Below are 72,089 nucleotides of genomic sequence, written 5' to 3'. Positions count from 1 at the left end.
CCCGTTGGAGCTTGGTGATCTCTTCCTCTATCACCTTCTGTCTTTCAAGACCATGGTTTCTCCGTTTCTGAGCTACGGGAATTGCATCTTTGTCAATGTTAAGCTTGTGAGTGATCACGTCTGGACTGATCGCGGGAAGGATCTCATCCTTCCATGCAAAGACGTCCTCCGCTTCGTGGAGAACCTTAGTGATTGTGTCTTTAATTTCTCCTTTTAGCCCTTTAGCCATTCGCACCTGTTTTTCATCCGTCATGAGGTACATTTCCGTCTCGCCCAAGGCCATTGTGACGAGCTCTTCTTCATCCTCCTTCTTAGATTGGGGGCGGATCATTAGGGATGCCGAATACGTCTCCTGAGCCATTTTTTGGCTCCCTCTGATCATTACACCTCCCTTGGCCGTGGGGATGTAAAGCGTTAATAGCGTATGGAGATAAGGGCTGCTGCTTCGGAAATAAAGGGCCGTCCAAGGATGATATTGTAAGCTAACTGACCATCTAAGACAGAAAATTCCAGATCACCTTTCCAAACCTGATCATCGTCTGCAAGCTCACAATCCAAAGTGACTTGGCCTTTTGTCTAGATGGTGTGTCCTGTCACTCCCAGGATATCTACCACAGTTGGCTTTACTTGGACTGGATCAATCATAAGTTTGGCGAAAGCTCCTCTGGTGATGATATTGCACGAACTCCTAGTATCTATCATCACTATTTTCATCTCCCAGCCTTCCACCATCATAGTAACGACCAATGCATCCGCATGGGGAGAGATCTCAGGACCTACATCGGCAAAAGGGCGATTCAACGATGCCCTGTCAAGAGCGGTGGTCTTTGCCTTTTTCAGCATCGGTTGGTATCTAGGTCCGCCTGCTATGACATTAATGGTACCCTTTCCCTTCTTATTTGGGTCTTCTCTGGATCTATCGCCATCTCCCTTCTTGCCATCATTTTGGATGAACCGATCCAATTTGCCTCTCTCAATGAGACGCTCAATTTCCCGGGCTAACTCCCAACACGCATCGGTGTCATGGCCATTTTTCCTGTGATATTTACAATAATTTTTAGGATTTTTACCAGTATTGGTGTACTCCCCCCCTTTTGGTTCGGGGTATGAAATGCTCCGCTTGTGTTGACTGTTCTCAATCCACATAAGCACTTCACTTTTGGAAGCATTGAGAGGTGTGAAGGAGGTGACAAATGCCGATTTGTTTTTAGAACCTATTCGCCTACCTCGAGAGGAGGAATCCTGATGTTTGTCCTTTTCCCTATCTCGGTGACGAGATTCGCCTTTGTCCCTCCCAGGCGGAGATGCTGATTCACGGCGAATGTCATCTACCTCCATAAAGTCCTTACAACGCTCTATTAGTTCTGCCATGCTGGTAGGCTTCTTGCGAATTAGATCCTCCTGTAAACTCTTACAAGTGGTATTTTTTACCAGAGATTCCACTGCCATGGAGATATCTACATCCACAATTTGTATACACAATTTGTTGAAGGAGTTTATGTAATCTCGAAGGGATTCATTCGCCTTCTGCTTTAATTCAAAGAGCTTCCTGGACTTGACCATCGGAGGAATACAGCCAGCGAATTTAGCACAAAATTCTCGGCTTAGTTGGTCCCAACTATCTATTGAGCCGGGTGGTAATGATTGGAACCAGCCATAAGCGGGACCTCCTAATGTGGTGACAAACATTTTGCACAGCACTGGCTCAGTTGCACGGTTGAGGCGAAGCAATATTCGGTATTTTCGGACATGGGCCTCTGGGTTGTCAACACCCGTGTATATGGCGAGATTTGGTATTTTGAAATGCCTATCAGTTTCTTCTGCCTCAATCCAAGCCATGAAGGGCGAATCCCGATTGGCGAACGGATTGTGCCTAGCGTTCTCCTCATTCATGCGGAGCACCGCAGCTCGAACTCTGTCGTCAAAATTCTCCAGATCTGCCCTTGGGCGACCCCTTTGTGGAGATCTACTTGGAGAAAATGATGAACTAGATCCCGAAGATGGATCTGAAGGTGATTGCCCGCCGCGTTCGCCTCCGTTTCCACGTCCGCCACTTCCTCCACCTCCACCTCTTCCACCCGGGGGAGCCTGACCGTTACCCCCTTCAGAGCCTCCTGAAGGAACGTGTCCATCATTCCTGTGGTGTGGTGGTGGTGGCGCGCTTGGATGTGGCGCGTCTACTGGCCTTTTGCTCTGTCTACGCCCAGTAGGTGGGGGTGATCGGCCCTTGCGGGAGGATCTCGGTCTTTGGGGCAAGGGCGATTCGGACCGCCTACTTTTCTCTTTTCTACGTTTTTTGTGTTTTTGCCCCTCCGAGCCACCCAAGGAGAGATTTGACCGTGGTCGCCTTGGGATACCCGATCCGCCCAGATTGATCCTAGTAGATTCGTCTGCTAGAGTTTGATTGTTCCTTTGACTTCCTCCTGCGCCAGCAGGGAATAACTCTCGATTGATCGGTCGTTCTCCCAACGCCGCCGTGGTAGTTACAATAGATTCTGTATTGTGGGCTTGGAGAAACGAAGAATTGTGGGCGTTTGGTCCCAAATTCATCTAGGGCCAAGAAGATATCGTAGATGAAGGCGCTAAACTCCAAACCGGAGGAATGGTCATAAACGACCGTAGGCGATCACCTGTTTCAGAGCCAAATCTTTCCCTTATAGCTTCCGCACACATGTTAATGAATGCGTCCGGGGGCATACTACTTTCAGCTTGTGTTGTGGGAATATTCGAATCAGTGCGACCAGCACTCGTTATTGGCGGTGTTTCAACCCCTGAGGAGGGGTTATGATCTCCATTTGTCATATTTCTTATAACCGTGAATGAAAACCCTTTATTTGTTTAAGGATTCCACGTTCACCGCACCAATTGATGACAAGTAGAGAAATTCTGATCAACTTCCGTCCCTGTGGGGGTGTCGTTGGGTTCGACGGGGGGAAGCTCCGATGCCAAAGTCAGTAAGGAATATCAAGAAAGCAAACTGAATTGACAAAGAGTAAGTGAGTAGGTACCTTGATATCCTAAGGATGTAGGCTATATATAGCTAAGAAGTCGTAACCTTCGGTAACTAGAAAGTCTCCATTAATGTTCCATTAATGGCGGTTACAAGTTATCCTTAAGCTGACGGTTAGCTAATTGATAGCTCGTTAATGGTCTTTATGGCCAGGTCGGCCCAGCCGTTATAATGGCGAATGAGTTGTTCAAGGAGATTCGCCTCAGGGGTTCGCCAGCGGGTCTCCTTTTAATGGACCTTTGGAGATCCGGTGATCCGCTAGGCGGATCTTGTCAATACGCGGCGCTTCCTTAGGTGAATATCCTCCTTAGTCCTCGGGATAATATCTCAATGTTATCACAAACCAACAAGCTCATGGACTCGTCATCATCGTCATTTCTGATTTCTTCATTTCCGATTAGGCTTGGCTATTTAATTTTCTATAGAAGGAGGCAGGTTGAGAGAAAGGGAACATTGTTATTTGTGAAGATTAAAAAAAATTGAAGTTTTCAAGAAGCAACTTATGTTTTAATTATGTAGTCAAATATAAATTAAGTTATGAAACTATTTTTTCAATTTTTTCCTTCTATTATTTTTTAAAATATTTTTCTTGTAGTATCACATAAGTTTCACCAATATAAAACTTCACATTGGTGAAATTTTATGAAACCTTGGTAATACTAATTGACAATAGTTTCATCAAGTTTCAGATGATTTTCACCAATTTTCACCAAAAGTCACACGAGTTTCATTAAGTTTCACATATGAGTTTCACCAAACTCTAGTACAACCTTGTGAAACATTAGGAAAACTCTATTGGAGCTTGATGAAATTGTTTCATAAGTTCCACATGATTTTCATCAAGATTTCATATAGTTTCACTAAGGTGAAGCCAAGTGAAACTCCAAAGAAACTTGATGAAACTTTGATGATAATGTTTGATAATAGTTTCAATCATGTTTCTCATGAGTTTTATTATGGTTCACTATAGTTTCACCAAATTCCATACGAGTTTGACCTGCTCTAGTGAAACATTGATGAAACTTTGTTAAAGCTTGCTAACACAATTTTACTAATTCCTCGCGAGTTTAACTAAGGTAAAACTTTAGTGAAACTTGAGAGGTAATGTTTGACAATAATTTCACATGAAATGTAATAAGATTTCACCAAAGTTCATTGTAGTTTCACCAAATTCTACATGAGTTTCACAAAATTCAAGTGAAACCTTGATAAAACATTGGTGAAACTCTATTAGAGCTTGTTGAAACATTTTCACTAAGTTCTACTTGAGTTTCACCAAGGTGAAACTTAATGAAACCTTATAAATTAATATTTGATAATAGCTCATGTTTCACATGATTTTTTTTATCAAGGCTTCACTAAGGGTCAATGTAGTTTCACCAAGTTCTGCATGAGTTTCACCAAAATCCAATGAAAGTTTGGGCTTCATCATGTTCTCCTCGTTTCATGTTGGTCAAACTTTTTCAAATCTTGTTGAAACAGTTTCAATCATGTTTCATATGAGTTTTACCAAGGTCTAGTGTAGTTTCACCAAGTTCTACATAAGTTTCACAATACTACAGTCAAACTTTAGGTTTCATTAAGTTTCACGCAAATTTCACGTAGTAAGACTCTATCAAAACTTGCTCAAACATTCTCACTAAGTTCCACAAGAGATTCATCAAGGTTTCACTTACAACCTCGTAAAAAAACTGGTGGGAACCTGCTGCAACTTGGTGAAACTCTTGCAAATGAATTTCATCAAGTTTCACCAAGGTGAAACTTGCAAAAGCAAAAGTTATCATTTATGTATGTGGTTGTTTGTTGAAGGATTTTTCAATTACTATGTCTAAAAGTATTTGATGCATACACGATATTTCGTTAGGATGTTGTTTCTTGCTTTTTAGTTGAAGGGAAAATCTATCTGATATGGCATTTACTTTTGGTCACATTTACATATTATCTTTGATTGTTGTTTGAAATTTTTTAATGCACATGTTTTTATAATCAAAATTTTGCTCATTTTACTGTTGATAAACCTGTTTTATTCCGTACAGGTTTCTTTATGATGAATTAGGATCTCAATTTCTTCTATTATTACTGTTTTGCTTTGTTTATGTTGATGGAATTGATACTATGTTATTAGATTATTTCATTTTGTGATGAAATATTTTTGTTTGTTATAGATTTTATAGTATGGGAGGTTGTTGGTTAGTGGAAATCAATGAAGAATTGACATTGTCAAAAAGTAGAGTTTTGGAGTTTTCCTAGAGTACAATTTCTGAAGAAATTTGATTTATTTTACTTTTTTCGTATTTTATATTGTTGATGGTTTACAAATATAAAAAAAAAAATGATATTTTAAAGAATATTTGTTTTATTTTTTTTGTTATTATAAAGATTACGCGGCTGTGAGAGAATATTTGACCATTTTGTATGAAAAAATGTAAAATAAATCTTCTTAGATAACTTTTGGCCCATATCCATTGATTTTGTCCAAAGAGAGCAATTATATTTGCAGCCCTAAATAAGTCTTAATGACAATAGAATCTTAATTATAATTAGTTAGACATGATTCTTGTAATTAATGTAACAATTTTTTTTTTTTAAATTATACTAATGTGAATTAGTTAGTTAGGCGTGATTTTTTAGAAAAAAAATTAGTTTATTGATTAGTTTATTGTTACTTTTAACATTAGTTAGGCATATTCTTGAGAATAAAAAAAATTAAATAGTATGCATAGATTTTTAAGAAAAAAAAATCAATTAGTTTAAGGTTTGGGGGTTAGAATTTAGTTAACTTTAGTTTTTTTTACTTTGATTTATAATAAAAGTAAGAAAAAAAAGTCTTACGAGCATCAAGTTATTGGAAGTTCAATGGTTGTATTAAATGTTAGTAAAAAAAAAATTATTGGATAATATTCCCTAACAATCAATGTTTATTTATAAGCTTTTATAGTTTTATTTGCTTTTTATAGTCGTTTTCATCCATTCGTGAATTTTGTATTAGTTTTAACCGGTACTTTTGTGAAGTTTTATTCTTTACATTTTACATATTGTATTTCTTTTTTCATCTAAGATACAAACAATTTTTTTCAAAAAAAATTATCATTTTTGAAATTCCACATATACGTATATTATTATTCAAATTTACAAGAAACTTTACTGTTCAGCACTTGTCACTGTTTCTTTCGTCAAATTTCTGTCTTAAAAAAATGCTAATATTCAAATTTGAACAGTAAAGTTCCTTTTAAAGCAACGGAAGGAACCACATAAAAGGAGCAATTAAAATTCTCTCTGGAAATGACCTCTCAATGTAATTGGATTCTATTTAGAACTTACATCACTTGTTGAGATCCAAAGGTTTCATTAACACTCAAAGTATTAAGTAGAAAGCCACTATCCAATTTTTTCCATTTTCACCATTTAAATATGAAGCAGTCAATAATAATAAATTGTACTAGAAACATACAACTACATTAAGAAACTAAAATCACAATACAAAATTAGTGATCTGATCTTAGTTTCTGCGCTCCACAAGGATGATAAACCAGTATTTGCAACTCATCCTTAAGCTCATGTGCTAACCATCTACAAATCTTTCCAATTCTATTTGATTTCTCCTCTCTAATAGAGATTAATTAAACGGAAACCTATGCTGCAGATGAACCAATCATTTTCCTACTTGCACATTCTCTACGGAACTACCGGGAGCACTACTACTTGGAGCAGAAATATTTGATTCAGTAGTCATGGTGCTGCTAGCTTGAATACTGGGATTTCCAATACTAACAATGCTGCTAGTTTCGGCCTCCGTCGGCACAGGCTTCAGAGTTTTGGCAGGTAGAGAAATGTTAGCACGTGACAACGCAAGGGCTCCTAAACGAAGATCTGGTTGCTTCTGCACCGTCTCAGCAGGAGAAACAGTTATCCGTTGGATGCTGGCTTTAGTAGGATCAATGGTTGCCTTCTTCTGATCAGTATTGGCCAAGTCATTTGCAGATTGAAGTTGGTGTAACCTGTAGTCAGTTTCTGGCCTGCGACAAACCTTTCTTAAGGGCACAATTTCCTGAGGATCAAAATGTTTTAACAACGATATCATCACAGGTAATTAATACAACACTACAATAATCATTAAGAAAACATATTAGCATGACAGAAGGCATATTAACATGCCTGCCTCAGCCCCCAAGTGTTCGATGTGTGAGATGATTTTTTTCCCCTTTAGGTCTACAAATTAACTAGACTCTGGAGGTCATTATATGTAAGCTAATAAAGGTATCCATTAGTGCACTCAAAAGTGTCTCATAACAAACAGGAATACAACAACAACAACAACAACAACAAAGCCTTAACAATTCCTTAATTAGTAAAGCATTAGAACAAGCAACTTCATCAATCATATCCTCAAATGAATTATGCAAAAGATCAAATTGATGAAAAATGAAAAAAAGTTACACTTAATATGCATTAGCGGGCACAATATATTCTTCAGACCAAAAAACATTACCTTATGAAAGCAAATATAGCTAAGCCCCAATCAAGTTAAATTTCAACTACAAACAAATATAATTAAGCCCCAAAGTTATATTTCAAACTCACTCAGTCTATGCTGATTTTAGAAAACAAAAAATTGAAAAAGGGAAGAAAAAAATTGCTCAAACATCTTGAAGAAAACACTCCAAGAAATTATAAAACTCTAGCACTTCATTAATACAACAATATTGCCATGCATTGTTATCATAGTTGTCAAAGGCGATCGCCTGAGGCGAGAGGCGACCCAGGCGTTCCTTCCCCCACCTTCTGCACTTAGGCAGTAAGTTCCGAACGACATAAACAGATACTTCCTCTTCTGAAGTGTCCGACATAAACTTACTCTCCTCCACGCCTCCAGAATACAAAGTGGCCAATTATCAAGTTGGTCATATAAGAAGAAGAAGAAGAAGAGGAGGAAGAGGAAGGAGAAGGAGAAGGAGAAGAAGGAGGAGAAGAACGTAAAATAAGTCATTTTTATGTATTAGTTATTATTTTTATTTTATTCCTAATTAGTTGCTGATTTCTAGCTTTCCTATGTTGTTATTGCTCCCTACGCAGCCCTAGTAAGGTTGTAATTCTGTCTCTTCTATTTAAAGGGAGATTATTAATAAAAAAAGGTATCAATTGAAAATTCCAATTAAGTTCAAGAGATCGTAGAGTTCTCTCCAATGAGTTCTAACCTTATTCTGACACAATAGGTAAAGGTAGAAAACACCCAAAAGATCTGGCAAAGAAGATATTCAGGTACAGGGTCCTATAACTTGATCCCAAACTTGTGTTCATAACAGCTTGGTATCAGAGACAGGCTTTACCGAAGATCTTCATACCCTACAGCAGCAAATTGAGAGCTTCATGGCTATGTACAAATCTGATCGAGAACAAGACAAGGCCGACAAGGCCAACAGTGAGGCAAAACAACATGAGATGTCGGCACGATTGGATGATCTTTCTCGAAAGATTACTAATAGTCGTACCAATGACAGAGGTCCAGAATCATAAAGCAACAATCTGACCTCCGTGATCATCGCGCTAATACCAATGACAATGGGACTTTTTCCAAGGTATGCAAAACTTGACTTTCCTAAGTATGATGGAGTTGCTGATCCGTTAGGGTGGCTAAGCCATTGTGAGCATTTTTTTGAGCACCAACGCATAATGGAAGGAGAAAAAGCGGGGTTGGCATCATTCCACTTAGATGGTGACGCACAATTATGGTTTATCAAATTAAAACGAGATAAGCCCCATCTTTCTTGGGACGACTTCAAAGAGCATTGCAATTTGCGGATTGGTCCTCCAATCCGAAGCAACAAACTGGGTGAACTTGCCCAGCTAAGACAGATGGGAACTGTGGAAGAATACCAGAGACTATTCGAGCAATTGGCTGAGTGGTCTCAAGGATTCTATCGCAATTGAGGTTGAATTACAGAATCCCACAGACTTAACAAAAGCTATGAGTCTTGCAAGGCTGTATGAACGTCGTGTAGGCAGAACCCAAGATGCTCCGCTAGAAGTCCGCAAACCAGCCCCCACTCCTATTGTGTCATGATTATAGAGAGGGATTATTTAGGTATTATTAGGTGGTTAATTGTTTTTACATTAAGTGGTGAGCCTTGGCGCAACGGTAAACGTTGTTGTCGTGTGACCAAGAGGTCACGGGTTCGAGTCTTAGGAGCGGCCTCTTGCCAAATAAATTGGCAGGGGAAGGCTTGCCCCCAGTACACCCTTGTGGTGGGACCCCTCCCCGGACCCTCGCTCAGCGAGGACGCGTAGTGCGACCGGGCCGCCCTTTTTATTAAGTGGTATTTAGCTTTAATAGATGTTATTTAGGAATGTTCACAGCTGTGGGAAATCATAATTGCTGCCACATCAGCAGTTATTAGGCCTATTTAGAGTGAATTGCTATATTTCCTATTCTTATTTAAGGTAGGTTATATTTCATATTCTTATTTAAGGTATGTTAGAACGAATAGGATGATTTAAGGTAAGTTAGAATTATTAGGGCCATGAATTTAGGAGGCTAGCTATACTTTCCTTTTCCTTTTTTCCTATTTAAGAGAATGAGCCTGTACTAATTCATTATGCAATTGATTAATGAAATCTTTATTTCTTTCTTCTAAATTCTCTCTTTTCTCTATTTATCTCTCGATCCTTCTCTAACCTTCTCTGTTCTTTCTCCATTGATCGACAATGGGAACAGATTTGCAAGGAGCAACATGACTCTGATCAGTGATGGGAACTGCTTCGCAAGAAGCAAGAAGACTCTCTTGAACAAATCTGTAAATCCCTCTCAAATTTGTCTCAATTGATTCTAGAAACTCAAGGAGTTTCAAATCCCTCTTCTATTGCCTACCAGTTGATTGATGTAATGCCTGAGAACAAAGAAGAGGAAACCTTGCAAACCACCCTCCAACTGTTTGATGAAATGCCACAAAAGAAAATAGAATTGGAAGGTCTCTATTTGCAAGGAAAAACTGAAGATGTGCTAGAGCAGCCTTCGCTAAGGAAGCAGACCACCGCTGTAATTGTTAGTCAAGGACAGTTTGAAGCCTTTAAGCCTCAAAAGGAGAAGGTAAAACCCAGTCTTACTGATTCTTATGTGATTAACTGTTTGAAACCTGAAAATATATCTGAACCAAGTTCATATCAACCCATAGAACTCTATAATCATCCTAAGTTTCAGGACATCCATCTCAAGGATGTGATTGAGGCTCCTAAGCCAAATCCTACATTTAGATCTCCCCTAGCTGCAGAGCAATGGCACCAAACTAACCATCCCTACACCATAACCTCTACTGAAATAAATCCAACACCTGTAACAACTCAGAAACCTAACCCTACATTCACACCTTGAAGTGGTAAAGGAAAATTTCTTATTCCTTAAAGAATCCAAATGCTTATTTACTCAAAAGGTGGCAGCCATACTTGATTGGCCTAAACCAACCACGGTTTGCGCTTTAAGGGGATTTCTCGGACTCACAGGGTATTATCGGAAATTTTTGAAAGATTATGGAGTCATTGCAGGGATTTCTCGGACTCACTGGGATTTTTTTATGCTATTAGGAATGAAATTTCCAATTCGGATGCACTCAAATCCAAGTCCTTGTCCATTGGGAAGGCCTTTCGGGAATGTCCTGATAAGTTATCTCAACACCATCCTTCTTTTGCGCATGAGGTCACGCTCATTTTGAATGGGGGGAGTAATGTCATAAATTCAAAAGCTCCACAGGTGTACCATCGCTACACCCATGGGCCAAACAAGCAAAAGATATCTTAAGCCCATTAGGATTAGTTATTGTTTTTATTTTATTCCTAATTAGTTGCTGATTTCTAGCTTTCCTATTTTATTCCTGATCGGTTGTTGATTTCTAGGTTTCCTATTTTGTTATTGCTGCCTAGGCAGCCCTAATAAGGTTGTAATTTTGTCTCTTATATTTAAAGGGAAATTATTGATAAAAAAAAAGTATCAATTGAAAATTCCAATTAAGTTCAAGAGATCGATGAGCTAACAGTAGAAAAACACCCAAAAGATCTGTCAAAGAAGATATTCAGGTACAGGGTCCTATAACACAATCCCAAACTCGTGTTCATAACTGATTGCCAACACATACCTAAGTATGCGCCTTTACCTTAATGTAACCTAAACCCTCAATCCCTCTAGGATGGAGAGGTTTTAGCTTAGGGTTGTAACTGATATTATTTGCAACCAATAAAACAATTATGGGGACATTGAATATAATCTTGGTCCATATAAGACCAAGATGTCCAATGTGGTGCAATTTAGTATTGGATGAAATTGCAACAGGAAAAGTTGTGTCCAAATGAAATTTGATAAAAAAAGAAAGTAGGATGAAGAAATGCATGAAATTCAGGGTACTCAAGATAATTGGTCAAAAGGGGAAGAACAAGAAGGATCATATGCGTACCTCAGACAGGTCATGATCATATCGCACCAAGAACCTACAACGGCAACCTCTTACATCATGCCTCCGTCTTTGTGCGTCGAGGACATGTGCGTCATAGTAAAGTGCCTGATCTTTACCTTCCTGAAAATACCAAATTGTCAAAAATATCAAGATGGAATTCAATTAAAAATAACACATCCTTCTAAGATTTTATTTGATCACTTATTGCCACTTACAGATAGATGTTCCCACCTGAAAGCAGAGTATGAGGTCTCCAGGAAGAACTGCAACACATTCTGATGCTTCACAAGGAAGGGACCGTTGCCTGACGTGCTTGCGAATATTTATCCACTCATCCTCATCTGGTCCAAAACCAGCAAATCGAACCAATACTTCCTGAAATGACCAGTGACAGTGGAAGACAGCTTCAGGAGCAGAAAGAAAATATCAAAAAATATTCCCAAGGTTGAAAAATGGTTTTCATTTTTTTTTTGGGTTGTTTTGTGGACATTTCTTGGATTCCCATAAAGAAACAAAGAAATGACAAACTTGCCAATGACTATATTCCGTACAACAACAGCAGATTTGGTTGATCATTGATAGAGAGAGTTTAACAAGGCTCAGAAATGGTGAAGGCATATGCAACAGGTGTATGGACAGACAATGAAGCACAGTTCACAGTAAACTGCAGCCTGCAGACCCTTAATGGATTATCTTAAATCAGCTCTTGTTATACATTGCATCAGTATTTGGAAAAAAAAAAAAAAAGAAAGAGCTCAACCATTACCGGATCTCCTGTATCCAAATGTCTATGAGATAGGAAGGTCCCAACATCATACCTGGCAAAGAAGATGACAAAGCAATAAGATTCAAGTATTTTCAATTTTGTATACCAAATGAAGTCTATAAGGATTGTGCATTGAACAGAACTGATTCGGAAAGAAAAATCCATATGGCCAAACTGAACTAGCTGGGATTAAGGCTTTGTTATTATTTGAGATAAGGTAAAACAGAGCAGAGCTGTAAGTGAATGAATTCCCAGCCAAAAATACTCACCATGCCCCATCCCGTGAAGATTTGGCTTCAAATTCCATGTAAGAATTTTCCGGAGTGGCCCTTGCTGTATTAGGGACTGTTCAAGAAATAGAACCAAATAAATACAAGAATGACAACCAGAAGCAGCATAATTTTAAATTCTGCAGAATACGAAAAAATTACAAGTTATCTAATAACGTCACTAGAGACTAATTGGGAGTTAAGTGACATACATCTGAATATACAAACACTTGACAACTATTTAGTTCTCAAATGATGAAGGAAATGATGCAAGAATCTGTTTCAAAATTCTCAGGAAAATAACTTTTACATCTTTCCACTCATGGCAAGAACTGAATACAGCATGAGCAAAACATCAGAAAAAAAAGAGGACGAGAAAAGGAGTTACAAAACTCCCAAGGATTAAAAATCATTACTACAAAATTATAGTGGATTCTTCTTTGGTACATTCTAGTTATCTATTCATTTTCTTCCTATGTAAGTCTAAGACTTTGATCCCACATAATTCCTTCATAGCAGAATGACGTTTCATTAATGAGCTTCTACACCTAATGTAAAATTTTAAGATAATGTCCAGATCAGACGTAAATAATTTTGTAAGAGAGAAAATACAAAGATAAAGAAGAAGAAAAATAAAGGTGTAATAATAGCTCTGTCACATAACATTCAGTGGGAAGAAGTCACGGGAAGATCTTCTTAAGCATCACACAAGAGAAACTTGAAACAAAATGGGAAAATACAGAAAAACATTATAGATTGTTAGATATAAATGACTGCTTGAACAAGCTGATAATTATAATATTTGGTGAGTGTAATTCATCAGAAAATTCTAAACTGAGATACATCAAGAGACTATCGGTTGCTCCCTTAGTGATGAAATTGTTTTAACCAAAACAGCTATAACCAAATGGAAATCAACTTATGAAGCACCGATACGGGTACGGAAAACAGCATTTCTAAAAAAATATGAGATACAAGTTCGGCAGGGATAAGGCAAATTTTATATATAGTTAATAATAATATATTATATCATTTGTAACATAGTTATTGAAGGCACATGGCGCATTTAGGCACTAGGAGTTCTGGAGCCTTGGCGCATGGCTCATGCCAAAGCGACACAAGGCGCACTTACAAAAAACTAAAATAAAAGTGCAAAACTAAAGGCTTAATGCATGTTTATACCCTTAAATTTGGCAAGCTTTTTTGCCTAATGGCACCTTAACTTTTAAAATAACCTATCACACACCTATAGTTGGCTTTAAAAATCTATCACACACCTATAGTCGGCTCATTCGGACTTCCTACACACAAAATCGTTGATATAACATCTTTGAGAGATGAGGCGGCATACAGAAGGAACTCACACGTTTTTCTTTTTTCATATAGCACGCACGCCACTTAATCCGTCAAAGATGATAGATCAACGATTTCATGTGTAGGAGGTCTGGATGAGCCAACCATAGGTGTGTGATAAGTTTTTAAAACCAACCATAGGTGTGTGATAGGTTTTTAAAACCAACTATAGATGTGTGGTAAGTTATTTTAAAAGTTCAGGGTGCCAATAGGCAAAACATGCCAAGTTTAAGGGTGACCATGACAATATTCTTAATTATAAATAAATTATAACATGCAATAAACCCCATATTCTAAATCTATAGTTCAATTGTTCAAGTAAATAGTAAATCCTAACTTGACTAATAGCTAGTTCTCATCAAAACTCTCAAATTCATCACTCAAAGTGTGGTCTATGGTGTTTCTTCTTTCACTTTTTTTTTTCCACTGCTATGCATTAGTGCTTTTTTTTTCGTTGTAATTTTGTAACATTACAATTGTGTATGTCTATTAAAATTCTGAGGCAGATAGAAGTTCCTTCTTTATTATTATTTTAGACACTAGATGTGTCTTTAATCTAATGGTGAATATTAAATCTATATTTAACTCTTTTAAAACCCTTTTTAACTCTTTTAAACCCTATTTAACTCTTTGAAAACCATCTTGACACATAGGCACGCCTTTTATCAACATGTCTAGGCGCACAAAAGCTCACTTAGTGAGCGACAACGCCTGCCATGGGAGGTACGATGGCGCTAGGCCTAGGGCCTTGTGCGCCATTAGCCAAAGGCGCACCATGGCGACGCGATTAATAACTATGATTTGTAATGAAAATTTTAAAAGATACTTAAAAATATAAACCACAAAGCACATTCATAAAGTAATTATAAAACCACAAATACCACTCATAAGTGAGCGACAAAAGCTCACTTAGTGAGCGACAACGCCTGCCATGGGAGGTACGGTGGCGCTAGGCCTAGGGCCTTGTGCGCCATTAGCCAAAGGCGCACCATGGCGACGCGATTAATAACTATGATTTGTAATGAAAATTTTAAAAGATACTTAAAAATATAAACCACAAAGCACATTCATAAAGTAATTATAAAACCACAAATACCACTCATAAGTCATTAGTAGATTATTTGAGTCAGAAGTCGAAACCAACAGAATCGAAACCTATGCTGATTTGAATCGAACAAAACCTGCTGATTGAAGATGGATATGTGATTTTTGTGTGTTTGGAAGTTAGGGTTCGCTGTGTCGAGAGAAATTAGAAGAATAGGAAGGTGTGGGTGTATTTTAATTTTTTGTCTCTGTAAGTTACAATATTGAGGTTGGTTTATTTAATTTTTATATTTTTCAATTAAAAACACTGTGAGCCATCTTTACTTAATTAATTACATTACATATATAGATTTTTTTATTTGTTACATCAACCCCTATTTTTGCAAAGTTTTTTTAAAAAAAAAACCCTAAATTTTAGCTAATTAATTCTGAAAAGTATCCCCGCATTTCCCCTAATTAAAAAAGAAAAAGAAAAAAGGGGATACTTGGCTAGCCGTATCCCGCCGTATCAGTATCCCCAGAGTATCCGATACGCATACGTCAACCTCTTAGAAGTATAGGTGCTTCACAGCAATCAACCAACTCAGAGGCACTAAACAACTTAAATGGTCTGCACATAAGGCAATTTATACATATATCATAGACAGTAAGTTCAACTTATAGATTACCAGGCTCAATTTCAGACATTATCAAATGAATAGAAAGAATAAACATATGAGTAAGGAAAAGGACGAAGGATCCTCAAAACTTCAGAAGTCATTCTACCTGAAGGGATAGCAGCCATAGTTGCAGGGACAGGAGCATTAATGGGAGCAGCCACAGGTTGAGGCACAGTTCTCACTGGAGTTGACTCCTCTCGGGACATAGGAGAAACATTTAACTTTACAGGAGTCTTGCTTGATTTTGCCCTTATTGCATACCGTCTATTTTGGAACCAGTTCCAAACCTATAATAAAATTTCTATTGATTAAAAAAAAAATCCAAACACTTCAAGGTAAAAGTAATGCAACAGAATGTGTCTCACTTGTTTCATTTGCACAATAGTCTTTCCTTTTCGTTCGGTAGATTCACTATAACCAAAGAAAAATATGTCATGATTTCAATCTTCACATTAACATCAAAATAAGGCTAACATCTACAGCTCTTGAAAGAAAGCAAGATGCATACGTAAACTTGTCAGCAAGAGCTACCAAAACATCCCGAGCTGGCATGGCATTGTTATGTTCTTGCAAAATACTTTCCATCTCTGTAACCTAAGCAAAGTACAAAATACAAAGCACATTATTTGAAGTTTCAAAACATGGCTTCAACATCATATATATATATATATATACACACATTCAAAAATAAAATAAGAGACGTCTGCATCTTTGTAAATCCAGTAAAGCATTCAGAGCATCTACATCACAAATTGGGTAAGCAGAAAAGAGAAACATAGATGTATAAAATGAAAATCTTATGCTACTATGCTAGACAAAAGAAAACCAAGCTGGTTGCGAAATAGGAAGAGTCATATTCAAGACTTTAACTAAATCAAAAGAAGATAAGGAATCTATAAGCGAACCACATAGTCAAGCTCCTACACGTTCATGAACAATTGATGGCTGACACAATCCATCACAGTTTTCCTCTAGGCCTTACTCATAGGCTCCATTCCCATTATGAGAAAATTATAGCAATCCAATATGCCCCCAAATCCGAATGTCAGAAAATTATTTACTGGTTTCAAGTTTTCCTACATTCGATCTACTTTTTGTAAGAGAAATGGAGCCTTATTATTGTCTCATAATAAATATGTTTATGAGGCCACCAGTTGATTAGCACACAAAAGGTTAATATAGAGTTATTTTCTCAATGATGAAAGAAGTCTCAATAGTTGCATTCCGGTTTGTCTAGCAAGACAATAATTCTGCAAGTAGTCAAGAGGTCTCCCTAACAAAAGAAAAACAAGAAGGCCCATGCAGTTGATCATCATATCAGAACCTAGACTTGCCAGACTAGCCAGAGGTGAGCAGACATTGATATCTTTATATAAATCTAGCTGAAGTAAACCTTCCAAGTTCCAGCAATAAAATAACTAAAAGGACAGACCAAGTTTTTTTTTCCCTTGTCATTATTTCCTAATTTTTCTTCAAGGATATTCTTTCTCCCTCAAATAAGAATGTGGGTACAATAATCTAATAACTAATTAACTCTAACAAAGATGAGATTAACAACAAAAGAATCCCAATGGTTTATCTCATAATACCAATGAGGAAAAACGCACATGCATATTGATCACATTGTTTCGTTGTTTTCCCTCTTGAGGTGTCTTTAAGATTGATTACAACACCATTCGAGACTTCTCTACACAACCCTAAACTTCCTGAAATCTAGAACCTTAAATTTGTGAAGAACAAAATAATTGAAGGCCAGTTACTCAGACAGGACTGAAACGCCACCAATGATTAAATGGTATATACCTTAAAACTAGCACAGAAAAGCAAGCAAAATACTAATATAAAACAAAAATGTAATTACAAGTTCAACACAGCCCTAAACACAACAGTTAAATCGAAAGAGGAAAAAGAACATCAGAATTCACAACTACAGTTAAATGCGAAGGGAGAAAAGAAATTGAACCCCAGAAATCAAACAAATAAACCAAGCGCTCGCATGTCGAGATACTAGCGAGTAAAACTATGTAGATACATGTACGAAATGCTGATACATATTCAATATATGATAAAATTGAAAGAAGAAAGGAGAAGAGAGAAGAAGATACCTCATTAGTCATGAAGCGAAAAGCAGGGCCGCCATTACTGGGAGGTCGACCCATGATAGCTTTGAGGAGCGATATCTAACAGAAGTACGAATTAGAAACAATCACAGCGTAGACAGACAAAGAACAGCGGATGATCAGAATGAAGATGGTTAAATTGACTCTGAAAGGATATGAAAGACATATGTATATTCAAACTCTCAATCAGCCAAGTTAGAGCGGGATAGAGAAGAGAAGCGTTTTTCTGAATTTGGACTGAATTTCTCGTTTGGATGGAACATATTTCTCTTCTATTAGAGAAGAAAAATTGGAAAACATTTGACCTAATTTACGGCTCTACCTATCACCACCAGTGAACATCAATTTTACTTGCTATTGTGTAAAGGGGCTGCAGATTTATTTGAAAACTCAAAAAAAAAAAAAAAAAAACATGATGTCAAAATTTGGCATCTATATTTTTGGAAAGTAATAGTACAAAGTCTCGACAACAAAATCCGGAAGATTAGGATGTCACTCCATCAGTACTCCTTGTAAATTTATAGGCAATATTATTCTCAAGGGTTATGCTATGCTTACTTTGTTTTTACCACCATTGGATGAACTTACTTTGTTAAAGTCCACCATCATCTCATGGTGAAAAAAACAAAGTAAGCTTTGTTTTGTCGAAAACAAAGTAACCATATAAGGCACCATATTCTCAAAAATACTAGCAAAAATAATACTAACATCGTTAAATGAATGAATTAACCTATTACAACCATCAAGAATAAGGTTGTACACCCCTGCATTGGTTTCAACAAGACAGCCGTCCATACATCACCAAATGAGGTTAGAAGAAGAAGACAACTTCCTTTGAAGATTCTAAGAATCAATCCGCTTTAATCTTTCAGGAAAACCATAGTAGCCTGTAAATCTTCATATTTGACTCTCACAAATATGCATCTCTATATCAATAAAATCGCGATTGGAATCTCTAATATCCACCATCCCTCTTCAAGTCAAATAAGGGTAGACCCCACTTCTACCAACATAGCTCAACTTCCTTTTAATTGCATCTAAACGACAGAAAGTTAAAAGAGTCTTTGAGAGAAAAATTATACTTGATTTGCTGACCCGGACAAGATCCAAGAGAACCCGAACTAAATGTGGGTTGCCAGCCCACGACAGTTCCAAGCCATGATACTCATAATGATGGGCAGGCTTGTCCAACAGAACCCGCATGTGACCCGTTTTTTGAGCCCATTGCATTTTCCATTGAAACTTCCGAAACTACGTATATTTCATTATTGTCATCCATTCTTCTACGTTTAGAGTCAATAATAACCACCTAATCAATGGAAATAGAATCAAATGACTTTCCTTTTTCACCTTCCTTAACATTTGCAAAATTCCCTCCACTTTCAACGTTAACTATCATATTAGTAATCTCATTGATTTCCATAATTCACTCCCCTATCATTGTTATTTCCTAATTTTGGAATCACCGATTGGCTAATCGGAGAATCCTAGCCGCTTCTTCCACCAGCATCATTAACCAACCAGGAAGCACCCTCCGTTAATTGTTTCCTTCCGGTCTGAGCAATCATTCTGATTCCATATGGTCTCACCACTTCCCCATTCATAGCCTCATAGATCTTAGCACAACCAATCTCTGTGTGATCAATCATCCCACAGACAAAGCAAAAATGCTTTATACGCTCATATTTAAAATCAACCCAAAACCAATCCTCATTGGGTCTTTTAAGCTTCATTCTCCTCATCAATGGCCGTCTGACATCCATAGAAACTCGAATACGCATGTATTCTCTCCATATTCCCTGGTAATTATTAGGATTAGAGTCAATGAACTTCCCCATGTGGTTGCCAATAGCTTAAGCCACTTTCTCAAACATGAATCCATTGGATAAATTGAAAGTCTGGATCCATATATCTATATGGAATAAAGGAACCTCTGCCAGTAATTCATATGCAGATAACCTTTTAACAATCAAAAGTTTATTATCAAAATTCCAAGAGCCACGCTCAATAACTCTCCTAATGTCAATCTCATACAAAATTGAAAAAGAAAAAGATTGGAATTGAGCGATCGAATATAGACCATCTTCTCTGGTTTCCACAACGAAGCAATGAGATCCTTCATCGCCGGGAAATCCACAGCCTTATCTGTTAAAATTTTCCAACAAAACACCATCGCATATTCACATCTACCTTACTTAGATCTGTATCCTCCACCATAACGCCACCTCCTTCCTCATCTTCAATACTTAGAATAACATAAGAGAATTCCAAATCACAAGAAGAAGCCATTTGAAAGTAAGACAAAAACGAAGACACAGGACAAAAAGAAAAACTTATCAAAAAGATAAAACAAAACTCAACTTATCATAGAGACAATACTTTGGAAAGTTTTTAAGCAATTATATGGAGCAATTTAGATCCACGGCACAACGGAAGTACATGAGTGCTAAAACTGATCAATGGTGTATTTATTTGATAAGTACCGAATATAAAAATATTAATCGATAAAGTTTATTTAAAATTTTAAATTTAATATTTTGAGTTATAAATTTTTTTAACTTAATTGAATATTTTTTTTTGAAGAAACTTAATTGAATAATTTAAATAATAGAGAAATAACAGTAATCAAACCCATTTAAATTAAATAAATGCTTATTATTTTAATTTAAGTCATTAAGTGATTTATTAAACGGGCCTAAGTTACAAACGCCATACTATAATACTTTATTGCTTCAAAATTTCATAAGATTCACTTATCATATAACTTTATAAAATGTTACCAAAAATATAACTTTATAAATTCAATTCATTAAAATACAAATAATAAGTTTTTACACAACAAAATAAGTAATTCAATACATATTAATAGTTCCATAAAATTATATATCGAATAAAAATATTTAACTCAATACTTATTATTATTTACCTAAAATTTAATAGTTAAACTATAATAATACACAACAATTAAAATAAATATAATTAAAACATACAGTTTGTCCAAAATAAACTCTGGCATATTCTTGATGTTGTTGTGGAGCCTTTGAAGATTTCGTAATGATAAATTCTGGAATCATATCTCCACATCGCCGGAACGGATCAAATTTGTGGCCTTGGATACACTATGTTCACTTATCTGCCCAACATGTTACGGGTTGTCAAGTTTGGCATCCTCCTCCTTCTCCCTTTTACAAATGCAATATTAACGCTGCATTTTTTTGCAACATCTACTGAATTGGGTCTTGGAGCTATTCTCCGTGATGCCCAAGGAGGTTAAATCGTCGCTCGGTCGATAATCCTTCCAAGTTTGCTGGAAGTAAAAAAAATAAGGTTTTAGCGTTGATTCAAGCAATGGAATAGATACCAGATCAAGGGTACCAACATGTTATTTTTGAGACCGATGTCAAGATTATTGTTGATGTTATTTATTCTAATAATGAAGATCATTTGGAGTTCAGTGACTTGGTTGGTCAGTGTCGGTCCTTGCTTCTTCTAAACGAGTCTTACCTAGTCAAGCTATGAGGTGGCTCATGTTATTGCTCAATCGACTCGTTTATATCATTGTCCTATGTTTTTCTCTAATGTTGCGAGTTTTGTTGCTAATGTAATGTTACATTCTTACTCGGTTGAGGCGCATTAATAAAGCTTAGTTTCCAAAAAAAAAAACATACAGTACAATTAAAGAAATTCATACCTAGAATTGATGTGTTTGCAAAGAATTTCGTGTTGTAACAGCTGCACTTCATTCACTCCCAAGAATCTTACAAGAGAATTTTGAAATCTTTTTATGTTCAACCTTACGAAAAAAAAAATTGTCTCTTGTTGCACCAAATCTCCAGTTGCTTTAACTTTCTTTTCTTGTATTTGTTGAACCCGAGAATAATATTAGTTAAAATGATTTTGATTGTTATCCATTTCAAGAATAAACTTCAATGAAAAATTCGACAGAATAAGAAAGTTTGCAATGAAAAATAAAGAATTGTGTTTAATTTATAGTAAAACTTCCAAAATCTATCATTTGTAGATATTTAAAAGAAATACTACCATTGTATATTTGAATAAGTTTCTAGGATTTAAAAGTAATACATTTTTTAATTATAAAAACTAATGTTACCATTAAAAATGTAATTTTTTTTTCCAAAAGAATAACAAATAACTTTCACAAAAAGATTATGAGTGGCAAATAGTGGGGCCCGCCACTGTCTGTCGCTTTATCAATCTGGAAAGACATTGACATGTTGCAGAGGACACATGTAATACACACGCCAATGCTTTTCATGATTGACGAATGCTCTATTTCTCTCCCTATAATATTTCTCATTTTTTCTTACATATTGTAGTAACCTTCAATCTGCAACCTGCAAAACACTTGGACTCTAGTGATTGGGTATAGAGTAATTCCACCCCTCTCTATCATTTTATCTTCATTCGCATAATGCTGATTGTACCCTTAATAAATAAATCTACCAATGCATTATAATAATAATGTTTTGGAATTAGTTTAACATGTGTTAAGCTAATAATTGAAAGATTAATGATTTATGTAGTGCTTTCATTTCTATCGTAAACAGTTATAAAAACTATATATGTAACAAAAAACATAGTACATCAAACCATAATAGAAAAAAAAATTCTCACATTTCTATCAATCAATGAAACCAATAATCTCCCGAAAGTGGAAGTTCTAACAAAAAGGAAAAATCCAAAAAACCACGTTGTCAAACCAGCTACTAGAAAACCAGAACTTTAAACTCATCTAAAAACTAAAATAGGTCCTAACCTACAACCATTGGACACATCCATAACTTAGCCAAAATATGTCTTTCTCACTAGAACATATCTAATGACATGTACAATGTACCCATCAATGTTCCTTGTCAGGGTGTTGGCATATAGATGGGTAAAGATTGTTTTTTCCGATCACAGAGTTATACTCAAACAGTTTTGAGGAACTCTGATAGAACATGAAGCTAAAAGACTCTGATATCAATGAAGGCTTTAATACGACCAAATGCATATTATTTCTAACATCAAGGGACGGGTAATAAACCCGGAATATTCAATAAACAAACAAGAGATTTAGGCTAGCTCTTGTAACGCAGCAGCGGAAGAAATTAACATTGACTTCGTATCATCGATCTATGAGACTACTACACCACAGGAGCAATCACCGTTATTCCACGAACTAAGAAGCACACCAAAGATAGGGAGGGGGGCAACTTAGGAGAGGAGGAGTTGAGGAATTGCCTTTAGTAGTGTCTCTTAGTATTATGTCAACAAAGTGTTATGTTTAGCCTCCATAGCTATTTATTTATAGTTAGGTTAAACCTAAAGGCCTAACATAATTGATTAGGTTATGGGCGGCCCCTAAATGGATCTGTAAATGGACCACACCCGTTTACTCAATTTATTCATACACATCCTATATACCTAAATAATATTTAGGAGTAGTAATAATTTTAGGAGTAGGTTTTAATTTATTAATACTGAAATCGTATTAAAATGAGGATTAGGAAATCTTACAACCACCCTTTCTTACTCTATATACATATGTACACAAAGAACATCTTCATTCGATCATCTATAGTTTCAAGCATGGCTATGGCTGCTAAATGTTTGCTCTGGTTTTATTGTGTTCTAATATGCATTGTACTGACTTCCACGATGAGTTTTGGGGTCTCAAATATCAGAGAAGATTATGCAAACAACGACCATGCATCTTGAATTGATGATAGTTTGATAAAGACCAATCAAGTCTGTCAAGAAGGTACAATGTCCGAAACTAGTTTCAGCATGCATCCAATGTCTGTGTCAAATAAAAATAATAATAAGAATGTTCATGGGGATTTATGATGCCAATGGGAATCATATTATCTAGGTACCTGAAAACCTTCAAAGTAACAAACCCTGTTTGGTTCACCTTCATGCCGTTTGTCAAACCTTTGCCAATATTATTGGTGTTGTTGGCTGGGCGACTGGTTGGTATGAAACTCGGCAATGATTCTCCTGGAATTACACATGGCATGCACAGGATCCTAGCCATAACTCTCTACTGTTTTGGGACTCTCCAAATATTTGCTTTATTTTTTAGGCCAAAGCCAAGTATAGAGTGTACTGGAACATATACCGCCGCACAATTGGATATGCTACGGTAGTAATGAGCATCGTCTAACATCTATCATGTGCAGCCGGACCCCACATATGGAAGAAGATATATTCAAGTATTCTCATATTCTTGGGAATCATTGCTGCTGTTTTGGAGACAAGCACATGGATCATAGTTCTATGCAAGAGGGAAACAGAAGAGCTAATAATGGATCTGCAGAACAATTTCTTTTCTTAATTAAATTCTTACTATACTTAGTTCTTGTTTAAGGTTGATTTAAGCCATTGATTAGTTGAAGCATATGAATAAACAGAGGATTCTAATAGGGTCCGTTTGGTTTAACTGTTGTTTACTGTTATGGTTTGTTGTTGCTGTTAGAAAAACAGAGATTCACTGATTTTGTAAAAAGCTTCTTTTCATGTAGAAAAGGCAAACAACAGTTCTCTAACCAAGCATCTAAAACTCTCATTTTCAATAACAATTGGTGGAAATGAAGTAAACAAACACCCCTATATATATATATATATATATTTTTTTTTTTTTTTTTCTTTCAGTATTAGGTGTACAATATCAGTGCATCAATGTTTTCTTTATAAGAGAAAACAAACTATGTTTCATATACCTGCATGGCATGCCTCTCTTCTTCTCCATGTACAGCCTGCAATCTTATTATTGAAGATGTTTGGGAGGTGAAGCTACTTTTAGTTTTGATTGTTTTAATTTCCAGTTAAGGACTTTCCTATTTTAATTTTGTGAGTTATAGTTCAGGTAAATGTCAGGGGAATTTCATTTTTGGAAAGTTATGGGAGAGAGGAAGTATGTGATAGAGGCAACCTTCCCTGTTTCTCTCCATCTCTTGATCCGTTTTACACTATGTTGCACAGAAACTCTTCTTACCTAGTGTTTCCATGTCAGTTTCCATAGAACATAGGTTTTACATAAATATGACTCCTGAAGTTAATTCAGGAAGCTGGAAAACCTTTGCGTAGGTTAGAGATCAGAGTATACAAGATGGTTTGACAGGAGGTCAGCTTCATGGGAGAAAACAGAATTAACTCTGATTCAGTGACTTCACCACCCGTACATGATGCTTTCCCCAAACCAAATTCATCTTGGAGCAGGTTGCCTAAAAGGTTGATAAGCAGATTTAATAGATTAAATCCCTGAGTTAAGCCTTTCCACGTTTAACTCGTGCACAAGCACTATCAGTGGAAGGCTCATGATTTTTTTTTATATACTAGCATGGGGAGGGCGAGCCTTGGCGCAACGGTAAACGTTGTTGTCGTGTGACCAAGAGGTCACGGGTTCGAGTCTTAGGAGCGGCCTCTTGCCAAATAAATTGGCAGGGGAAGGCTTGCCCCCAGTACACCCTTGTGGTGGGACCCCTCCCCGCACCCTCGCTCAGTGGGGACGCGTAGTGCGACCGGGCCGCCCTTTTTATACTAGCAAGGAAAAGGAAAGCTGAATGTTGTGTTGTGAAACTGAAATAGGAAATAACATCAGAAACTTGATTTATAACAAATGATATTTTCCATTTCCTATTCTTAAATATATGATACATCACATTCCGAATTAAGTCTTACTTAGGACGTTTTGCAAGAGGAAAGGATACCCTTTGAGGAGTAGGAGTAGGAGTAGTAGTAGTGAGTGGGATTTCTGGCTTTGGTTCTTGAGATGAGGAGTTTGGATCAGCCATTTCTTCATCCTCTTCTTCTGTTTCTTCAACAGCATGGGCTGCCTGCTTCTTTGGTATTGCTAGTTGGTAGTTTGGGCTAATCAGTGTGTCCTGCTCTTGTGGGAGTGGGATTCCAGGGCCACCTATTGTCTTCGGCAATGGGATTTTATTCCTGCTTCTAGCCAGCTCTAGTAAAACCTAACAATTTGTAATTTCAAATGTTAAGCATAATCCACTTTCAATTTAGCAGCAGCACTGAAAATGATATGATTATCTCTTATTTAGCTAGTTTACATTCACTTGCATTAGTTTAAGGAATGCCTATGACTATGTAAGGATAATGGATCCAAGTGCCTATGACTATGTAAGGATAATGGATCCAAGATGGCTTGCAGGGATAATTGAAGAATCAACCAAAATCTGCAACTTTCAATGTAGAATACAATGATAAGACAGCTCTATAATACCAAAAATTGCTACTTACTTCTCTTGGTGGTGGTTGTGAGAAGCTGAAATTCACTTTTGACTGAATAGCCAGCTTGACATCATCACAATCAACTGTAGATTTGCCAGCGTGTTCTGAGTAAACCTGTGCATCTGTTAGAACATCAGCAACATAACGATACCATAGCTCTAGAAACTGGTGCATAACGCGAGGTTCATAATCCTCCACACCCATTGATTTAAGAAGTGATTTGACAATCTTTGCATCTCTTGGCAAGTTCTGATCTCCTTCAGCCATTCTCTGCACAGGATCCAGTACCCAATTTAATAGCCAACATTAGACATCTGAAATAACCGACAGATTGAACATGCTTTATTTAACATAATGGACAAGCGGTTGAAAATGGTCTTGACACGATTAATCATTGAAGAAAAAGATCAACAAAATGATAATTAATAAAATTCCAAAAGAATAATGCTAATTAGAGACTGAAAATGGTTTTGTCATGATTAATCATTAAATGGAAATGTAAGACATGTACATGACATGATGAATTTTTTTATTGAAAACCCAAATAATCAAATAATGTGATCCGAAGCCGCACGGTAAAGGCTTCCAAGAAGACAAACAAGTATGATAAATCAGGCCAATTAGAGGATTGGAAAAGCAAATGAGCAAGATGAGTAATTTGCGGTTGAAAGTGACTTAACTGAACTTTAGGCTATTCTCAAAAATAGGTAAAAGGCTTCTGGGGACAACTCAATAACAATCAAAATGAACATGCTTTATTCCCTAGCAATATCTCCTAAAACAAAATCAGAAGTTATCGAGAGGCTGAAAATTTATAAAAGAGGTGCTTGTAAAATTGGGTTGTTGAAAGAGAATAAGCGTAAAAGGAGCTATAGCATGAAAAAAAAATCACAAAATGCAAGAATGTAGATATTCATGAAAAGCTAAAACTTTGATGGATGGGATACAATAGGGTTAATACACATATTTGCCCCTGTATTTTTCCGTTTCGATAGATATGCCCCTATATCAAATAAACGTACATATTTATCCTAGATTTTTTTTAAAAACAGCAAAAATATCCCAATCTAAACAGAATGCTTATTTGGATAACTCCGTTTATCTAGTCATCACACCACTAATAAAAAAAGCTCAAAATGTTGTCTTTTTCATTTAAAAAAAATCCAAAATTACAGCGTCAGTTCTGTTGTATCTCTCTCTCTACGTGTTTCCTCTTCAATCTTCCTTTCCCATTTTTTTAATTCTTCTCATACTACAAACCCACTTCTCTGCAACATCTCTCAATAAATCACATTCAATCTCCTCTTTTTCACCGCACTTCCCTTCTCAATAAAAAACCGAAGCACCGGCTCTGGCCGCCGATGATTGTAACAGGATTTTCTTATCTTACCAGTACCAAACAGGAACTAAGCTGAAGCCTACCATTCCTTCCCACCAACCTTACAGATTCGAATCGAGGCTTACTATGCAAAACAATGGAATTGATGAACTCAAATCTTGGAAAGTCTTTGTGGGTTTTCAAAATGATGAGTATTTAGTTTCTGCTTCTAATGTTGTTCTTGTTGATGGTACTACTTTGCCTACTAAAGTTGGGAATGGTACTATTTTCGCTGGGTTTCCAATGACTGATTTGAAAACTCCGATTGCTACTGCTGGAGATTCTACTCAGACTTCTGTTCAGATGAAACTTTTAGGGACTCAATTTGGTGCCCTTTGAAGGATGTTCCTTTGCTTTCTGAGATTTCTCTCACTTGTTAATGATGGCTTTGTTTGCCCTAGTACTATCACTGAAGGTAAGTTGTTGGGTTTTTTGCCCCTGTATTTTCACATTTAAACAGATTTGCCCTTATATCAAATAAACACATAAATATATCCTCATATTTTTTAAATACAACAAAAATACCCTAATCTAACAGATTGATGAGATGGCACTAACAGTGCAACACCTCAGCCTCCACGTCTTCTCCACCTCACCTTCCACCTCAACTAAAAATTGCCAAGTCACATCTTTACCATAAAAATTGCCAAGTCACATCTTTACGTACTGAAATTCAAAACTTTTCCATAAAATCTCCCAAATCAAACAAACCCAGAAACAAAAATCCCCCAAATCAGAAGTGAAATTCAAAAAACCCAACAACTTACCTTTAGTGATAGAACTAGGGCAAACAAAGCCATCATTAACAAGCGAAATCTCAGAAAGCAAAGGAACATCCTTCAAAGGAACACCAAATTGAGTCCCTAAAAGCTTCACCTGAACAGAAGTCTGAGTAGAATCTCTAGCAGTAGCAATCGGATTTTTCAAATCAGTCATTGGAAACCCAGCAAAAACAGTACCATTCCCAACTTTAGTAGGCAAAGTAGTACCATCAACAAACAACATTAGAAGCAGAAACTAAATACTCGTCATTTTGAAAACCCATAAAGACTTTCCAAGATTTGAGTTCATCAATTCCATTGTTTTGCATAGTAAGCCTCGATTCGAATCTGTAAGGTTGGTGAGAAGGAATGGTAGGCTTCAGCTTAGTTCCTGTTTGGTACTGGTAAGATAAGAAAATCATGTTACAATCATCGGCAGCCGGAGCCGGTGCTTCGGTTTTTTATTGAGAAATTGAGAAGGGAAGTGCGGTGAAAAGGAGGAAAAAGAGGAGATTGAATGTGATTTATTGAGAGATGTTGCAGAGAAGTAGGGGAAACAAGTAGAGAGAGATACAGCAAAACTGAAGCTGTAATTTTGGATTTTTTTGATGAAAAGGACAAACGTTTTGAGCTTTTTTATTAGTGGTGTGATGACTAGATAAACGGAGTTATCCAAATAAGCATTCTGTTTAGATTGGGATATTTTTGCTGTTTTAAAAAAAAAAATCCAGGATAAATATGTACGTTTATTTGATATAAGGGCATATCTATCAAAACGGACAAATACAGGGGCAAATATGTGTATTAACCCTAAAATATAGGTTTATGGAAAGTACTGAAGAGGATAGAGAATTAGCAATACGAGCATAAGCAATTCAAGTAAACCGATTAACTTCCTTAAATGCAGAAATGGGCTTTTGCAACTAGACAAAATGTGAATATAAGCTCAGAACAACAAAAGCTTGAATTTTCTCCTACAACTTCCCTATCACTTAACTATGTTCTCAAGGGAAAACTGAAACACAACATCTAAAGAGGGAAAAAAGGTTGTTGAATTGCAATGAAAGCATCAAAACCTACAAGAATATTTAGATTTGCGTTAATCTGCTTCGTTCACTGTTGACATTCACTAATCTATCAACTCATCAGGTGTATGTTTCTTATCCATCATACCTTTGTTATTTTCAGCTTGCACAAGGTATTGGGCAAGCTTCTTTCTAAAATACCAACAAATAGCATATTTGTCAAGGTATCTTAATGGAGATTGACAAATGAATTCAGCTCACACACCACAAAAATAGAAATATGCAAGGAGGATTTGAGAGAAAAAAACAATGTATTGACTATTGATACTTCTCTGCTGAGTTACAAACCGAACCCCACTCTTACATAGAGAAGAAGAAACAACTATCAAAAGGAAAGAAGAATACCCATGCAAAATCACAGCCCAGGAGAAAACTCCCCTTCTCTATGCTATAAGCTTAAGAGACCCAACAGCAAATATTCTCCCCTACTGTGTACACAACACACCTTTATATAACACACACACACACACTCCGATCCCCTCAACATGATCCAACGTATTATAATGCTTAATACCAATACCGTTACTGCCCTTAATATTTATATACTATATTAGCATTCTCTTATCATATCTAAGCATGAGTATCCAACCTATTATAAATGCTCATCTTCTCAGCTACTTGCAGATGCATCCTCTAAACCTTATTCGGATTAAAAGAACTGGTCTTAGAGGTTACAACATGCAAGGCAGGTTTGAAAACGAGCGTTTAGGATTTCCACCCCACATAATCTCTGAGAGCTGATTGTATTAGTGATAAATCCAAATTAACTAGAGCATTCAATATTGTAACAGTACCAAAAAAAAAAAAAACAAATTATAATTCTTTCCATCCATTTTATTCCATTTTTTTCTTTATTATCGCAATGAAGCTAACTAGTCAGATAAATCAACAAATTTAAGCAAAGAATATACTAAGGGCTGACGAATAAATAAGAAAATAGCGGTAGTCCTTGCTAACTCATCTTCAACATAGCCAAAAATCGATTCCGAAGCATACATTTGTTCATTTCTATAAAACTAAATGGGTAATCAAGATTCCTCACTGAAATTTGATATAATTGCTTCAAATTTCCAGCAAAAACAAACAATGGACGAAACCTTGAGTGATGGATGGGTGGATGAGAAAGGAACGTTTGTTCCTCAGCCAAAAAATTAAAATTTAAACCTTGTAAAGGTAAAGCAGACTAACCTTCAATATAAATATCTAGCTGTACTAGATGATGGGTGAAAGAGGAAGAAAATAGGGATAACTGAGGAGCAAACAATGGAATGATAGCAGTGCCTTTCCTTCGTTATGTGTTAAGCATGGTGGGTGACATCTGAGGCTACTTTGGGGAATGGGGAATATCTGTTCTTCGGGTTTGCTTCATCGCAATGATCCTTCGACGCTCTCTTCAACCGGCTCAAAAAGAAAAAAAGATTTGAGTTAAAAAGATGCGTACGGAAGTGAAGGGTTTGTTTGGACATGGTTATTAGAGTAAGCTAACGAGGCTTTTGATCTTTGTAGTGCATTAGGCTTTTGATTTTTGGTTCGAGCTCAAACTTATAGTTAAAACCCATAGAATCAGTTCAACTAAAAAAATAACATGTCATAGAACCGTTTGAATTAAAAGTTCAAACTTATAATTAAGACTTGATTATAAATTTTATATTAATCTTTAACATATATAACACAAGTTCAAGTTCAAGTTCAATAGCCACAATAAATAACATCATCAAGTAGCATGCGAATAGGTTCACCATTCTATTATTATTATAGCTATTATGTGCAACCTATTGTTTGAGGAGCTATTTCTCCAAACCAGAGTCATCGCCTCATTTTTACTACTCTCCTCCTCATGATCTTAATTCCTTCTCTTCCTATCCTCCTCCAAGGTTTTCCTTCCCTTATTCTCCTGGTAAATTCCTCTTCTTTATTTCATTAACTCTCTCTATTTATGTCATTTGTTTTCAAAATTTATACTTTTAACAATTCGACTATATATTTTTTTTAATGTGTAATGTGACTATAAAAGAACTCTAAAAATCCTTTTTTTGAAATGAGTAACGTTTTTTCAGTAATTTGGATAAATAAGGGTAAATGTGATGAAATATAAATGCTCAAAAGTCTAATATGGTGAAATAAAAGCTCAAAGAGTTTAAGATACCAAGACTAGAATGTTGTTAAAAATTTAAATTTCGGAAGCAGATTAAATGAATAAAGGTCTATTAACCAAGTTTTATATTCAAAATTGACTTTTCCAGATATTGAGTGCTTAATGTGATATAAATGAAATGAACAATGCTTTTTTAACTGAATTAGAGGTACTAAAAGACTTAATATGACGAAAAATAAATGATCAAGAGTTGTGTGGTAAAATAAAAGATTCAGGACTTAATCTACCAAAATCAGAATGATCAATGTTAAGTAATACAACCTCCTAGTCCAATGTTGAGACATCCATGAGCGGCGTACAAATGTCTAGTCCTGCAAACTACATAATCAAAATGTCTAGCCTTGGACGTTTATATGCTTTAAATATGCAGTCTATAAATTGGCTATCTTCATTGCATTCTCTATGAATATTAATTCACATTTCTTAGGCTTTGTATTTCTAGACATCTATTTCAAATCCCATATACATATATATGTTTCTGTGATACAAATTCATTTTGGGATGAACGTATGCCTAAATTTATTAGTAATATGGTATTAGACTCTTCTGACACTTAATATGGGATAATAATGTTCATATTTGAATTGTCAGAGTGCATCTGAATTCAATGTTTAAAACACCGATTTCAAATATAAAATATTCTAAATTGTATCATTGATTGTCGTAACAAATATGTGAGTGCAATATCTGATATGTCTAACATTTGACACTGGTAGTTAAACAATGATTTCAAAGCAGCATCAACATCTGACATGAAATTTTGTCCGGTGATTCGATATAGCTGTTCTTTGCTATTGAAATCAGTGTTTTAATTTGAACACCGATTTTATACGTACTTAGACAATTCAAACAGACATATTAGGTATTCAGAACACCAATTTCGATGATCACTTGTAACAGTATATACTATATACAGTAAAACATTCATAAATTAATACTCGATAAATTAATAACCTCTTTAAAATAATAATTTTTTCTGGTCCCGACTTGGGTCAGTTCACTAAATTAACACTCGATAAATTAATATCTCTATAAATTAATAAAATTTCATGGTCCCAACATTATTAATTTATAGAGATTTTACTGTATTATATTAAGATTGTCCATTTAGATTACCAATTGATTTAAAGAACTAATAATTATCAATTATAATGTCAAAAGAAAATTGTCTGTTTGGGATGCTTAGGGTTAAGATTGATAACATACCTTAGTTCTTTTGATGAAAGACAATCTTGCGACTGTTGTCCTGTACTTGAGAGTGGAGATTTGAGAAGAAAGAAACAGATTGGACAACAACAAGCAACAGTAAGGGCGGATTTGCAAAGATGGAGTTAATAGAACAATCTTTTTTCAAATCAGTAACCTTCCACAAAAGTATCAAATAAAATCGACGGTGAGGAGCAACGGAAGCGGTGATCTACTGTAACCCTAACCTATATATATATATATATATATATATATATATATATATATATATATATATATATATTAATTTCACTTAATTAAATTATTTACCTTATAGTAGTTTTCCGTAAAAAATAACTACATGTGAACTAGGATAAAGTTCAGATATCATTGATGTAATTTACCCATAGTGAAAGTGGAAGGTGGAGAGATAAACAAATTTATTTTATTATTTGATAGATTGATCTTGTATCATGACAATTGAGAAATTTTAGGGTACTCCTGGAGTAATACTCCTTGCCAATATTCCTTTTTATTTGTTTTTTTCACTTTTCATCTTTGCAACATTTGACTATTTTCCTGAAACTTGTTATGCAAAAATTAGGCTTCCCTGAGTTATGGATTGATTGGATTATGTTGTGCATTTCGACTGTGGAATATTCTGTGTCGCTGAATGGGTCTTTTGTGGGCCCGATTACTCCTGGCAGGGGTTTGAGACAAGGTGATCCCCTATCGCCGTACTTATTTATACTGTGTGCTGAAGTCTTATCTAAACTGATTACAAGGGCGGTGGATGAGGGTTCCATTCACGGGTGCCTCATTGCTAGGGGCGCGCCAACTATTTCACATTTGTTTTTTGCAGATGATAGCTTCCTGTTTTTCAAGGCCTCTATGGAGGAGTGTAATAAGGTTGGGATGATTCTTTCTGAGTATGAGGCAGCATTTGGTCAGGCTATCAACCTGCAAAAATCTGGGATTTTCTTTAGTCCGAATGTTGGCCTGGACCTTCGAAATGAGGTATGTAATTCCCTTCAAGTCTTTCACCCTCTAGACATTGGTCGCTACTTGGGCCTCCCCTCACTAATTGGGAAGTCCAAAGTGGCGATTTTTAGTTTCCTCAAAGATAGACTCAGGAAGAGATTAAGTGCATGGTCCTTTAGATTTCTTTCGGCTGCGGGTAAGGAAGTCCTAATTGAGGCGGTTGCCCAGGCCCTGCCAACTTTTTGTATGAGTGTTTTTAAATTGCCCAAATCCCTTTGTCTGGACTTAGAGAAAATAATGAATTCATTTTGGTGGGGTATGAAATCAGGAGGTAGGAGATCGATTCATTGGCAGAGCTGGGACAGGCTTTGCAGGGATAAGAGAGAGGGAGGCTTGGGTTTTAGGAGCCTCCAGAAATTCAATCTTGCCTTACTAGGTAAACAGGCCTGGAAGTTGTTGGTTACTCCAAATTCTTTAGTGGGTAGAATGTTCAAAGCTAAATATTTTCCTAGTGACCAATTTCTTTCCTCCAAATTAGGCAATAATCCTAGTTTTGTTTGGGGGAGTGTTTGGAGAGCAATTGAGGTTCTAAGATTGGGGGTTCGGTGGAGAATTGGGGATGGGAAGTCAATTCATGTGTGGAAAGATCCATGGGTTAATACTGCGGCTCCATTTATGGTCCAGGGGGATGCTGTTATGCAGCAGGATGATACAAAAGTGGCCGACCTGTTTATTCAAGGTAGGAAAATCTGGGACAGAGGGAAGGTGGAGGATTTGTTGTCTGAGGCAGATGCCAGAATTGTGTGTAGGATGATGTTGCCTATCAGAGAAGTTGAAGATGGACCAATGTGGAACTTTACCAAAAATGGCATGTACACAAGTAAATCAGGGTATAGAGCTCTGTGTGATGGTTATGGTGGAGAGAATCAGGAGGATGGGTGGAGTAAAATTTGGAAGATGCATGTGCCTCCGAAAGTTAGAATGTTTGTTTGGAAGTTGGCCTCAGGGTGTGTGGCAACTAGGCATAGATTGGCAGGGAGAGGGGTGTCAATTCTAACACAGTGCCCCTTCTGTCACTCTGACACTGAGCATGACCATCACCTCTTTGTGGATTGTGTATACGCCCAAGAATGTTGGAACCTATCCAGGATCAATACGGATGTATTCCAACCTGATTATCTAACGGGTTCTATTTTGCAGGTACTCTTGTCCAATGATCAGGAACTCATAACCAAGGTGGCAATGACGCTTTGGGCTATTTGGAACCAAAGGAATCAAATAGTCTGGGAGAGCAATGTTCAATTACCAGAAACGGCAGTCTCTCTTGCAAATAACTACCTTGCAGCCTGGCGTCAGGCCCAGTTGAAGATCCTTCCTGTTGCTGCCCGTCATCCATCCACGCCCACAGTAGCTGATGCCGTCAATGCACAAAATCATCCGAGCACAGCACATCAGGCGGATGCTGCGACATCGACACTAGTACGACACACCAGTTGGTCTCGCCCCCCTCTAGGCTTTGTCAAATGCAATTGTGATGCAGCTTCTTTTAAAGCTGAGTTTCGAAGTGGGATGGGAGCTTTACTTAGGTCCTCTGATGGCTCCTTTATGGCTTGTCGTAGTCGCCAAGTCCCCTTTATTGATGATACCAGGGAAGCTGAAGCATTAGCTCTTCGTGAGGCACTGCTTTGGTGTGCCTACCTTAATTGTATTAATGTGTTGTTCGAAAGTGACTCGCTGATTGTGGTTAATAGTGTCAATTCGGTTGACCCAGACTTGTCTGTTTATGGGTCTATTATCCAGGATTGTAGGTTTTTGTTAAGCTGTCGACACGATTATAAAGTGTCCTTCTCTCCATGCCTAGCGAACAGGGGAGCTCATGTCGTTGCACGACATGCCCTGTCCAATGCTAGCGAGTTTGTTTCTTTTACTGCTCCGGTTTGGTTGCAGAAGACTATTGTTGCCGATTCTGATTAAGGAATGAATACTCTTTGTCTTCAAAAAAAAAAAAGAACAATATTATATAATTTTAATATTTAAAGACTAAATTCTCTTCATCTTTAAATTTTTTTTTTTTACTCTTTCTTCTCTATATGATATATATTCGTTATAAGAGAGTGTTTTTTAACTTTTGTAAATTTTTATATACTTAAACATTTGTTCGAAAATTAATTTATCTGTTTTGTTAGCTTAGAATGTTTACAATAGGCTTAATACATCATTTGCCCCCTGAACTTGTCCAAAATGGTTGATTGGCCCTCTGAACTTTCAAAGTGTCTCGATAGCCCCCTAAACTTGCATAAAATGTTCAGTTAGCCCCCTAAACTTGTATAAAATGTAATCAATTAATCACTCGGTCGTAAACAAGTAAGTTAAATACGGAAGATATGTTACACGTATCTTAAAGAAGTAAAACGACCAAGATCGGGGTATGCAATTATAATATTAGAGAAGAAAATGTTTTATAGTTAAATAAGTAAGATATTCTTTTTTAACATATTTTAATCTATTTTATGAAGGATGTAATAACATTCTAAGGCACATGTAATATATCTTTCGCATTTGCTTACTTTTTTACAATCGAATGATTAATTGATTACATTTTACGCAAGTTTAGGGGGCTAACTGAATATTTTATACAAATTTAGGGGACTATTGAGACACTTTGAAAGTTCAAGGGGACAATCAACCATTTTGGATAAGTTCAGGGGGCAAATGATGTATTAAGCCTTTACAATATATCACATTCACATACTCTATAGTTTTGTTCCAGACTATATTTAAATTATTCTTTTTTTTTTTGTATATTCAATTATCTATTGCAGCCCCCTAGAATGTTAATTCTCCCCGCTAGTTTAGATATGATTAAGATTAGTTTACTCATTCTCCCTTGTTACTAAACCAATGGAAAATTTTGATATCCCCCCGTTGATTGAGAGACGAGCTGTCGGGGTTCGACTGAAAAACTATTTATCGAAAATTAGCATTTGACTGTATATTTTCTTTCATAAAAGCGTATTTCTTGAACATTGGGTTTACTAAATATCCTTAGTATTAGAGCGTATATTCTGGGAGTATGCCTTTATATTTGATTTGTTTTATTATCAGTTACAATGAAATTATTAAAATTTGATTTGATGTGATTTGTACTTTCTGATATGCGATTTGTCGCAGTTATCACTTTTATTTTAGAAATCTGATAATTCGTTCAATCAGTTAAGATTTTCTTATTTACATATGTATACTATATGTTTTCAAACTGGTACACGTGCTCAGTATATCTGCATTTGTTATCTGCCCTCTCACCGATCTTCATAACATTAGGACTTTGCATCTATCCTTGATGTCGGGTTGTCAGTTGTCAGTTTGTCGTCAGTTGTGTCAACATTAGAATCATGTATATGATCGGTGAAGGCAATTACCTGTTATCTGTATCTGTTATTGGTAGCGCGCTTACCATTTATCTGGCGCTGGTGGTGTGCAGTATCACCACTCTGTTACAATGTACCATGTGTTTTAAAGATTTTGCCTTATTTTTTATTATTCTAATATTTGATATTTTGAAAGGCTTTAGTATTATGTTTGACAATTAATTACCAGTATTTTGAATTGATTATCTTATATTGACCCTTTAGTTTAACTGATTTTGAAATACTAAATTTTGAACTATAATTGTCATAATTTAATAGTATCAGTCTGCCTGCATGTTCCTTTTATATTGTGTGTTATATCTATCGCTTACTGAGGTTTTCGCTCGTATAGACGAAAATCTCATACCACGTTGAATCTTTCTTTTTCAGATTAAGTCCTTGTTCGTGAGGTAACCATTGGATTGATGTTGAAGGAGACTGCTTAATAATTTAGTTTATTTTTATCTATTGGAGACTTTTGCTTATTGGTTTAGACTTGCGCAGTTGATTCCTTTAAAGATTATTGATGTAATTGAGACGAGTTTGATATTTTGCTAGTTGATTTTGAAGTTTTATAGTTCAAAACTAAGTCTAGCATATATTAAAGTTAACTTAATTTATGTGTCAGTCATGGTCTGGGTTGGGTCGTGACATCTACCGACCGGTGGAGGCTAGGTCGTCGGAGCAATGCTGAATGGACAATAAGGACACCTGAATTACGGGCGGTGGAGAATAGGGCATTGTATCGCGATCGTTAACCAAAGCAAAGAGATGTTTTGTTTTGTAATTTATCTCTGCAATTTTTCAAATGAAACGTTGTTGTTTCAGTTTAAACGACGTTTAAAATAAAAAATAATAAACTTTAATAATAAACCCTAAAGAATATTGAAAGTGTTATATGACCCAAAAAAAATAAAGCATAACAAATTTAATATGAGACTTAATATAAGTAAAGTTGTTATTTTATGAAAAAAATTACTAACTTCACGAAAAATATGAAGGTCACATAAAATCTTTCGACTTTACAGTAGTCTTCTACTACTAGATATAGTTTACGTAAAGTAAGACTGAATTTATGTAAAATTGTTATTTTTTACTAAAATTTACTAAGTTCTCCAAAAATTGAGTTTCACGTAAAATATTTACCTTTTACGAAAATCATTTAGTGTTATTTACTAATTTTATAAATAAAATCTAAATTAATTAACAAATAAAATTATTTTTACTAATATTTTAACGAAAAATAATTACTTTATATAAAAGTATACCAATATTACGAAAATTTGTAAAGGTTTTATACGTTTTACATAAAATAGTGTCAATTTACGTAAAGTCAGACTTAATATACGTGAAGTTGCTATTTTTCAAAAAAAATCTCTAATTTCACGAAAAATATGAAGTTTACGTAATATGTTTCAACTTTACGTCAATCTTGTATTGATCGACATAGTTTACGTACAGTAAGACTGAATTTACGTAAAGTTGTTTTTTCGTTAAAATATTAACGAATTCTCCAAAATCGAGTTTCACATAAAATATTTACCTTTTACAAAAATCATTTAGTGTTATTTACTAAATTTATAAATAAAATATAAATTAATTAACAAATAAAATTATTTTTTATTAATATTTTAACCAAAAATAATTACTTTATGTAAAAGTGTACAAATGTTACGGAAATTTGTAAGACTTTTATACATTTTAGGGTTAATATACATATTCACTCTTGTATTATCACGAATAAGCGCCCTTACATCAAATACATCCACAAAACTATCTCTAAACCTTCCACAAACCTGCAATTATACCCTAATCTAACAAACCTGCTTATTTGGTATAAACGGTGTTCGACATCATTACATGTCCCTATTTACAAAATTAGAAATAATTAAATTTTGGAACCTACATGGCAACTAATATTTAAAGCGTTAATACAAACAATGTAAGAACTCTTTCGACCTTCTGTTAATAATATTTAAACAACAAAACCCTTCGCCTTCTTCTTTCTATCGAGTGAAAATATCTTCGAATTCCGGTGGAGAAAAAACCGCAGAACAAAACCCTTCAACTTCTTCTTTATGTCGAGTGAAAAGTTCTTCGAATTCTAGTGGAGATGAAATACGTAGAACAGTAAGCCTTCAAATTCTTCTTTCTGTCGAGTGAAAAATTCTTCAAATTCCAGTGGAGAAGAAATACATAACAGTAAGCCTTCAACTTCTTCTTTCTATCGAGTTAATTTATGGGTTTACCGCATGCAAAATCGATTTCTGGGTATATGTTTGACATATGTGTTTTATGGGTTTTGTCACACCCAACCCTAGACGACCTCAATCGGCATCGGGCATGAAATAGAAAGATCACAATCAATACTTCGGAGTCTCCAAATTATCCAAATATCATAAATTTCAAACTTTTCAAGTATTCCTCTTAGATATATATTCTAAATAAATCAATATCCTTACTACATTAGTCATTCAAGAACCTCAACATATTTACCAACTCCATTACATTAGGACTCCATGACAGATTCGGCCTATATCTGGTCTAAAAATGCATAACAAGATTCAGGTACGAATCTGATTTTCCAGCAACACCTATATAGACAATTCTCTATATCTCTAGCTCAATGTTATGACTTACTCATAACCCATATCACCAAAATTTCATACACCTAGATATTGCTAACCATCAAATCTTATTTTTAGTCCTCATTAGCTAGTTACTCAATCCTCGAAAAAGTTCAAATTATTTCTTAGCTTTCACCAAATATCCATATTCCTCAATTACTATCGATTATTTCTTAGCTATCACCAAATATTCATATTCCTCAATTACTATCAACCTTACACTATGCCATTTTCCCTTTCACATGACACAAGATACATGACAGACATTTGTTTTCGTGTCGTCTGAATATGTTTCGTGACAGTATTTTAATTCTATGTCATCGGAAGGCGAAATAAAAAATGCGCTCGCGTCTCAGATGACATTACGGTTACAGTATGCTGTCATCCCAAAAAGAACGCGATTTTGATGGAAAAGTCACTTAAGCATCAGACGACACTTCGAATAAATGATTGTCATTGTTGTACGAAAATAAAAAAGCGGCAACCAGAACTTAGAAAAGCGGGGGAGCAAAAAGAGCAAAAAATTTAACGCGCGCTCAAAACTCAAAACCTAAAATCGATTCCCCCTCTTCTCATTTCTATTTTCATATCCTCTTTTTCTATCTCCACATCTTTCATCCTCAAACTAAAGATCTCCAAATAGTTTCTCTCTCTTTCCTCCTCTCAACAAAGCGTTGATGGCAACACCTTAGAGCAGCCATGGTCTCCCTTTTCCTACTTTGCTTTATATGTTGTCTTTGTTCCTCCATTTTCTTCAGCTCTTAGAGGATTGATTTTAAAGTTGGAGGTAAGGTTCCCCATATTTTGAATCGATGGTTTACCTGTCTTGTTGTGGCCCTAATTTATGTATAGGTTTATACATAATCTACAATATCTACATGTTTAATCTTTTTGTTGTCTTTTTCTCTCTCTCTAGGCTGATCTGCAGATCCAAGATGACATTAGTCTCCTTACTTGTGGATCTAACAAGTTCTGTCCATTTGGTTATGGCCTTCTTGAATTCAAGTTCTGGTAAGTTCGATCTGAATTTTTGGGCTATAATAAATTTATGTCATCTATTATGCGTTTTTGTACATAAATTGGTGATTGATCTTGTGAAGGAGTTTTTGGATTATTGTTGAACTAGGCAGTTTGGGTCTTGTGATTTGTCAATTCCTTCAAATTGTTTCACAGAGATGATTTTAGATAATTGCTTCAGGTAACTTTTCGCACTCTGAAATGCACACCAAGTGTTTGTTTTTATGACTAACTGAACTTTTCTACAATAGACAGACCAACAAAACATGTGTATGTATGCGTGTATGTTTGTGTATAATTGGTTATTGTGACCTTCATCTTCATCTCTTATAAACAATCCCTTTTGATGTTCTGTTATGATACATTCCCATATTTCTAGGATTTGCTAATTTGACCTTGCTAGGATGTGCTTTTGGTGAATCCTTCTAATTTGCATAACTAATGGCATCTTTTGCCATGGCTCAAAGATGTTTGCTTTATGTGGTTACCATCAAATGCTGATGAAGATTAGTATTTGAGATTTTGGCTATGTAATTAAGCAAATATACATGTTTTGATGAAAGCATGTTATGTTATTTAGAGAAGCATGTAGTCGAAATGAGACACAACTAGCAAAGACTACCTATCAATATGTTTCCTCTGTAACTTTAATAATTCACTTCACCCATTTCTAATCTATACAAAGACAAAATGATTATCCTCTCTTTAATTAGGATAGTTTGGAATTATATATATTTTGCTGTAAGTTCAAATTCAAAAGAAGTTTGTTTTTTGGTTTGTAAGAAGATATTTGTCTTATATATAGAAAAAAATGGAGATGATAATCATATGGGTAACATGTATAAATACTAGTACATGTATAAATACCCTTCTTTGCTTTTTTGCCCCTTAATCACACCAATCTAATTATTTCCCAATTTTACAATTAAAGTTGTGAAATTAGAGTTTGCTCTCACTATACATGTAATCAGATTTTGAAGTAGATACCAGACCAATCAGATCAATAACAAGTAGTTCTGCAGTGAGCTGTTTGGTGTATTGGGAAGGAAAGCTTTTTGCGGATTATGTTGATAGGATTGTCAAGGTATACTATTAGGGAGAGTAATTAAGACCTGGCCAGGTATTTAATGCACTAATTATGTGGCTTTGTTATTTGTTAGTCCAGATAATTTTATTTTTCAATCCCTGTTTGATCTTGAACCATATTTTTCGATCTCTGTTTGATCAGTCATTGAACTTGATGCATCAAGATGCATAACATATATTGAAGTTTCCTAGTACATGCTGCAGATATGTTCATCATAATATTTGTGCTTGCTGATTGCTTCAGTTTCATCCTGATATGTGATTTCAGTTTGTGTCAATGTTCTTTCACATTTGGCTATGTTAATAAAGGCTTTGATTATATGAAATGTTTCTTGACAAGAAATGAAAAATGGTGTAAGAGAAGCAACCCTTTTGCTTCTTTATATTTATATGCACAATGATCAGAATAATTTTTTAAACTTAAAATAACATAAGATCCATTTTATCCTAAATTGTGTTTGTCATGTTTTTGTCCATATAAGTTTATTTCTTGTTGGTAGATATCATGTTCCCCAAATAAATTCTACCTTTGTTCTTGTTCCCCAAATGAATTTGGGTCTGATTTCTATTAATGGATTTGCTATGAATTTGGGCGAGATTTTGAAATTTTTGCTATTTTTGGATGGTGTATTGTAGTTGGAGACATCAACGAATCAGGGGCTGAATCAAAGAGCTCCTTTGTTTAAGGAAAGAATTCCAATCAGAATCCAAGTATGAATGCCCGCTTTAACTTCTAGCTTTGAAAGACCGTGCCATCTTCTGTGCACCATAAATTTTAATTCCCCCTTACCTAGTTTTTTTTATAGAGAGAGAGTCAAGGGATCGGTACGGAAGATTGGTTCGCTCCGAAAAGCTCCTTCCCCGGGCGAGCTATTAGCTTCTTTGATATGTCTAAGGCAGGGATAAGGTGCCAAAATAGGCCTATGGTTTTTAGGGAAGTATCAATTTAGGCTCAACATACAAAATAGCACCAATATAGGCTTAACATTTAAAAAAGGTACCAATTTAGGTCTCAATATTATTAGATCCCCTATCGTGTTATTAGCATTCAGCTGCTGGTATTTAATTCTCTAATCTCAATGTTTCGGTTAGTTTCGTGTTGTTTGATGGTGTGAAAATTGAACTGTGAGAGCTTGATTCAGTTGTTTTGGGTTTGTATGATTGATCTATGCGTCTGTTCGGTTCTTCTTTTTGTAGCTCCTTTTTACTTTTTGAGTCAAAACCGCAGAATAAAAGTGTTTGGTTAGTATTAAGAAGGGTAAATTTCATCAATAGTGTACAACCTTTGCCCCATTTCACACTTTGGTGTATAACCTTTATTTTGTCTCATTAATATGTACGACTTTGTAGGTGACCTCCCACTATGGTGTATGGCCGGTTAAAATGACCGGTCAACGCCAGTCAACACGCCACATAATCTTTTTTTCATCTCTCCCATTTACAAAAGTGGGACCTCTAAGATTAAAATGTCTAAAATGCCTTTATTGATTTTTCCTCTTAATTAACTAAAGTATAATTTCACATCAATAATTTTTACATTATTTAAAATAAAATAAAGGCCCAACAAATACTTAAATCATTTTTATGTCTTTTGATATTTCCTTTCACCATCATTATTCTCATTCAGATTTATCCGTATCTTCTCTCTTTCCTTCATCCTCTTACTTTGTCTCTCCTTCGTCTCTTTCCATTTATTCACTTCTATCTCTATCTAAAGTTCAACTTTAAAAACTCAAATCCACAGAGTAAAAACTCATATAAAATGGAATCCAAAAAAATTAATTGAATCCCATGAATCCAAAAAACTCAACTGAACTATAAATCTAACAAATTAATACAACTAAATCCCTATTGTCAAAATCCCTAAATTCATAATAAAAAACATCATACTATTGGGAAAATTAAAAATCGACGACGATAGTTCCGCAATCTTGACCAGCTTCTACGAGAAGATCTGCAACTCCAAAACAGTCCTCATCCGGTGTGGCTGATACTGCAATCTTTCGATAAAATCCGTCATATAGTGCCTCCGCGAGATGGAGAAGCTTCGGAACTGATTTTTCGAGTAGAAGCAGCGGATATCGTTCACCGGTGTATGGAGAAGCAGTGGATATTGTTCATCGGCGCACGGAGAAGCTGCGTATATGGTGGAGGAGAGGAAGCGAGAGGAAATGGTGGAGGAGGAGATGGGAGTTCGAATAACAGGGGAAATAAGAGGATATACAGATAGGATAGTGGATTCATAGAGAAAATTTGTTGGCATGGTTTCAGTTGCTTGTGATTCACAGGAAGAGTTGGATGAGTTGAAGATGAACAAGATTTATGAATATTTTTATTCAAAGTACATCCAAAATAGGAAAATGACGGAGATAGAAAATTATTTGGGATAGGAGAGAGGAGAGAGAGTATTTTAATAGTTTTAGGAGTTAAAATCAAATAAGGGTATTTTAGAAATTATATAAGGGTGGGTCCCACTTTTGTAAATGGGAGAGATGAAAAAAGGGTGATGTGGCGCATTGACTGGCGTTGACCAGTCATTTTAACCGGCCATACACCATAGTGAGAGGTCACCTATAAGGTCGTACATATTGGTGAGACAAAATAAAGGTTGTACACCAAAGTGTGAAATGGGACAAAGGTTGTACACCATTGATGAAATTTACCCGTATTAAGAAACATCTTCTTGTAGCTATTTCGGAAGAAATTCAACTAACTTGTACCCGCAAATTGGTCAACCAAACAGGCCTTATGTAAATGAAATTCTGGTAATAGGTTGACTGATCAAGCTTTATTGTCAAATTGTTCACTACATGAACCGGTTGGTTTCCTTTATATATCTTTGGCATCATAAAACAAGAATATGTTCTATGGGAATGTTCTGAAATTCAAGAGTTAATGAAGCAAAGGTAGCTTTCAAGAGTTAATGCATCAAACAACCACTGCAATTCAAGTTGATTTCATTTTTCTGGGAATGTTCTGTTTCTTTAAAGTACAGAATTTTTGAACCTGACCTATTAGTTTATTTCTTATATATTGAGTCATGTTTATTTGTGAAATGTAGTTGACTAAACAATTATGTATTTGTGAAATCTTAATTGGGGTTGTGGTATAGGACTGTTAAGCCCAAAATATACCTAAAATATCATCAATAATTACATCAGTTTTGCTACGAATTTATGCTATTTATAACTGTTTAGAAAGCTTTTACTCTCGAATATGTTTCTTTCTTGTAAGGTACATAAATATTTGGTAAAATCCAAATAGGAACGAAAAGAGCTCAAAAACAGAAGAAAAACCCTATAAAAGGAGTCGAAGACGACATAAATTAATAACGCCAAATCGAGGACGCGAACGAAAGCAGAAGAGCCGAAAAATGTTCCGTGCCGCGACCGCGGCCCCCACATTCACAGTCGCGACACGCGTTCCTCGGTTTCTCCTTCCCTTCCGTTTGAAGACCAATTGATGCTCCCCCATTCTCGGTAGAGAATTTAATATTCTCGGTACGAGCAGGAGTTTGTAGAGGCCTAGTTACACAGTTTCGTTTTCGACGAAACGCGATCGTTCGGGTGGATAAAGATGTCCTTTCGCAATGGACACGATCCTTCACAACGGACACGACACTTCAATCAAGACTCTTCAACATCTATAAATAAAGAGTTGATGGAGAGTTGAAGATATGTAGAAAAAAGAGATTAGTATAGAATTTATGCAGAAATTCCGAGTCAAGTGATTCAGAAGTTAGATTTCGATTCTGTAAAAAGCAATATGATGTACACACATTGTTTATTCAATAATAACAAGTTTAGTAGCGTTTAGACATTATTCTAGTTTAGTTTTCATTTTGGTAGTAGACCGACCCAGTCTCTATTACGAAGATTCAACGAGAAGATTGAGTAGAGGATCCGCCCCTGAGCCTGACAAACTCTAACGAAATCCAAGGAAAGGATTGACAACCCGTTCACTTGCAAGTCGTCGAATGTTTCCATGCTCCATGTTCTCTGTAAACTTGTATCAATTTATATTTCATCTAATAAAGTCCGTTCTATTCGATAGATTTTTATGCAGCACTTATGGTAACCAATCCACTAAAGTGACTGCTGGTGTTTTCATTAAAACGTATTTAATCCAAAATCTTTACAAGGAAACTTTGTTGAACACTTAGGCAAATTATTATCTCGAAAGAGTTTTAATTTGATTAAGGGCAACTATCCCGGAAGGGTTTTGTCATGTACAAAGCCAATTAATTAGAGGTTCCGTCATTTATTTCATCTTTATAATTCGTACAAAGTTTAAAGTTGTTTTCTTTGCTTAATGCAAATAAATACATTTGTTTACTTTTCTAAAAAGTACTAAACGTTGCTATCTTGCAAATTCATTCTTAAAATAGAGTATTTTCTAACGTTTTCATAATCTAATCTAATTCTCATTCTAGCAATTTCAAAACCAAAACCGATTAAACGATTTTTCCATATTATAAACCTAAAAGTAAATTTAACCGATTGTAAATAAGTTTTGTTTAAAAAACGTTCCCTGTGGGATCAATATCTTTTATTACTACAAGTGTATACCGTGCACTTGCGGAAATCGCTCAACAAGTTTTTGACGCCGTTGCCGGGGAACGCCAAAATTTTTGACAAAATTTTAAATTTTTCGTGTTTTATTACGAATCTAGGTTTATTCAAACTTTTATATTTTATTTTATTTCAATTACTAACATATTTATTTTTCAAATTCTGTTTTGTACGTAGTTTCGGTTCGTGCGAAATTTCAAGTTCATGCGCAGTTCTCGAAGTTCAGGCACGTCACCAGATCTTATTGACCCAGAAATTGAAAGAACTCTTGAAAAGAACAAGAAAGAAAAGAAAAACAAAAACAAAACCCCAATAAAAACTAGAATTACCGAGCCAGAAGTTATGGCCACACTTATGGATTACGCTAGGCCAGGAGTGGCCGGTGTAACAAACAGTATAGTTAGACCCCAAATTAATGCAAACCAATTTGAAATTAAGCCTGCGTTGCTTAATATGTTTCAAAATAACGTAACATTTTACGGGTTACCTAACGAAAATCCAAATACCCATTTGACAAATTTCTTAGAAATTTGTGACACTTTTAAAATACCAAATGTGACTGCAGAAGCAATCAATCTTCGCCTTTTTCCTTTTACTTTGAAGGATCGAGCCAAAGAATGGTTAACTTCTATGCCAGCCGCAACATTTGAGACTTGGGAGCAATTAGCCCAAGCATTTTTATCAAAAAAATTTCCTTTAGCAAAAACCGCAAGAGTCATTAAAGAGTTAACATCTTTTTCTCAAATCGATAATAAAACTCTTTATGAGGCTTGGGAACGTTTTAAAGAACTTCAACGTTTATGCCCACACCACCAATTGCCCGCCGAACTTTTAATGCAAACATTTTATAATGGATTAACTCCTACGACTAGAGGTTCATTGGACGCTATGTCTGGAGGGTTATTCATGAAGAAAACATCTGCCCAAGCAAGAGAACTTTTGGAGGAAATGGCAATCAACAGCAGTATATGGCCCGCGGAACGTGAACACGTACCATTAGCGAAACCATCATCCTCAACTACTTCATCAGTTAAAGGTATAGTGAATCTTGATCCAGTAGCGATGTTGCAAGCCCAATTTTCTGCCTTATCACACAAAATTGATAAGTTTATGGCACCGTGTGATCCTAATGGTAACTCAATCCATACGGATGTGGATTACGAAGGTATGAGTGAAATTGAACAGGTAAATTTTGTCCAAGGGCAAAACCAAAATAATAACCCTTATTCCAATACATATAATCCTGGATGGAGAAATCATCCTAACTTTAACTGGAGAGATAATAATAATAATAATACTAATGCTAATCAAAATCGTACTGCTAATTATCAAAATCAATCAAGAGATACGATTAGCACTTTATCTTCTAAAATCGACAAATTCATTGATGCTATGAGCGGAAAAATAAGTAATCACGACGATGGTTTTAAACGGATCGAGAGTAAATTCGATCAGCTTATTAAAAACCAATCATCTAGCATCCATAATTTGGAGATTCAAATTGGACAACTCGCTAAATCAATTCCATCCCGCAAAGAGGGAAGTCTTCCAAGCCATACGGAAGAAAATCCGAAAGAGCATGTTAAGGCTATCACTCTTCGTTCAGGGAAAAATTACTTAGGCTCGGAAATGTCCGGAAATTCGACCTTACCTGGAACTGATTTACCGAAGCCCAAAGAAGATACATTAAAACAAAAAGATACACCAATTGACTCTAGTACAAAAACTTTTGTACCCAAACCACCTTTTCCACACAAAGTCCGCAATAAGGACTATGACAAACAACTTTTAATATTTTTAGATAAACTTAAGAATTTGCATATTAATTTGACGTTTATGGATGCGATTACACAAATTCCCAATTATGGTAAATTCCTCAAAGATTTAATTTCAAAGAAAATCAGTTGGGAAGGAATTTCATCCATTTCACTAACTGAAGATTGCAGTTCGATTGTGTCAAGCAATTTGCCCACTAAACTCAAGGATCCCGGATGTTTTACCATTCCGTGTAAATTGGGAGATATTGAATTTCTCAGTTGTCTCTGTGATTTAGGAGCAAGCATTAACTTGATGCCATTATCTATTTTTAATAAGTTAGGCTTAGAAGAAGACATCAAACGTACCAATATGGTTTTGCAATTAGCGGATCAAACCACTAAAAGACCATACGGTATAATTGAGGATGTTTTAGTTAAAGTTGACAAATTTATTTTTCCTACCGATTTCGTTATTTTAGATTTTGCTTATGACGTAAATTGTCCGTTAATCTTTGGTAGACCGTTCATGAACACGGGACGTGCTCTAGTTGATGTGTCGGAAGGGAAAGTAGTTTTAAGAATAGGAGATGATAAGATTGAGTTTGATATGATTCAAGCGATGAAATATCCTATGAAGGATTTCGCTTGTATGAAGCTTGATTTAATTGAAGAATGTGTAAATGACATTGTTCAAAAAGAAGAAATAATAGAACCTATAATGAGTGAGGAACTAGAAGATAAGGACCCAGAACCTTTGATTCGAGAAGATGGACCAGTTCCGCCTTCAATTATAGTTCCACCTAAATTAGAACTTAAAGAATTACCAAGTCATTTGAGGTACACTTTCTTAGGCGAAGGCGATTCTCTACCTATAATTATCTCTAACAAATTAACACAAGTCCAAGAAGAGAAATTGAAAGAAGTTGTTAGAAATAGGATAGGAAGTATGGGTTGGCAAATTTCATATTTAAAAGGTATTAATCCGAGCATTGTAATGCACAGAATTCACTTAGAAGAAGATAAGCCACCTAAAGAGGATAGGCAAAGACGCCTAAATCCGAATATGAAAGAAGTAGTAAAAAATGAGATTACTAAACTTCTGGACAATGGAATCATCTACCCTATCTCGGATAGTGAATGGGTTAGTCCAATCCATTGTGTACCTAAAAAGGGAGGCATAACAGTTGTAAGGAATGAAGAAGGTGAATTAATACCTACACGAACCACCACTGGTTGGAGGGTTTGTATAGATTATAGAAATCTAAATAAAGCAACTAGGAAAGATCATTTTCCTCTTCCTTTCATTGATCAAATGATCGAAAGGATAGCTGGTCACACTTTCTATTGTTTTCTAGATGGTTACTCCGGATTCTTTCAAATATACATTTACCCGGATGACCAAGATAAAACAACCTTCGCATGTCCTTACGGAACATTTCATATAGAAGAATGCCCTTTGGTCTATGTAACGCACCTGCAACATTTCAACGTTGTATGACTGCGATTTTTAATGATTTCATTGAAGATATCATGGAAGTTTTTATGGACGATTTTTCAGTTTATGGAGATTCTTTTGATTCGTGCCTAGAAAACTTGGATAAAGTTTTGTCTAGGTGTGAAGAAACAAATTTGGTATTAAACTGGGAAAAATGTCATTTCATGGTTGACGAAGGAATTGTTTTAGGTCACAAAATATCTGAAAAATGATTAGAAGTTGATAGAGCAAAAACCTCAGTAATAGAGAAATTACCCCCTCCAACTACTGTTAAGGGAGTAAGATCATTTTTAGGACAAGCCGGTTTTTACAGAAGATTTATTAAGAATTTTTCTGTAATTTCCAAACCACTCACTAATCTACTCATGAAAGATTCCACTTTTGATTTTAATGAAGATTGCGTTAAAGCTTTCGAAACATTAAAAACAGCTTTAGTCAGTGCACCTATTATTGCTAAACCCGATTGGGATTTACCATTTGAAATTATGTGTGATGCAAGTGATTTAGCTGTCGGATGTGTTTTAGGACAAAGGAAGGATAAGAAACTTCATGTCATTTATTATGCAAGTCACACACTTTCCGGTGCACAATTAAACTACACCACAACTGAGAAAGAAATGTTAGCTGTAGTTTTTGCATGTGATAAGTTTAGGTCATACTTGTTAGGTTCGAAAGTTATTATTTACACTGATCATGCAACATTAAGATATCTATTTGCTAAAAAGGATGCAAAACCATGTCTAATTAGATGGGTTTTATTGTTACAAGAATTTGATATAGAAATAAAAGACAAAAAGGGAGTAGAAAACCTTATCGCCGGTCATCTATCGAGACTTGAAGATGAGAACGGTCCCATAGGTGAAACTAACGGTATATGAGATGATTTCCCTGATGAACATCTCTATCAAATGAAAAGCGTCATGTCACCATGGTATGCAGATATTGCTAATTATCTTGCAGCCAATATTGTTCCGGAAGGATTAAATTTCCAACAAAAGAAGAAATTTTTCTTCGACATTAAACAGTATTTTTGGGAAGATCCTTTTTTGTTCAAGACTTGTGGTGACGGGATAATTAGGAGATGCGTTGGTGAAAATGAATATGAATCCATAATGTCGGAATTCCATTCTAGCTCTTATGGAGGACATAATGGAGCTAACAAGACAGCAGCTAGAATATTTGAATGTGGTTTCTTTTGGCCTACGATGTTTAAAGACGTCCGTTCATTTATTACTCGTTGTGATAAGTGCCAAAGAACAGGAAATCTAGGAAGGAAAGATGAGATGCCCCTCACAACCATATTAGAAGTTGAAGTCTTCGATATGTGGGGAATAGATTTCATGGGACCTTTTCCCCCTTCTTTTGGTAAAACTTACATATTAGTTGCCGTTGATTATGTTTCAAAGTGGGTTGAAGCAATTGCAACCCCGACGAGCGATTCTAAAGTTATCGTTAATTTTCTTGACGATATATTTTGTAGATTTGGTTGTCCAAGAGTCATCGTTAGTGATGGTGGTACTCATTTTATAAACCGAAGTTTTGAAACGCTTATGAAAAAATATGGAGTACGCCACCGCGTATCAACGCCATACCATCCTCAGTCAAATGGTCAGGCGGAGATATCAAATAGAGAACTCAAATGGATTCTAGAGAAAACAGTTTCATCATCAAGAAAAGATTGGTCTTGTAAACTAAATAATGCGTTATGGGCATACCGTACTGCATTTAAAACACCAATAGGAATGACTCCATACTGCTTAGTGTATGGGAAGGCATGTCATTTGACAGTCGAATTAGAACATAAAGCCTATTGGGCTATTAGGGAACTTAACTTTGATTTACGACAAGCAGGTAAGAAACGTTTGCTCGACTTAAATGAGTTAGATGAGTTGCGCCATCTATCTTACGAAAATGCAAAGATTTATAAAGAAAAAGTGAAAAAATGGCACGATGCCAAAATTAAAGTCAAACACTTTAATGTTGGGGATAAAGTGCTGTTATTTAATTCACGACTTTGTTTATTTCCAGAAAAACTTAAGTCCAGATGGATAGGACCATATTTAGTCGTCAAAACATTCGATTATGGTTCTTTAGAACTGGAAGGTCCTAACGGAATTCGTTTCAAAGTTAATGGTAATCGATGTAAAATCTATTACGAAAATATTTCACAAATAGAAATTTCGTTCGTAACAAGATTTTCTGACGTATAAATCACTCAGTTTTTCGATCACAGTTTATTTTGTTTTATTTTTATTTATTTTTATTATATTTTTGTTCATTTTATTTTATTTTATTTTTATTTTATTTAGAGTGAAATTGAAGTCTCAGGCAATTCTCTGCCAAGAATTCTATTTTTCAGATTTGTCCAAATAGGTTAGGTTTTCTCTGAACTTACCGAGAATAATAAATTCTCTACCGTGAATCAGGACATGGCTTACAACGCCTGATTTCCGTAAGGAAATCAGCGTGTCGCGACCGTAAATTCAGAATTCTCGGTCGCGACACGCGTAATTCCTGCACATTCAGGTCTGAATCATCCTAAACCTTTCGACGAACCTCTTGACAAACGAAACCTTAAGTTTCTTCGTTCCCGAGAGGTGTAATTTTATACCTTTTCATGATTAAAACAACACCTCTTTTCATCTAAAACTCTTATAAATTAGTCCTAGAGGATTCAAGTTCTGTTACAATTCTTTTCATCTTTATCAGGCCTCTGATTTCTTCAAAACACCATTTTTCATTTAGTAACAGAAACTTTGTTTCCTTCAAACCAACACCATGCCTACCAAATACAAACCTTCAAGGCACAATGCTGCCTCAAGCAACAAACGCCCAGACTTATCCAAGCGATATGGGGCGCCTTTTCCTATCTTCAATCACGATGAAGGTAGGCGTTATTGGAATCACCATTACAAATTCTTCACCGGAATCTTGTATATGGATGAATTTCTTAACAGCCAACTAGGCATTACTGATGACATGAGTCGCTATATGGAACGCCTAGGGTGGACAAAATTCGCCCAAATGCGATTTCCAATAATAGGCGACTGGATACTCGAATTCTTCTGTACCGTGCGTTTCACTAACAAACGCCGAGTACGTCTCAGTTTTCATCGAGAAGGCGAAATCTTTACTTTCGGTTATCCCGAGTTGCATGCTTGGTTTGGTTTTCCCCCGAGGAATACAATCAAACGTCATCCTGGAAAAGACATGACATCCACTGATATTTGGAGAATGCTCACTGGATTCTGGCGATTCAATTCAAAACTCGCCTATAATCACTCTTTTCGCTCCAACTCCATGCTGTATCTGCACAAATTCCTGTGTCACAGTTTATTCGGTCGCACATTCAGTAGTGTGGTCCGTGACACAGATCTTTATGTCCTTGGAGATATATTCCAGGGAAATGTAGTAGATTCTTCAAAGATTATGATGGAGGGTCTTGTCGCCGCTTCTCGATCCAAGGATAAGAAGATTGGGTTCGGCAATATAATCTGTGGAATAATTCTTGGTACAAAGGGTACCATTGATGTTCCCTGGAGTGATGATGAATTCTTCCCGACAATTGACTATGAATTTCTCGAGCACGAAGGACTTGTAAAACGTGTCTTTCGAGCAGGGCCTCACTTTCTATCTGCACCGGAACGTGAAACTTTCATGCAGTTTCAAATTGATCGTATTAAGGCCAGAAATATCCCGCTTGATAGGGATGAGTATATAGAATAGTTTAGGTTTATAGTTTTTCTTTTTGTGCATATTTTGTGTGTTTTTGTATTATTTGGTTTCATTCTTTGTTTTTATAATTTTTGTTTTATTCAATAAAGTTCTATTTCATTTTAGTTCATTTATTAATTTTACAAAGGTTAGATATACATATGTTTGATTCCATTTTTTATATAATCATGGTTAAATCTATATAAAATCTATAATATTGAACAATCATGGTTTTCTTAATTAACACATATATTCACACTTAATCCAATTTTCACAAACTTCATTCATTGAGTTTAAAACATTAATTCATTCAATTGACTAAGTTCCTATAATTAATATATATTTATATGCACTTATTATGCACTTAATATGATTCTTTTAACTTATATGAATAAATGAACATTTAAGTTTCATTAATTATTCATAAACCAATTTATTACACTTTAATTCAATTTATTAAGGTTAAACCTTTGGTTTTCCTTGCAATTAATGTCATTTATTTTAGTTTTTAAGTGCAGGGACACTTTATATTAAGTTCAGGAACCAAATCATCAACAAAATTGCACAAACCATGTCAATAGGCATCCAAATGGGCCATTTTGACCAATTCTCTACCGAGAATTAATAATTCTCGGTATGAGCAGCAAAAACGGACGAATTTCAGGAGGAGAATTCCCTGAAAATCGCGTGCCGCGACCGCGGCTTTGCTATTCGCGGTCGCGACACGCGTAATATGTGCCCTTTTGATTCCGATTTTGCCACTATTTTTGCCTCTTCCTATTCCTATTCTACCTATACATTCACCTAATCACCCTATATAACCCTACTTCTTACACAAACCTCACATCACCTCTCTTTTTACCCAATCCCTTACTCCAAACTCTTCCCCAAAAACCTACTTTTACTCTTCCCAATTTATTCACTCCAATTTTTATCCTCTTTTCTATTTCAATCACTTCCAATTCAAACCCCCAAACTCATCTTCAAGCTTTACTCTTTCTCTCAATTCCTTTTTCTTCTTCTTCTTCTTCTCAAACCCTAAACACACTAAATACCATCACCATGGTTAGGACTAAGCGTGTTGGTAACAAGCCCGCTGTTACGGAAGCTAATCGCCTTCGGGTTCAATGTGGAGCTTATTTCGACATCGCTTCGGAGGAGGAAGCCGTTCGTTTCAAACATTTTTCACAAGCCGACCGCCAATTTGTGGATATGCACTTCTTAGACTTCCATTCGGTACGAACATTGAATTTCTCTACTCGAATTGATGCTTTTATTGAGGCGTTGGGTTGGCAAGAATTTGTTAATATGCGTTTTCCGCGTATTAATGAATATGTGGTGGAATTTTTGGTCACTTTGACCATGAACAAGAAGAAAACCTCAATCTCTTTTAGGAATAATGGTATCACATACACCATTGATTATGAAGCAATGGGAAATATGGTTGGTTTCCCTACTTCTGATTTTTATGATAAGCCTAAAGATTTTGATAATGATGCTGTTTGGCAAACTCTTTCGGATCAAGACTATTTTAATTCGAAAAACACTTCAAGCAAGTTGATTAAGGACAATTGTGTGTTCTTCTTTCACAAATTTTTGAGTTTCTCCTTGTTTGGTCGTGTGGAGAGTTCAAAGGTTCAGGTTCGGGATTTGTATGTTTTGGATAGCTTGTTTAAAGGTTTGAGGATTGATAGCATTGGTATGTTGTTCGATAATTTGTTCCGTGCTTCGAGGGCTACTACCATTCAAATCCCTCTTTGTAATTTTTATCACCGCTATTGTGTTGGGAGCTCGGGGTGAATTGGTTGATTTTAACATGTCCACCTACCGTGGGTATGTTCCACTTTTGGACATCTCGGCTCTTGAGCGGGCTCATTTATTGCTACCTCAAGGTCCCCCCCCGTCTTTCTTTCGTATGCCTCCCGTATTGCCCACCTTCGTGGCACTATGGGTGGTGGCGCTTCAAGTTCTCAATTTGCAGGTACCGAAGGCGGCGGAGAGGCGGTAGGAGGGGAAGATGAACCCCCAGCTCAACCACAACCCCAAGCACCTCAAGCGGATGATCCGGTGGATTTGCGGAGGATTTTGGACCAAATCAATTCCAACAATCGTCAAATGAACTTAAGAATTGATGACTTGGTAGAAAATAATATGGTGATGAATGACAACCTCAACCTTTTGAGGCGTGAGCATAGATCGACTCGGCATCGGATGCTTTCCTTTTTCCGACGCCGAAATGTGGAGACTTCACCTACACATCCGGATTCCCCACCTCAAACATAGGTTGTTTTCTTTATTTTCTTTTTATCTTGTTATATTGTGGTACAATTTTAATTTTCCTATGTTTAGTACATTTTCTATTTTTAATTTTATGTTGAAAGTTTAATTTCCTACAATTTATATCTTTTTTATAGTATGCCTTATTTCGTATTTACATTTTTATGTTTTCTCACTTTTTGCACCAATGAGGACATGGTCCAATTTAAGTGTGGGAGGAGATATACATATATCATTTCCATATATACGAATAAATGCTACGAAAATATTATTTTGCAAAACAAATAAATGCAACGAATAGTTTTTATACAAATGCAACACATTTTATTTTTCAACACTAATATATTGCAACACATTTTTCGTATGTTCATAAATTAACCATAAGTTAATATAATTATTTGTTTAGGTTATCATTATCGTTAGAAAGAATATTTCTATACGTATACGGGTAATATTTTTCAAAAATTTTCACAAATCTCCGATACGATTTTAAGTAAAATTGTCTCGAGTGAATGTATTTTAATTAAATAAATTCTTTATTTTCAATCTCTATTTTATATCATGCAATTCATGATACAATAAATCTTATTTTAAATTTTCAATTAGGTTTATAGGCATTAAATTGAACTAACAATTTTAGCTCGGTTTGATTTCGTCTTACATTAACACCAATTGAAGTTTTTAAGGAAACTTTAGCCATAATACATGTTGAATTTTAAGTCAATATAGGATGAATGTGCTATCTTTCTTTTTCCCAAGTTACAATTTCAATTTTAAATTCATATTAATTAATCAATTAGTTGAATTCTTAACTTTTGGCCACGATTGAGACCAACCTTATCACAATCGAGGTATGAAAGGGAAGGATAATTAAGTACCGTTTACTTTTGGCCACGGTTGCGACCACCCTTATCACAATCGAGGTATGGAAGGAACGTTTAAAGCAAAAATTATAAGCGTGTATTGTTGGGGTTTAGTGTCCTATAGTCAATTGTTGCAGGATACAAACTTAATGTAAATGAATTGTTCTTTATATCATTTGTTTTAATGAGATATATGTTTTATAACTATATAAAGGCAATCCCTTTTAAGCACTAAATAAAGTCTAATAAAAGGAAATCCGTAAGTTTGTTTAAAGTGATTATAAAGTGTTCATACAAGCATGAAGTGAGACAAAACTTTATAATAAACTAATAAACTTAAAACCGCCCCAAGTCAAGTGATATGTTTAGGATTGATATATCACTGTTGAGACTTGTATGTAACAATGTCTTCTGTCCGACAGAAAGCTGATCTCACAAGCTTCATATATATAGATATCTGGACAGTTACATAGATCCGATGAAACGTCGTTCATTAGGATTGGGGATCCGATTTGAGATAACAGGATGGGTAGATTCATCCTTGTCACTTGTTCATCTCATTGGTATTAATAGGTATAAGTAATCCCCAGACTCAAAGGAATGTTAATTGGTCATCCTGAATTACTGAATGTGAGACTTTGATCCTGTGGTCCCACGATCCTTAACAGAGATGACTCTGGGGTGTGAACTGCAAAGGTTGGGTGTCACAGGAGGTAATGTCAGGGTAGTTATACATTGGATTGAGCATTTATCACTCCCGATTAATGGGAGATATATCCAAGGATCGCTTGTGGAAGACTCGACTCTAAATCCTTGCAAGGTGATAGCTTAAGAGTAGAAATACAGATTTCACTTAACCTATCTATTTGAGTTGACTCGGCCTGTATAAGTAAAATGAACGTCTCGCTATATGTGACTTGACATCACCCATAGTCATAAGATTCAGTTCAAGGATGTAGTTGATAAAGGATCGAATTATACTGTAACTAATACGGAAGGGTTAACGACAGAATCAACTTGTCTTCTTAACGGACTCTGGGGGAATGATTACAGACTTGCCTATAACATACTCAGTACATCATTCCGTTATGCAAGGATTAAATATAATTCTTGAAGAAATTAATTTAATAGTTGCATACGGCCAGAAGTAGTAAGAACCTAATGGATCACACATAAGACTTGGAACCAAAAGAGAGATGGATATGATTAATAGATGGAAGCCCAATTGAGCCCAGTAAGGCCCATTTATATAGAGGGGGCCGAAATTTATATATAGTAAATAAGGAATTATTTTAATTCCATTAATTCTAATTTGATTAGGTTTGTGAATTAAATTAATTAAGAGATAATTAACTTAGGAGTTTTAATTAGATTAATATACTCATATTATTATCCAATTAGGTTATTTATTATTATCCTAAATGTATTTGATATATTATAAGATAATAATTAGGAATCCTATTCCGAATGGAATTCCTATTAAGTAACTTATTCCTATCTAACTAGGGTTTAGATACAAGCGACTATATATACCCCCTCCCTATGAGAATTTCGACTAAGCTAATCCCCTCCCCTTATTGTGATTTTCGAAACCTACATTAAGGTTGATTCCATCTTAACCTCACCGTATTATACTTTGTGGTTGGAATCTCGGAGAAGATTTGTGGGCGCTTCTTTAACAACGGTAGATTGTTCATCGAAAGGTATTCCTTCTTATCCCTCTTTATATGAAATAACGATTAACGAATCCTATGGTTAAAAGGAAGTAGGCTAAAAATTTTATATTTCCGCTGCTATACCTTAGCCTTAATTTCCTTCAGTGGTATCAGAGCCATCGTTAAATCCGTTATTTCATATATGAAAATTTAGAAGTTTTCAATAGGATTGAATAAATATTTATGGTTAGGATTAATTAACAAATTGTTTGATTAATTAATTCTAAAGATAAATAAATTTTAGTTAATTGTTAATTAAAATTGATTATGCGTATGTTCCTAATTATTTCGGTTGATAATCATTGTAACAAAATCTATTAATTTTATAGTTAGGTTAATAAAATTAGTTTTATTAATTCTAAATGGTAAAACGGAAATCTATTGTAGTTTTTCCTATTTCTGAAAATCGTTTTTTAAAACCGTTTTAAAATCTGATATATATATATATATTTTATATAAAAAAAAATAAATACGACAGCGGCTCGGGTCGCGCCTCACGGCTTGACCAGCCGCTGTCGCGCGGCTGCTGCCTCGCGGCAGCAGCCCAGTTTCGGGCCCCGGCCCGAATCCCACTTGATTTTAATTGTTAAAATCGGCTTGAATATAATTTATATATATATATATATATATATATGTTTCGGAAATTAATAGTTTTCTGTTTTGATTATCGAATGAAAAATTCGTTTAAAAGTTTGTTTTTACCAAGTTGTAAATCAAAGTGTTAAATGAATTGAAATCAAAATAATTGGGACATGCATAATCGACGTTTTATATGGTTATATTAATCTAAGGATTAATATAAAGATACAAAACGATTAGAAGTAAAATTGGATGAAAGTTAATTTGACGAGTTAATGTGATTAACCTAAATATTACATAAGTCGGTTATGTAATCAACCAATTAAATTTATTTAATTGAGTCTATGCATGTTTGGAGTTATGGACATATTTGGACCCTCTTTTAGTCTTTTGGTATTTTTGAAATAGGGTCGGCGCGTCCTGCCTTTCTACTATCTATTGTAATTTCTCCTCTCATCTGATTCCCTTCAATTCAATTGAAGTTTTCTTATAGTAGTATAGAAATTAATATGTAATTTCAAGGCGCCATGGAGAAGACGGAGGACCTAAAGAGAAATATGTAATAGTTAGTATTTCCTTAGGTTTGGCCTTTTATTCCGTCTCTGGCTCGACGGAATAATTTAGATGATATGTCCATAACGCCAATGTATGTTAATGTATGTATGTCTGATGTATGCTAAAGCAAATCAAGACTAAGTTAGATTATGAGACTTAAATAAAATCCCTCGTTAAAAAGTTAAGTAAATAAGCAAGTTATTAAAATCGGTTGCCCCTCCCTAATATTATAATTCAGCCGGCAGTACTGGGGGCCTTTGGGTTGTTGAGCAAACTCAAGCTCGGGGTCTTATGGTAACACCTGAATTATCGAAAGTCATTCTTTCATGAATATGGGGTAATACTTAAATTAGATTATGATAATTGGATGAGCAAACTCATGTTGTCATAAACTAATGGGCAATATAGTTGGGATTAATGTGAATAGCATATTAGTTACTAATGTGGTTAGTAACCCAATAACCTAGGAGTCACATTCAAGATGTGATTGATTACATGAATCTACCTAACAAATGAGACTAGCTTGTTGAGCAAACTCAAGGCGAAATCTCAGGAGTTAGGATCCTAGCTCACTAAAGGATTTGTGAAATTCTTCGAATTAATATGGAGGGTTATTAATTTGGCAAAATAGTGGGAGCAATCTGAAATAAACTAAAAGGCCTATAATTTTAGATTGATATACTTTAAAGCAAATGAATGACATACATTTACTCTTTCTCACATCTCAAGTTTTAAATTAAAACACTCTTAAAATCATGACTAACACCAATCTGCAAAATACATTTACCGATAACAAGTTGAATAGTTCAAACTTCACCGACTGGTATCGCAACCTCAAAATTGTTTTGAAGTTCGATAAAATAGGGTATGTATTTGATACATCGATACCCCCTATCCCTGAGGATGATGCTCCCATCGAGGAAATCGATGCTTACCAGAAGCACAAGGCTGATGACGATCATGCCGGATGCATCATACTTGCATCGATGACATCGGAATTAAAAAGGCAACTATGCCTGTTCCATCATCGTGCACCTAAAGGAACTGTTTGGGAAACAGACCAGGTGCGAACGCTACGAGATATCCAAGTTGCTATATCATTGCAAGATGCAAGAGGGCACATCTATAATGACACATTGTGTCAAGATGATTGGCTACATTACCAAACTTTCTAGTATTGGATTCGCGATGGATAACGAACTAAGTGTAGACTTAATTCTTCAATCCCTCCCAAAGAGTTATTCATAGTTCATCATGAACTATCAGATGAATGACTTGCAAACCTCTCTTGAAGAGCTTGCAAATATGCTCAAGTCAGTTGAGCCCAATATTCAGAAAGACAAGGCTATACCGGCTCTTGTCATAGAGGGATCAAAGAAGAGGAAAGGGAATTCTCCCAATCCTAAACATCCCAAGAAAGGTAAGAAAGCCATGCCCACTAAAGTTAAGGGAAAGGAAGTGAAGAAGCCCAAAAGAAAGTGCCACTATTATGGTGACGTGGGGCATTGGAAGAGAAATTGTTCTTTGTACTGAGCTACCCTCCAGAAGGGAAAAGCCGGTACTCCAACATATGGTATGTTCTATAAAGAAAAAACATTGCAATTTTTATAGAGATTCGATTTTCTATTTCTCAGGAATATCACAAAATGGGATTTATGTGTTGATTTCTGTTTTTCGCAATTGATACCAAAAGACATAAGCTAGATAATTCAACTTACTTGTGGCATTGTCATATAAACAAGAGACGCATGCTAAAGCTACATTCAGATGGGCTTATAGATCCAATTGATCCTGAATCATTGGAAACATGCGAATCATGTTTAAAAGGTAAAATGACAAAGACACCCTTTAGCAATAAAGGTGAGCGTGTATCAGACACTCTAGGACTTATTCATTCAGATGTATGCGGTCCTATGTCAGTCCAAGCAAGAGGAGGATTCAGATACTTCATTAGCTTCATAGATGACCATACTCGATATGGTTATATCTACTTGATGAGGCACAAATCAGAAGCCTTTGACAAGTTCAAATGCTTCAAGAATGAAGTGGAAAATCAATTAGGAAAGAAAATAAAGACGCTTCGATCTGATCGAGGTGGCGAATATCTTTCTTATGATTTTCTGAATTATCTAACTGAATGTGGGATATGCTCACAATGGACACTTCCCTATACACCACAACACAATGGTGTATCCGAGAGGAGAAACCGTACCCTATTAGATATGGTACGATCCATGATGAGCATGGCCATACTTCCAAAGACGTTCTGGGGCTATGCCTTAGAAACTGCCCTCTTCACCCTGAACCGAGTACCAACGAAATCCGCTAGTTCCACACCATATGAATTGTTTGTTGGTAAGAAACCTGTGTTCTCGTTTATGAGAGTATGGGGTTGTTCAGCATATGTCAAACGCATTGCGTCCGACAAATTAGATTCTAAATCTGATAAATGTTTCTTCATTGGATATCCCAGGGAAACCATAGGGTATTACTTCTATCATCCAGATGATCAGAAAGTAATAGTATCCAAGCATGCAACCTTCTTAGAGAAAGAGTTTCTCGAAGAAACGCAAAAGGGAAGCGTGATTGAACTCGACGAAGTTCAAGAGGAAGAAACACCGACTGAAACAACAGAAGCGGTTGAGGTACCCGAAGAAGTCCCATTAGATGAGACTCCAATGGCACCTATTCGTAGATCACGAAGAGTTCGTGAACTCCCAGTTAGATATGGTTTTCTAGTGGGAGATGATAACGAGGTTCCCGTGTTAGACGACGAACCCGAAAACTACGAAGAGGCTCTTACTAGTCCAGATTCTAAAGCATGGCTTGAGGCCATGGATTCTGAAATGGATTCCATGTATACTAACCAAGTGTGGACTTTGGTTGATCCACCCGAAGGGATAATTCCCATTGGGTGCAGGTGGATCTTCAAAAAGAAGACTGACATGGATGGAAAGGTTAGCACCTACAAGGCTAGGTTGGTAGCGAAAGGATATCGTCAGAAACAAGGTGTTGATTATGACGAAACCTTCTCTCCTGTTGCTATGTCCAAATCAATCAGAATCATGCTTGCAATTGCCGCTCATTTTGATTATGAGATTTGGCAAATGGATGTGAAAACAGCTTTCCTAAATGGAAATCTACTTGAGGATGTATACATGATGCAGCCTGAAGGTTTCATATCAAAGGATGCAAATAAAGTTTGCAAACTTTAGAGATCCATTTATGGACTCAAGCAAGCATCTAGAAGCTGGAACAAGCGTTTTGACGAAACCATAAAACAATTTGGTTTCGAACAAAATTGCGAAGAAGCTTGCATTTACAAGAAAGCAAGTGGGAGCTCTATAGCATTTCTCATACTATATGTGGACGATATACTGTTAATGGGAAATGACATTGCTCTATTACAATCGGTGAAAGTATGGTTATCCGGTAACTTCTCAATGAAAGACCTTGGTGAAGCAGCCTATATACTTGGTATAAAGATCTACAGGGATAGATCGCGTAGACTGCTTGGTCTTTCACAGGCTACATACATTGAAAAGGTGCTAAATCGGTTTAGCATGCTTGAATCGAAACGAGGTAACTTACCCATGGTACATGGAGTAAAGTTAAACAATCATCAATGTCCTAAAACTGATGATGACAAACGACGCATGGCTGTAGTCCCGTATGCCAGCGCGATCGGTTTGATTATGTATGCTATGCACTAGACCTGACGTAGCGTTCGCGTTATCTGTAACGAGTCGTTACCAAGGGAATCTGGGAGACGAGCATTGGATTGCCGTCAAGAACATTCTTAAGTACTTGAGAAGGACTAAAGATATGTTCCTAGTGTACGGAGAAGGAGATTTGAAAATTGAAGGATTTTCAGACGCTAGTCATCTCACAGATGAGAATGATTTTAAATCCCAATCAGGATACCTGTTTATCTTGAATGGGGGCGCGGTCAGTTGGAAAAGTTCCAAGCAGGGAAGCGTAGCTTTCTCTACGACCGAGTCAGAGTACATCGCTGCTGCGGAAGCAGTAAAGGAAGTAGTTTGGATTAGAAAGTTCATTACAGAACTAGGTGTGGTGCCTGACATTGTCAATCCCATTACTCTCTACTGTGATAACAATGGAGCCATTGCGCAAGCAAAGGAACCACGGTCTCATAATGCATCCAAGCACTACCTAAAGCGATACCACATCATTAGAGAGATTGTGGCTAGAGGAGATGTGAGAATAGAAAGAGTACCTACAGAGGACAACGTTGCAGATCCGTTGACAAAGCCTTTAACCCAGAAAGTACATGATCGTCATTTAACTTCTACTGGGATAAGTTTTAGAAACAATTGGCTTTAGTCCAAGTGGGAGTATGTTGGGGTTTAGTGTCCTATAGTCAATTGTTGCAGGATACAAACTTAATGTAAATGAATTGTTCTTTATATCATTTGTTTTAATGAGATATATGTTTTATAACTATATAAAGGCAATCCCTTTTAAGCACTAAATAAAGTCTAATAAAAGGAAATCCGTAAGTTTGTTTAAAGTGATTATAAAGTGTTCATACAAGCATGAAGTGAGACAAAACTTTATAATAAACTTAAAACCGCCCCAAGTCAAGTGATATGTTTAGGATTGATATATCACTGTTGAGACTTGTATGTAACAATGTCTTCTCTCCGACAGAAAGCTGATCTCACAAGCTTCATATATATAGATATCTGGACAGTTACATAGATCCGATGAAACGTCGTTCATTAGGATTGGGGATCCGATTTGAGATAACAGGATGGGTAGACTCATCATTGTCACCTGTTCATCTCATTGGTATTAATAGGTATAAGTAATCCTCAGAAAGGAATGTTAATTGGTCATCCTGAATTACTGAATGTGAGACTTTGATCCTGTGGTCCCACGATCCTTAACAGAGATGACTCTGGGGTGTGAACTGCAAAGGTTGGGTGTCACAGGAGGTAATATCATGGTAGTTATACATTGGATTGAGCATTTATCACTCCCGATTAATGGGAGATATATCCAAGGATCGCTTGTGGAAGACTCGACTCTAAATCCTTGCAAGGTGATAGCTTAAGAGTAGAAATACAGATTTCACTTAACCTATCTATTTGAGTTGACTCGGCCTGTATAAGTAAAATGAACGTCTCGCTATATGTGACTTGACATCACCCATAGTCATAAGATTCAGTTCAAGGATGTAGTTGATAAAGGATCGAATTATACTGTAACTAATACGGAAGGGTTAACGACAGAATCAACTTGTCTTCTTAACGGACTCTGGGGGAATGATTACAGACTTGCCTATAACATACTCAGTACATCATTCCGTTATGCAAGGATTAAATATAATTCTTGAAGAAATTAATTTAATAGTTGCATACGGCCAGAAGTAGTAAGAACCTAATGGATCACACATAAGACTTGGAACCAAAAGAGAGATGGATATGATTAATAGATGGAAGCCCAATTGAGCCCAGTAAGGCCCATTTATATAGAGGGGGCCGAAATTTATATATAGTAAATAAGGAATTATTTTAATTCCATTAATTCTAATTTGATTAGGTTTGTGAATTAAATTAATTAAGAGATAATTAACTTAGGAGTTTTAATTAGATTAATATACTCATATTATTATCCAATTAGGTTATTTATTATTATCCTAAATGTATTTGATATATTATAAGATAATAATTAGGAATCCTATTCCGAATGGAATTCCTATTAAGTAACCTATTCCTATCTAACTAGGGTTTAGATACAAGCGACTATATATACCCCCTCCCTATGAGAATTTCGACTAAGCTAATCCCCTCCCCTTATTGTGATTTTCGAAACCTACATTAAGGTTGATTCCATCTTAACCTCACCGTATTATACTTTGTGGTTGGAATCTCGGAGAAGATTTGTGGGCGCTTCTTTAACAACGGTAGATTGTTCATCGAAAGGTATTCCTTCTTATCCCTCTTTATATGAAATAACGATTAACGAATCCTATGGTTAAAAGGAAGTAGGCTAAAATTTTTATATTTCCGCTGCTAAAACCTTAGCCTTAATTTCCTTCATGTATAAGTTTAAAGTAACGATTGCGTCCACCCATGGCATGGTCGGTACCTCTTAAGCAAACACAAAGCAATAAAATAAAAATACGTATAAAGTTACGATCAAGACCACCCTTATCTCGGGCGTAACTAAGCAAATAATTGACCCAGGTACTTATTTAATATATTTCATATATTAGTTTAGGTTTGGGAAAGGAAATTTTGTGCTTTGAAATGCCTTGAGACGAAAGACTCAATAACATGCGTGCTTATATCGTCCCGAATACTTCAATTCAAAATTGAAAATACAAGACGAATGATATATCGTATTTATACTAAGTTAATTTGATATTTTGCGTATAAATTTGCCATGCGAAGTTAGTTTTTTCGGCTTAACTAATTTAAAAGGTAATTCCAAGATATATGTTTTATTTTCATAAAGAGATTAGTTAAAGAATAAATTCAGTGAAATTTTGCTCGGAACTAGCAAAAGATTAAGTGTGGAGATTTGTTAAGCCCAAAATATACCTAAAATATCATCAATAATTACATCAGTTTTGCTACGAATTTATGCTATTTATAACTGTTTAGAAAGCTTTTACTCTCGAATATGTTTCTTTCTTGTAAGGTACATAAATATTTGGTAAAATCCAAATAGGAACGAAAAGAGCTCAAAAATAGAAGAAAAACCCTACAAAAGGAGTCGAAGACGACAGAAATTAATAACGCCAAATCGAGGACGCGAACGAAAGCAGAAGAGCCGAAAAACGTTCCGTGTCGCGACCACGGCCCCCACATTCACGGTCGCGACACGCGTTCCTCAGTTTCTCCTTCCCTTCCGTTTGAAGACCAATTGATGCTCCCCCATTCTCGGTAGAGAATTTAATATTCTCGGTACGAGCATGAGTTTGTAGAGGCCTAGTTACACACTTTCGTTTTCGACGAAACGCGATCGTTCGGGTGGATAAAGACGTCCTTTCGCAACGGACACGATCCTTCACAACGGACACGACACTTCAATCAAGACTCTTCAACATCTATAAATAAAGAGTTGATGGAGAGTTGAAGATATGTAGAAAAAAGAGATTAGTATAGAATTTATGCAGAAATTCCGAGTCAAGTGATTCAGAAGTTAGATTTCGATTCTGTAAAAAGCAATATGATGTACACACATTGTTTATTCAATAATAACAAGTTTAGTAGCGTTTAGACATTGTTCCAGTTTAGTTTTCATTTTGGTAGTAGACCGACCCAGTCTCTATTACGAAGATTCAACGAGAAGATTGAGTAGAGGATCCGCCCCTGAGCCTGACAAACTCTAACGAAACCCAAGGAAAGGATTGACAACCCGTTCACTTGCAAGTCGTCGAATGTTTCCATGCTCCATGTTCTCTGTAAACTTGTATCAATTTATATTTCATCTAATAAAGTCCGTTCTATTCGATAGATTTTTATGCAGCACTTATGGTAACCAATCCACTAAAGTGACTGCTGGTGTTTTCATTAAAATGTATTTAATCCAAAATCTTTACAAGGAAACTTTGTTGAACACTTAGGCAAATTATTATCTCGAAAGAGTTTTAATTTGATTAAGGGCAACTATCCCGGAAGGGTTTTGTCATGTTCAAAGCCAATTAATTAGAGGTTCCGTCATTTATTTCATCTTTATAATTCGTACAAAGTTTAAAGTTGTTTTCTTTGCTTAATGCAAATAAATACATTTGTTTACTTTTCTAAAAAGTACTAAACGTTGCTATCTTGCAAATTCATTCTTAAATCAGAGTATTTTCTAACGTTTTCATAATCTAATCTAATTCTCATTCTAGCAATTTCAAAACCAAAACCGATTAAACGATTTTTCCATATTATAAACCTAAAAGTAAATTTAACCGATTGTAAATAAGTTTTGTTTAAAAAACGTTCCCTGTGGGATCGATATCTTTTATTACTACAAGCGTATACCGTGCACTTGCGGAAATCGCTCAACAAGGACAAAGCTGGATATTAGAGAATTCCAAAATGTTGAGGTAATTATAACTATCCTTTACCTTCTAGAATTTAGAATCATGCCTCAAGGTTCTCGAATCTCAAGCATTATTCCAATTCCTACTTTTGCTCATTTGCTTAAATTATCTTGCACTACTATTATTTCCTTTAGTTTCCATTTTATCCTTATAGTACCTTTTGCAACTCCTAAATACTGTAATATTTTCCATACACCATACAGTTGATCATAGTATGAAGTAGTGCTTATTCTCTTTTATTTGCAGATGATCTGATTCAAGTCTATTATGATGATCGTTTTGCATTATACAATTAATACCATACATGATACGTCATTAGGTTAATATTTGGTCGATCAATGAATCTGAAAGGTACGTTTGTAGTCTAAGAAAAAATTAGATCGAGCTAATATTGCCTTGTCAGTTAGTGTAGTTTCAGAATTCTATGCTTTACTCAGCTGAGTTTACCTTGCAATTACTACATACTTTTCCCAATTTGTACCAAAATAGGTTTATGGTTTTTGGGGAAGTATCAATTTAGGCTCCACGTACAAAATAACAATGATATAGGCTTCACATTTAAAATAGAGTATCAATTTAGGCATTGAGAACGGATTGGACTATTTTCAATAAACCGTGGATTATGTGCTATCAGAATTTCATGCATCTCTAGTGAGCCGTTTCTTTTACACTCAGTTTATGTCAATAGGAATTACACATAATGGCTCTAATTATGCTATTAAAGTGTGTGGCACAATAGAGGCACTTGGCATTAAGTTCATCACTCAATTAACTTGTGTATTTTATGTTGCAGGGAGCAAAGGGATGGAAGGAAACATGCAAAGAATGGGCATAATAAGTCAGGAGATTCAAGGTTTAGGTGTTTAGGCTTCTTATATAGTTAAATGTTAGTTTTGTAATGAGAAACCTTTGGTTAGGATTGTGATCTTCACATATATGTACAAGTTTATTGTTATATATAAAGGTTATTTGCACATTATTTGCAATCTACTTTGGTTATATATACAGGTTCATGGAAGAGGTAAAAACCAAAAAAAAAACAATGACAAAATTCTTATAAGAAAATGTCATCTTACTTTCTATCTAACGATACAGAACTGATAACAAACTGTCATGCTAATTACGTTCCAACGACAGGATTTAATACAAATTATATCATGTGAATTACGTTATGATGATAGTCGAGAAAACAAAAACTGTCATAACATTAACATAACACCTCCATTTTAACTTAATATTTTGACAGATTATTTAAAAAATGGTGTCATGAGAACATATATTCGGTGACAATTGTTATTAGATAAATCGTCATATAATTAGTGGTCAGATGACATGTCACTATTTGGTCGTTGTCATGTGAGGCTATTACGGATGACAGAATGTGACCATCGTCTGATGCCTTAACAGACGGCAGCGAGCCCTGTGACAGATTTATATCGTGCGGGACGACAGTTTTTAACCGTCATCTGAAGAGGGTTTTGGCGTAGTGTTAGGTCCGAAGAATTTAACCTAGAGCTCTGATACCAAACTGTCACACCCAACCCTAGACGACCTCAATCGGCATCGGGCGTGAAATAGAAAGATCACAATCAATACTTAGGAGTCTCCAAATTATCCAAATATCATAAATTTCAAACTTTTCAAGTATTCCTCTTAGATATATATTCTAAATAAATCCATATCCTTACTACATTAGTCATTCAAGAATCTCAACATATTTACCAACTCCATTACATTACAATTGAAATACTAAGGTTCTAATAATAATAACAATAAGTAACAACTTCCAATCCTCGCCTAATCGGTCGGTAATCTTCTCTATACTTGTACTTTCTTACCTAAAAACATTAAAATATTTAAAAACGTGAGACAAAAATCTCAGTAAGAAACTATCAGCTATAAAAACCAACTTTACTTAACATAACTACATATATACATTTATAAAGGGATTTAATCAAAACCTTATAAAATATACTCAAAACTTAAGTTTATAATATAATCATCAAAACCATATAAAATATACTCAAAACGTAAGTTTATAATATACTCATCAAAACCTTATAAACTATACTCAAAACTTAAGTTCATACAATAAAATTTGTGTATGTGTATCCATCCTCGAATTCCACCCATGTAGATCATAACAATATCGAGATATCTCATTTATATCTCGTTCCTTGCCTAACAGTTAGGACTACCAGCCGTGCACTCTGGCCATACCGCCATTAGATATGGTCTTACAACTTACAACTCCTACCCCGGGCAATCCTAGATGGACAAAACCATTTAATCTGTCAAAATATCACAACTCATAAAAATCATATTTGGACTTCAATCCAAAATAATAACAACAATAACCGCAACAGATTTCTCAATCCAAAAACAATTCGTAAGAAATCATCAAATTCATTTTATTCACTATATATACATTGAAACCAAAAACATATATGTATATATGTAAATCAACCAAATTAAGCCTTAAATCAACATAATCAAGTAAAATCTGAAAATCACATAGAAGCATAGTCAATAGCTTCATTTGAACCATAAGTTCATAATAAAAAGCAAAATCCTGAAAAAATCCCAATTTTACAAAATTCCTGCATAACCTTAAAATATCAATTTCTGAAAATTCTTTGATTATATATATATTTATATACATAAACTCAAAATATAGTTGATAGTTACTTACATTGGCTACTAATTGAAGAAAACACTATCGTTCAATTCTCCGCTAAATTCTGTCTAAGACGTTTCCCTCCAATCACTGCCGAAACTCAAAAACTCTTCGATTAGGACTTAGATCTATACATAAGGATGCTATGGTTCCAATTTCGAGTGATTCGGACGGTCGAATCTCCGTAAATCAAATAAACGGTGAAGAAACGGTTCAGAGAAAACTGATAAATCTAAAATGAATAAAAAGAAAAGAAAAGAAGATAACGATCATCTCTGGATTTGGGAATATATATCCAAATCCATCAAAGATCCCATTTGATCCTCTATCTTTCTATAATCTTTTAAAAATTATCCTAATTTTTAATTTACACATAAAACCATCAAATTAACTCCAAACTTTTCCTATAACACCGAATAAAAATCACACACCTAATAATTATAATATATATTACTATCAAAGTATAAATTCTAGAAATTTAGACACGGACGTGACAGGTTTTATCATGTATGTTCCTTGTTTTGTGTTCACTATATGTGTTGTATGGGTTTATTTGATGTTTTACTTCTTCCTGCGCATGGTATCTGGTTTTATGATCGTGTGTGTTTTGATATTATGTAGCCTATTTTATGCGAAATGTTTCTGAATGTTCTTTGTTATCGTAATGTTTTTGAATGTAAATTGATGGAATTTTTTTATTATCGTAATGTTTCTGGATTTTCCTTGTTTATCGTAATGTTTCTGAATGTTCATCCAAGATAAACACATTTCACTTCATCACTTCATGAAGAACGTGATTATAAGCAATACAATTAATAACATCTTTTTTTCTTCCCATCCTTCAAACTTTTCTCCAATTCATGATTCTTGTCAAGTTGGTTTTAGATGAGGGACTGCCAATACAATGCATCGTCTTTGGACGTGTATTCTCTATCTGTCCTCAACATTTGATTTTCCTCCTTCAAGTGCTTGATTTGTTGACGGAGCTCATCAATCACACTTTTTACTCTAAGAGACATTTTTTCTTTATGCCAGTCAAAGTAGCCACACCTTTTGTCCTGTAAAATTAATAACTTTAAGAATTTATATACAACAAAACATATTCATACAAATTCAATCTAATAATCAACTTACATACAAATATTAATAATCAACTTACATACGAACAATAATCCCACACTTTAGACAATAAAGCACAAAATGAGAACATAAATCAATGTAATAATCAAACTAATAATCAATCTAATACAATTTTCAACCTACTAATCAAACTAATAATCTCACACTTCAAACAATAAACAATGAAAACAAAGATGAAAACAGAAATCAATGTAATAATCAAAGTAATAATCAATGTAATACAATTTTCAACCTAATAATCAAACTAATAATCCCACACTTTAGACAATAAAGAATGAAATCACAGAAATCAGTCTAATAATCAATGTAATACAATTTTCAACCTTCAATTTCAGACGTCATATCTAAGAACCCTAATAGTTACATATATCAGAAAAACCCTAATAATATGGTACTTCAAATCCCTAAAATGAAAACTGAAATTTAGGGCAATCATAAAATCTCCTTCAAGGGTTCTCGTCACTCCAACTTGTCCATCTAGGTGCCTTTAATTTGCAGTAACAAAATTTGGGTGACTCATCATATGTTTGTTCCATCCTTCTATGGCACAGTGAATGCATAGAACCAACCGAGCTTTCACTTGTCATCTTCTACACCGATGAACACGAACAAAAATGGGGGAAATACGACCTTGATACCTAGTATGACCTAACTGTATTTCTTCCAGAACGATAAGGGGAAGAAGAACCAGGGAGGGGCAAATCGCGATTTCAACAGGCAAAGGGAGAAGAAATATGTTATATAAGGGTCAATCTGCCAGGTAGGATTTTTTTAATGTGTTGGCAACTGACATGGTTCGATGTGGTGTCATACATGGAAAACCATTTATGCCACATCACATGTCTGTTAGATTAAGGTATAATTGCAGGTTTGTGGAAAGTTCAGAGATAGTTTTGTGGGTTTATTTGATGTAAGGGCATATCTATTTATCCATGATAATACAGGCGCAAATATGTGTATTAACCCTACATTTTACGTGAAGTAGTGTCAATTTACGTAAAGTGAGACTTAATATACGTAAAGTTGTTATTTTATAAATTTTTTTTATCTAATTTCACGAAAAATATGAAGTTTACGTAATATGTTT

At 35.4% G+C, this 72,089-nt stretch overlaps 2 protein-coding genes and 1 non-coding gene across 5 annotated transcripts; all 3 read right to left on the bottom strand.

Annotated features, from left to right (window-relative positions):
• Nucleotides 1-6,373: 6,373 nt before the first annotated feature.
• Nucleotides 6,374-18,015, bottom strand: LOC136218822 (protein SAWADEE HOMEODOMAIN HOMOLOG 2). 2 transcript variants are annotated; one of them, XM_066005943.1, is made up of 9 exons: nucleotides 17,645-18,015; nucleotides 16,048-16,133; nucleotides 15,905-15,950; nucleotides 15,646-15,826; nucleotides 12,484-12,559; nucleotides 12,209-12,266; nucleotides 11,680-11,823; nucleotides 11,449-11,568; nucleotides 6,374-7,058 (listed from the first exon to the last, which is right to left on the bottom strand). In XM_066005943.1, the coding sequence occupies exons 1-9, from the start codon at nucleotides 17,696-17,698 to the stop codon at nucleotides 6,663-6,665; spliced, it is 1,161 nt and encodes a 386-aa protein (XP_065862015.1). In that variant the 5' UTR covers nucleotides 17,699-18,015; the 3' UTR covers nucleotides 6,374-6,662. The 2 variants fall into 2 exon arrangements, with proteins under 2 accessions (XP_065862015.1, XP_065862016.1); XM_066005944.1 differs by having other exon boundaries at nucleotides 12,215-12,266.
• A 7,234-nt stretch (nucleotides 18,016-25,249) lies between these two features.
• Nucleotides 25,250-30,572, bottom strand: LOC136218821 (transcription initiation factor TFIID subunit 9-like). 2 transcript variants are annotated; one of them, XM_066005941.1, is made up of 3 exons: nucleotides 30,325-30,572; nucleotides 25,922-26,182; nucleotides 25,250-25,635 (listed from the first exon to the last, which is right to left on the bottom strand). In XM_066005941.1, the coding sequence occupies exons 2-3, from the start codon at nucleotides 26,177-26,179 to the stop codon at nucleotides 25,342-25,344; spliced, it is 552 nt and encodes a 183-aa protein (XP_065862013.1). In that variant the 5' UTR covers nucleotides 26,180-26,182; nucleotides 30,325-30,572; the 3' UTR covers nucleotides 25,250-25,341. The 2 variants fall into 2 exon arrangements, with proteins under 2 accessions (XP_065862013.1, XP_065862014.1); XM_066005942.1 differs by lacking the exon at nucleotides 30,325-30,572 and having other exon boundaries at nucleotides 25,922-26,206.
• Nucleotides 30,573-46,876: 16,304 nt separating this feature from the next.
• On the bottom strand, nucleotides 46,877-46,983 carry LOC136221300 (small nucleolar RNA R71). Its single transcript, XR_010685074.1, has one exon. It is a non-coding gene; the product is annotated as a small nucleolar RNA R71 (small nucleolar RNA).
• Nucleotides 46,984-72,089: the final 25,106 nt, after the last annotated feature.

Source organism: Euphorbia lathyris, chromosome 2, assembly GCF_963576675.1.
Source record: "Euphorbia lathyris chromosome 2, ddEupLath1.1, whole genome shotgun sequence".
Lineage (NCBI taxonomy): Eukaryota > Viridiplantae > Streptophyta > Magnoliopsida > Malpighiales > Euphorbiaceae > Euphorbia > Euphorbia lathyris.
The sequence above is the reverse complement of the archived record's forward strand: the minus strand, read 5'-3'. Positions and strand labels throughout refer to the sequence as shown.

Excerpts from the sequence above, each read along its gene's own strand:
- LOC136218822 (XM_066005943.1), bottom strand. The coding sequence starts at position 17,698 with ATGGGTCGACCTCCCAGTAATGGCGGCCCTGCTTTTCGCTTCATGACT. Across the intron at positions 16,134-17,644 it reads TTCGCTTCATGACTAATGAG|GTTACAGAGATGGAAAGTAT; the intron begins GTATCTTCTTCT and ends TACTTTGCTTAG. Across the intron at positions 15,827-15,904 it reads CTATTGTGCAAATGAAACAA|GTTTGGAACTGGTTCCAAAA; the intron begins GTGAGACACATT and ends ATTTTATTATAG.
- LOC136218821 (XM_066005941.1), bottom strand. The coding sequence starts at position 26,179 with ATGGCTGAAGGAGATCAGAACTTGCCAAGAGATGCAAAGATTGTCAAA. Across the intron at positions 25,636-25,921 it reads CACAACCACCACCAAGAGAA|GTTTTACTAGAGCTGGCTAG; the intron begins GTAAGTAGCAAT and ends ACAAATTGTTAG.